Source organism: Lampetra planeri, chromosome 75 (genome assembly GCF_965212315.1).
Source record: "Lampetra planeri chromosome 75, kcLamPlan1.2.h2, whole genome shotgun sequence".
NCBI lineage: Eukaryota > Metazoa > Chordata > Hyperoartia > Petromyzontiformes > Petromyzontidae > Lampetra > Lampetra planeri.
The window spans coordinates 638,660-710,748 of record NC_136180.1 but is presented as its reverse complement, the minus strand read 5'-3'; the positions used below and the strand labels follow the sequence as shown (position 1 = coordinate 710,748).

The 72,089-nt window shown below is 51.2% G+C and overlaps 1 protein-coding gene across 1 annotated transcript; it reads right to left on the bottom strand.

The window, feature by feature from the left end:
- Positions 1-39,052: 39,052 nt before the first annotated feature.
- On the bottom strand, positions 39,053-70,715 carry LOC144737917 (uncharacterized). Its single transcript, XM_078620797.1, has 19 exons — positions 70,577-70,715; positions 67,480-67,647; positions 66,499-66,580; positions 65,563-65,681; positions 62,907-63,016; positions 58,987-62,502; positions 58,060-58,172; positions 56,142-56,382; positions 55,880-56,005; positions 55,172-55,294; positions 54,735-54,953; positions 53,953-54,168; positions 53,461-53,792; positions 51,128-52,727; positions 50,488-50,625; positions 46,233-49,858; positions 44,949-45,093; positions 43,743-44,222; positions 39,053-41,370 (listed from the first exon to the last, which is right to left on the bottom strand). Exons 2-19 carry the CDS (start codon positions 67,569-67,571, stop codon positions 41,282-41,284), a joined length of 11,367 nt encoding a protein of 3,788 aa, XP_078476923.1. The 5' UTR covers positions 67,572-67,647; positions 70,577-70,715; the 3' UTR covers positions 39,053-41,281.
- Between the last annotated feature and the right edge of the window lie 1,374 nt (positions 70,716-72,089).

Genomic DNA, 72,089 nt, shown 5'->3' with positions numbered 1-72,089 from the left:
CTTACCCGTTCACCCACCCACTCACTCCCCCACTCACTCACTCAATCACTTATCCACTCACTCACTCATCCATTCACTCACTCGTCCACTCACCCACTCACTCATCCACTCACCCACCCACCCACTCACCCATTCACTCATTCACTCACTCACTCACACACTCACACACCCATCCACCCACTCACTCACCCATTCACTCACTTGTCCATTCACCCACTCACTCATCCACTCACACACCCACCCATTCACTCACTCACCCACTCAGTCACTCACCCTTTCACCCACCCACTCACACATTCACCCACAAACCCACTTACTCACCCACTCACTCACTCATCCACTTACTCACTCATCCATTCACTCACTCACCTGCTCACCCACTCACTCACTCATCCGCTCACCCACCCACTCAACCACTCACCTATTCACCCATTCACTCACTCACCCACCCACTCACCCACCCCCCAACCACACACTTACTCACCCAATTACTCAACCACTCATCACCCACTCACCCACTCAACCATTCACCCACCCACTCTCTCACCCACTCACTCTCCTACTCAAGCCTCCACTCAATCATTCATCCACTCACTCATCCACTCACCCACCCACTCACACACTCACCCATTCACTCACTCACCCACTCACTCACTCGTCCACTTACCCACTCACTCATCCACTTACACACCCACCCACTCACCCATTTACCCATTCACTCACTCACTCACTCACTCATCCACTCATGCACATATTCATCCACTCACTCACTCATGCACCCACCCACCCACTCAAACCATTCACCCATTCACTTACTCACCCACTCACCTACTCAGTCACTCATCTACTCACCTACCCACTCACTCACCCACGCACTCACTCACTCACTCACCCACTCACCCATTCATGCAACAACTCACCCACTCACCCACTCACCGGCTCACCCACTCACCCTCTCACCCACTCACTCACTCATTCACTCACCCTCTCACCCACTAACCCATTCACCCATTCACTCACTAACCCATTCAGTCACTCTCTTATTCACCCACCCACCTACTCACCCATTCTGCCACCCACTCACTCATGCATTCATTCACTCACTCATCCACTCACCCACACACCCATTCACCCACCCACTCACTCAACCACCCGCTCACTCACTCACTCACTCACCCACCCACTCACCCACTCACCAATTCACCCACCCACTCTCTCACCCACTCACTCACTCTCCTACTCACCCCCCATTCAATCATTCATCCACTCACTCATTCACTCATCCACTCACCCACTCACCCACTCACCCATTCACTCACTCAACCACTCACTCACTCATCCACTCACCCAACCACGCACTCACCCATTCACCCATTCCCTATCTCACCCACTCAGTCACTCAGCTACTCACTCACCTACTCACTTAACCACTCATCCATCCATTCATCCACCCATTCACTCACTCACCCGCTCACTCACGCACTAACCAATTCACTCACTCATCCACTCACTCAATCATCCACTCACTCACTAATACACTCACTCACCCACCCACTCACCCATTCACTCATTCACTCATTCACTCACTCACACACTCACTCACACACTCACCCACCCATCCACCCACTCAATCACTCACTCACCCATTCACTCACTCGTCCATTCACCCACTCACTCATCCACTCACACACTCACCCACTCACCCATTCACTCACTCACCCACTCAGTCACTCACCCTTTCACCCACCCACTCACACATTAACCCACAAACCCACTTACTCACCCACTCACTCACTCATCCACTTACTCACCCATCCACTCACTCATCCATTCATTCACCCACCCACTCCCCGACTCACTCTCTGTTGAATGTATGCCGCGGTACCAATGATATTCCACAGCAACTCACCCAACCACTCAATCACTCCTTCACCCATCCATTCACTCACTCACTCACTTAACCACTCACTCATTCACTCACCTACTCACCCACTCACTCACTCACCAACTCACCCACTCAATCACTCACCGACTCACCCACTCACCCACTCACCCACTCACCCACCCACCCACACAATTACTCACCCACTTAATCACTCACCCTCTCATCCACCCATTCACCCACTCAACCATTCACTCACCCACTCAGTCACCCATTCACCCATTAACTCACTCACCCACCCACCCACTCACTCAACCACTCACCCATTCACTCACCCCCGCCCTCACCAAGTCAGTCACTCATCTACTCACCCACCCATGCACCCACTCATTTACCGACCCACCCACTCACCCACCCACCCACTCACCCACCCACCCACCCACTCACTCATCCACTCACTCACTCATCCACTCACTCACTCACTCATCCACTCACCCAACTACCCACTCACCCATTCACCAATTCCCTCACTCACCCACTCAATCATTCACCTACTCACCCACCCACTCACCCACCCACCCACTCACTCATCCACTCACTCACTCATCTACCCACTCACTCATTCAGCTACTCACCCACCCACTCACTTAACCACTCATCCATCCATTCATCCACCCATTCACTCACTCACCCACTCACCCACTCACTCATGCACGAACCAACTCACTCACTCATCCACTCACTCAATCATCCACTCACTCAATAATCCACTCACCCACCCACCCGCTCACCCATTCACCCATTCACTCACTCACTCACCCACCCACCTACTCACCCACCCACTCATCCACCCACCCACTCACCCACTCACTCATCCACTCACCCACGCACTCACCCAACCACTCACTTAACCACTCACCCATCCACTCATCCACCCATTCACCCACCCACACGCTTACCCATTCACCCACCCACTCAATCCCCCACTCACTCACTCATTCACTTATCCACTCACTCACTCATCCATTCACTCACTTGTCCACTCACCCACTCACTCATCCACTCACCCACCCACCCACTCACCCATTCACTCATTCACTCACTCACTCACACACGCACCCACCCATCCACCCACTCACTCACTCACCCAATTCACTCACTCGTCCATTCACCCACTCACTCATCCACTCACACACCCACCCATTCACTCACTCACCCACTCAGTCACTCACCCTTTCACCCACCCACTCACACATTCACCCACAAACCCACTTACTCACCCACTCACTCACTCATCCACTTACTCACTCATTCATCCACTCAATCATTCACTCACCCACCCACTCACCCACTCACCCACTCACTCATGCACGAACCAACTCACTCACTCATCCACTCACTCAATCATCCACTCACTCAATAATCCACTCACCCACCCACCCGCTCACCCATTCACCCATTCACTCACTCACTCACCCACTCACCCACTCACTCATCCACTCACCCACCTACCAACTCACCCATTCACCCATTCACTCAATCACTCACTCAGTCACTCACCCACTCACCCACCCACCTACTCACCCACCCACCCACTCACCCAACCACTCACTTAACCACTCACCCATCCACTCATCCACCCATTCACCCACCCACACGCTTAACCATTCACCCACCCACTCACTCCCCCAATCACTCACTCATTCACTTATCCACTCACTCACTCATCCATTCACTCACTCGTCCACTCACCCACTTACTCATCCACTCACTCACCCATCCACCCACTCACTCACTCACTCACTCAAACCATTCACTCACTCGTCCATTCACCCACTCACTCATCCACTCACACACCCACCCATTCACTCACTCACCCACTAAGTCACTAACTCACTCACCCACTCACCCATTCATGCAACAACTCACCCACTCACCGACCACTCACTCAGTCACTCACCCACTCACCCACCCATCTACTCACCCACCCACCCACTCACCCAACCACTCACTTAACCACTCACCCATCCACTCATCCACCCATTCACCCACCCACACGCTTAACCATTCACCCACCCCTCACTCCCCCACTCACTCACTCATTCAATCACCCTCTCACCCACTAACCCATTCACCCATTCACTCACTAACCCATTCAGTCACTCGCTTATTCACCCACCCACCTACTCACCCATTTACCCACCCACTCACTCACCCACTCACTCACTCACTCACCCACTCACCCACTCACTCATGCATTCACTCACTCACTCATCCACTCACCCACCCACACACCTATTCACCCACCCACTCACTCAAACACTCGCTCACTCACTAACTCACCCACCCACTCACCCACTCACCTATTCACCCACCCACTCTCTCACCCACTCACTCTCCTACTCACCCCCCATTCAATCATTCATCCACTCACTCATTCACTCATCCACTCACCCACTCACCCACTCACCCACTCACCCATTCACTCATTCACTCACTCAACCACTCACTCACTCATCCACTCACCCAACCACGCACTCACTCATTCACCCATTCCCTATCTCACCCACTCAGTCACTCAGCTACTCACTCACCTACTCACTTAACCACTCATCAATCCATTCATCCACCCATTCACTCACTCACCCGCTCACTCACGCACTAACCAATTCACTCACTCATCCACTCACTCAATCATCCACTCACTCACTTATCCACTCAGTCACCCACCCACTCACCCATTCACTCATTCACTCACTCACTCACACACTCACCCACCCATCCACCCATTCACTCACTCACCCACTCAGTCACTCACCCTTTCACCCACCCACTCACACATTCACCCACAAACCCACTTACTCACCCACTCACTCATCCACTTACTCACTCATCCATTCACTCACTCACCCACTCACCTATTCACCCATTCACTCACTCACCCACCCACTCATCCCACCCCCCAAACACACACTTACTCACCCAATCACTCAACCACTCATCACCCAATCACCCACTCACCCATTCACCCACCCACTCTCTCACCCACTCACTCATTCTCCTACTCATGCCCCCACTCAATCATTCATCCACTCACTAATCCACTCACCCACCCACTCACCCACTCACCCATTCACTCACTCACTCACTCATTCACTCACTCATCCATTCACTCACTCATGCACCCACCCACCCACTCAACCCATTCACCCATTCATTCACTCACACACTCAGTCACTCATCTACTCACCTACCCACTCACCCACCCACGCACTCACTCACTCACCCACTCACCCATTCATGCAACAACTCACCCACTCACCCACTCACCGACTCACCCACTCACCCTCTCACCCACTCACTCACTCATTCACTCACCCTCTCACCCACTAACCCATTCACCCATTCACTCACTAACCCATTCAGTCACTCGCTTATTCACCCACCCACCTACTCACCCATTCTCCCACCCACTCACTCACCCACTCACTCACTCACTCAACCACTCACCCACTCACTCATACATTCACCCACCCACTCACGCAACCACTCGCTCACTCACTCACTCACTCACCCGCCCACTCACCCACTCACCTATTCACCCACCCACTCTCTCACCCACTCACTCTCCTATTCACGCCCCCACTCAATCATTCATCCACTCACTCATCCACTCACCCACTCACTCATTCACCCATTCACTCACTCACCCACTCACTCACTCGTCCACTCACCCACTCACTCATCCACTTACACACCCACCCACTCACCTATTCACCCACCCACTCTCTCACCCACTCACTCACTCTCCTACTCACCCCCCCATTCAATCATTCATCCACTCACTCATCCACTCACCCACTCACCCACTCCCCCAATCACTCACTCAACCACTCACTCACTCATCCACTCACCCAACCACGCACTCACCCATTCACCCATTCCCTATCTCACCCACTCAGTCACTCAGCTACTCACTCACCTACTCACTTAACCACTCATCCATCCATTCACCCACCCATTCACTCACTCACCCGCTCACTCACGCACTAACCAATTCACTCACTCATATACTCACTCAATCATCCACTCACTCACTAATCCACTCACTCACCCACCCACTCACCCATTCACTCATTCACTCACTCACTCACACACTCACCCACCCATCCACCCACTCACTCGCTCACCCATTGACTCACACACCCACCCACTCACCCATTCACTCACTCGCCCACTCAGTCACTCATCCTTTCACCCACCCACTCACACATTCACCCACAAACCCACTTACTCACCCACTCACTCACTCATCCACTTACTCACTCATCCATTCACTCACTCACCTGCTCACCCACTCACTCACTCATCTGCTCACCCACCGACCCACCCACTCACCCACTAACCTATTCACCCATTCACTCACTCACCCACCCACTCACCCACCCCCAAACCACACACTTACTCACCCACTCACTCAACCACTCATCTCCCACTCAACCACTCACCCATTAACCCACCCACTCTCTCACCCACTCACTCACTCTCCTACTCACGCCCCCACTCAATCATTCATCCACTCACTCACTCGTCCACTCACCCACTCACTGATCCACTTACACACCCACCCACTCACCCATTCACCCATTCACTCACTCACCCACTCAGTCACTAGCCTATTCACCCACCCACTCACCCATTCACCCACAAACCCACTTACTCACTCACTCAATCATCCACTCATTCACTCACTCATCCACTCACTCATGCACTCACCCACCCACCCACTCAAACCATTCACCCATTCACTCACTCACCCACTCAGTCACTCATCTACTCACCTACCCACTCACCCACCCACCCACGCACTCACTCACTCACTCACCCACTCACCCATTCATGCAACAACTCACCCACTCACCGACTCACCCACTCACCCTCTCACCCACTCACTCACTCATTCACTCACCCTTTCACTCACTAACCCATTCAGTCACTCACTTATTCACCCAACCACCTACTCTCCCATTTTCCTATTCACCCACTCACTCACACACTCACTAACTCACTCACCCACTCACTCATGCACTCACTCATTCATCCACTCACACACCCACACACCCATTCACCCACCCACTCACTCAACCACTCGCTCACTCACTCACCCATTCACTCATTCACTCACTCACTCACCCACTCACCCACTCACCCACTCACCCACTCACTCAACCACTCACTCACTCACTCATCCACTCACCCAACCACGCACTCACCCATTCACCCATTCCCTATCTCACCCACTCAGTCACTCAGCTACTTACTCATCCACTCAATTAACCACTCATCCATCCATTCATCCACCCATTCACTCACTCACCCACTCACCCACTCACTCACGCACTAATCAACTCACTCACTCATCCACTCACTCACTAATCCACTCACTCACCCACCCACCCGCTCACCCATTCACTCACTCACTCACCCACTCACCTACTCACCCACCCACACACTCACCCACCCAATTACCCACACACTCATCCACTCACCCACCTACCCACTCACCCATTCACCCATTCACTCAATCACCCACTCAGTCACTCACCCACTCACCCACCAACCTACTCACCCACCCACCCACTCACCCACCCACTCACCCACCCACTCACCCATTCACTCATCCATTCACTCATTCATCCACTCACCCATCCACTCACACACCCATTCACCCACCCACTCACTCAACCACTCGCTCACTCACTCACTCACCCACCCACTCACCCACCCCCACAACCACACACTTACTCACCCACTCACTCAACTACTCACCCACCCACTCACCCACTCACCTATTCACCCACACACTCTCTCACCCACTCACTCACTCTCCTACTCACACACCCCCCATTCAATCATTCATCCACTCACTCATTCACTCATCCACTCACCCACTCATCCACTCACCCATTCACTCACTCACCCACTCTCCCACACACTCACCCACTCACCCGTTCATCCACCAACTCACTCACTTGCTCACCCACCAATCCACCCACTCACCCACTCACCTATTCACCCATTCACTCACTCACCCACCCACCAACTCACCCACCCCCCAACCACACACTTACTCACCCACTCACTCAACCACTCACCACCCACTCACCCATTCACCCACTCATTCACTCACCCACTCACTCACTCTCCTACTCACGCCCCCACTCAATCATTCATCCATTCACTCATCCACTCACCCACTCACCCATTCACCCATTCACTCACTCACCCAATCACTCACTCGTCCACTCACCCACTCACTCATCCACTTACATACCCACCCACTCACCCATTCACTCATTCACTCACTCACCCACATACTCACTCACTCACTCACTCATCCACTCATTCACTCAATCATCCACTCACTCACTCATGCACTCACCCACCCACCCATTCAAACCATTCACCCATTCACTCACTCACCCACTCAGTCAGTCATCTAATCACCTACCCACTCACCCACCCACGCACTCACTCACTCACTCATCCACTCACCCATTCATCCAACAACTCACCCACTCACCGACTCACCCACTCACCCCTCACCCACTTACTCACCCATTCACTCACTAACCCATTCAGTCATTCGCTTATTCACCCACCCACCTACTCACCCATTCTCCCACCCACCCACTCACTCACCCACTCACTCACTCACCCACTCACCCACTCACCCACTCACTCATGCGCTCACTCACTCACTCACTCACCCACTCACCCACCAACCTACTCACCCACCCACCCACCCACTCACCCAACCACTCACTTAACCACTCACCCATCCTCTCATCCACCCATTCACCCACCCACACGCTTATACATTCACCCACCAACCCAATCACTCACTCCCCCACTCACTCACTCATTCACTTATCCACTCACTGACTCATCCACTCACCCACCCACTCACCCATTCACTCATTCACTCACTCACCCACTCACCCACACACTCACACACTCACCCATTCATCCAACAACTCACTCACCTGCTCACCCACTCACTCACTCATCCGCTCACCCACCCACCCACTCACCCACTCACCCATTCACCCATTTACTCACTCACCCACTCACTCACTCGTCCACTCACCCACTCACTCATCCACTCACACACACACCCACCCACTCACCCATTCACCCATTCACTCACTCATCCACTCAGTCACTCACCTATTCACCCACCCACTCACCCATTCACCCACTACCCACTTACAAACTCACTCACTCATCCACTCACTTACTCACTCATCCATTCACTCATTCATCCACTCACCCATCCACTCACACACCCATTCACCCACCCACTCACTCAACCACTCGCTCACTCACTCACTCACCCACCCACTCACCCACCCTCCCAACCACACACTTATTCACCCACTCACTCAACTACTCACCCACCCACTCACCCACTCACCTTTTCACCCACCCACTCTCTCACCCACTCACTCACTCTCCTACTCACACCCCCCAATTCAATCATTCATCCACTCACTCATTCACTCACTCATCCACTCAGTCACTCACCCACTCACCCACCAACCTACTCACCCACCCACCCACTCATCCACCCACTCACCCATTCACTCATTCACTCACTCACACACCCACTCACCCACACACTCACCCACTCACCCATTCATCCACCAACTCACTCACCTGCTCACCCACTCGTCCACTCACCCACTCACTCATCCACTCACACACACACCCACCCACTCACCCATTCACCCATTCACTCACTCATCCACTCAGTCACTCACCTATTCACCCACCCACTCACCCATTCACCCACAACCGACTTACCCACTCACTCACTCATCCACTCACTTACTCACTCATCCATTCACTCATTCATCCACTCACCCATCCACTCACACACCCATTCACCCACCCACTCACTCAACCACTCGCTCACTCACTCACTCACCCACCCACTCACCCACCCCCCCAACCACACACTTATTCACCCACTCACTCAACTACTCACCCACCCACTCACCTTTTCACCCACCCACTCTCTCACCCACTCACTCACTCTCCTACTCACACCCCCCAATTCAATCATTCATCCACTCACTCATTCACTCATCCACTCACCCACTCATCTACTCACCCATTCACTCACTCACCCACTCTCCCACACACTCACCCACTCACCCGTTCATCCACCAACTCACTCACCTGCTCACCCACCGATCCACCCACTCACCCACTCACCTATTCACCCATTCACTCACTCACCCACCCACCTACTCACCCACCCACCCACTCACCTACCCACCCACTCACTCCCCCACTCACCCACTCATCCACCAACTCACTCACCTGCTCACCCACTCACTCACTCATCCGCTCACCTACCCACCGACTCACTCACTCACCCATTCACCCATTCCCTCACTCACCCACTCACTCACTCTTCCACTCACCCACTCACTCATCCACTCACACACCCACCCACTTACCCATTCACCCATTCACTCACTCATCCACTCAGTCACTCACCTATTCACCCACCCACTCACCCATTCACCCACAAACGCACTTACTCACCTACTCACTCACTCATCCACTCACTTACTCACTCATCCATTCACTCATTCATCCACACACCCATCCACTCACACACCCATTCACCCACCCACTCACTTTCCCACTCACTCATTCATCCACTCACTCACTCACTCATGCACTCACCCACCCATCCACTCAAACCATTCACCCATTCACTCACTAACCCACTCAGTCACTCGCTTATTCACCCACCCACCTACTCACCCATTCTCGCACCCACTCACTCACTCACCCACTCACTCACTCACCCATTCACCCACCCATTCACTCACCCACTCGCTCACTCACCCACCCCTCCAACCACAAACTTACTCATCCACTCACTCAACCACTCACCACTCACTCAGTCACCCACCCACCTACTCACCCACCCACACACTCACCCACCCACTCACCCACTCACTCATCCACTCACCCACCTACCCACTCACCCATTCACCCATTCACTCAATCACCCACTCAGTCACTCACCCACTCACCCACCCACCTACTCACCCACCCACCCACTCACCCACCCACTCACCCACCCACTCACCCAACCGCTCACTTAATCACTCACCCATCCACTCATCCACCCATTCACCTACCCACCCAACCACTCACTCCCCCACTCACTCACTCATTCACTTATCCACTCACTCACTCATCCACTCACCCACCCACCCACTCACCAATTCACTCACTCACTCACTCACCCACCCACCCACACACTCACCCACTCATCCACCAACTCACTCACCTGCTCACCCACTCACTCACTCATCCGCTCACCTACCCACCGACTCACCCACTCACCCATTCACCCATTCCCTCACTCACCCACTCACTAATCCACTCACACACCCACCCACTTACCCATTCACTCACTCATCCACTCCTCAGTCACTCACCTATTCACCCACCCACTCACCCATTCACCCACAAACCCACTTACTCACCTACTCACTCACGCATCCACTCACTTACTCACTCATCCATTCACTCATTCATCCACTCACCCATCCACTCACACACCCATTCACCCACCCACTCACTCCACCACTCACTCATTCATCCACTCACTCACTCATGCACTCACCCACTCACCCACTCAAACCATTCACCCATTCACTCACTCATCTACTCACCCACCCACTCACCCATCCATCACTCACTCACCCACTCACCCATTCATCCAACATCTCACCCACTCACTCACTCACCGAATCACTCTCTCACCCACTCACTCACTCACTCATCCACTCACTCACTCACTCATGCACTCACCCACCCATCTTCTCAAATCATTCACCCAATTACTAACTCACCCATTCAGTCACTCATCTACTCACTCACCTATTCATCCACCAACTCTCCCCCTCACCCATTCACCCATTCACTCACTCACCCACTCACTCATCCACTCACTCACTCATTCACTCACCCATTCACCCATTTCCTCACTCACCCACTCAGTCAGCTACTCACCCACCCACTCACTTAACTACTCATCCATCCATTCATCCACCCATTCACTCACCCACTCACCCACTCACTCACGCACTAACCAACTCACTAACTCATCCAATCACTCAATTATCCACTCACTCACTAATCCACTCACCCACCCACCCGCTCACCCATTCACCCATTCATTCACTCACTAACTCACCCACACACCTACTCACCCACTCACCCACTCACCCACCCACTCACCCACTCACTCATCCACTCACCCACCTACCCACTCACCCATTCACCCATTCACTCAATCACCCACTCAGTCACTCACGCACTCACCCACCCACCTACTCACCCACCCATCCACTCACCCACCCACACACTCACCAAACCACTGACTTAACAACTCACCCATCCCCTCACTCACTCACTCATGCACTCACCCACCCACCTACTCAAATCATTCACCCATTTACTAACTCACCCACTCAGTCACTCATCTACTCACCCACCCACTCACCCATTCACCCATTCACTCACTCATCCACTCAGTCACTCACCTATTCACCCACCCACTCACCCATTCACCCACAACCGACTTACCCACTCACTCACTCATCCACTCACTTACTCACTCATCCATTCACTCATTCATCCACTCACCCATCCACTCACACACCCATTCACCCACCCACTCACTCAACCACTCGCTCACTCACTCACCCACCCACTCACCCACCCCCCCAACCACACACTTATTCACCCACTCACTCAACTACTCACCCACCCACTCACCTTTTCACCCACCCACTCTCTCACCCACTCACTCACTCTCCTACTCACACCCCCCAATTCAATCATTCATCCACTCACTCATTCACTCATCCACTCACCCACTCATCTACTCACCCATTCACTCACTCACCCACTCTCCCACACACTCACCCACTCACCCGTTCATCCACCAACTCACTCACCTGCTCACCCACCGATCCACCCACTCACCCACTCACCTATTCACCCATTCACTCACTCACCCACCCACCTACTCACCCACCCACCCACTCACCTACCCACCCACTCACTCCCCCACTCACCCACTCATCCACCAACTCACTCACCTGCTCACCCACTCACTCACTCATCCGCTCACCTACCCACCGACTCACTCACTCACCCATTCACCCATTCCCTCACTCACCCACTCACTCACTCTTCCACTCACTCATCCACTCACACACCCACCCACTTACCCATTCACCCATTCACTCACTCATCCACTCAGTCACTCACCTATTCACCCACCCACTCACCCATTCACCCACAAACGCACTTACTCACCTACTCACTCACTCATCCACTCACTTACTCACTCATCCATTCACTCATTCATCCACACACCCATCCACTCACACACCCATTCACCCACCCACTCACTTTCCCACTCACTCATTCATCCACTCACTCACTCACTCATGCACTCACCCACCCATCCACTCAAACCATTCACCCATTCACTCACTAACCCACTCAGTCACTCGCTTATTCACCCACCCACCTACTCACCCATTCTCGCACCCACTCACTCACTCACCCACTCACTCACTCACCCATTCACCCACCCATTCACTCACCCACTCGCTCACTCACCCACCCCTCCAACCACAAACTTACTCATCCACTCACTCAACCACTCACCACTCACTCAGTCACCCACCCACCTACTCACCCACCCACACACTCACCCACCCACTCACCCACTCACCCACCTACCCACTCACCCATTCACCCATTCACTCAATCACCCACTCAGTCACTCACCCACTCACCCACCCACCTACTCACCCACCCACCCACTCACCCACCCACTCACCCACCCACTCACCCAACCGCTCACTTAATCACTCACCCATCCACTCATCCACCCATTCACCTACCCACCCAACCACTCACTCCCCCACTCACTCACTCATTCACTTATCCACTCACTCACTCATCCACTCACCCACCCACCCACTCACCAATTCACTCACTCACTCACTCACTCACTCACCCACCCACCCACACACTCACCCACTCATCCACCAACTCACTCACCTGCTCACCCACTCACTCACTCATCCGCTCACCTACCCACCGACTCACCCACTCACCCATTCACCCATTCCCTCACTCACCCACTCACTAATCCACTCACACACCCACCCACTTACCCATTCACTCACTCATCCACTCAGTCACTCACCTATTCACCCACCCACTCACCCATTCACCCACAAACCCACTTACTCACCTACTCACTCACGCATCCACTCACTTACTCACTCATCCATTCACTCATTCATCCACTCACCCATCCACTCACACACCCATTCACCCACCCACTCACTCCACCACTCACTCATTCATCCACTCACTCACTCATGCACTCACCCACTCACCCACTCAAACCATTCACCCATTCACTCACTCATCTACTCACCCACCCACTCACCCATCCATCACTCACTCACCCACTCACCCATTCATCCAACATCTCACCCACTCACTCACTCACCGAATCACTCTCTCACCCACTCACTCACTCACTCATCCACTCACTCACTCATGCACTCACCCACCCATCTTCTCAAATCATTCACCCAATTACTAACTCACCCATTCAGTCACTCATCTACTCACTCACCTATTCATCCACCAACTCTCCCCCTCACCCATTCACCCATTCACTCACTCACCCACTCACTCATCCACTCACTCACTCATTCACTCACCCATTCACCCATTTCCTCACTCACCCACTCAGTCAGCTACTCACCCACCCACTCACTTAACTACTCATCCATCCATTCATCCACCCATTCACTCACCCACTCACGCACTCACTCACGCACTAACCAACTCACTAACTCATCCAATCACTCAATTATCCACTCACTCACTAATCCACTCACCCACCCACCCGCTCACCCATTCACCCATTCATTCACTCACTCACTCACCCACACACCTACTCACCCACTCACCCACTCACCCACCCACTCACCCACTCACTCATCCACTCACCCACCTACCCACTCACCCATTCACCCATTCACTCAATCACCCACTCAGTCACTCACGCACTCACCCACCCACCTACTCACCCACCCATCCACTCACCCACCCACACACTCACCAAACCACTGACTTAACAACTCACCCATCCCCTCACTCACTCACTCATGCACTCACCCACCCACCTACTCAAATCATTCACCCATTTACTAACTCACCCACTCAGTCACTCATCTACTCACCCACCCACTCACCCACCCACTCACTCACTCACCCATTCATCCACCAACTCACCCACTCACCGACTCACCCACTCACTTTCTCACCCACTCACCCACCCATCCACTCACCCACCCACTCACCCAACCACTCACTAAACCACTCACCCAAGTTTAGCTGGAGGCATATTATATTGTTTGCGACGTAGAATTGTAATGTATGGCTTACTGTTAGTAGCTCAGCTTATTGGAGAGTATATTTAGTATATTGATGATACTGATGTATTTTAGTTTTTTACGTGGTGGTTTAGCTGCTGCAGTTCCTTACTATTAAAATTCGCTTATTCACCTATCCACCTACTCACACATTCTCCCACCAACCCACTCACTCACCCACTCGCTCACTCACCCACTCACTCATGCACTCACTCACCCACCCACTCACCTACCACCCCAACCACTCACCCACTCAGTCAGCTACTCACCCACCCACTCACTTAACCACTCATCCATCCATTCATCCACCCATTCACTCACTCACTCACTCACTCACTCACCCACTCACCCACTCACTCACGCACTAACCAACTCACTCATCCACTCACTCAATCATCCACTCACTCACTAATCCACTCACCCACCCACCCGCTCACCCATTCACTCACTCACTCACCCACCCACCTACTCACCCACCCACTCACCCACCCACTCACCCACTCACTCATCCACTCACCCACCTACCCACTCACCCATTCACCCACTCACTCAATCACCCACTCAGTCACTCACCCACCCCCACTCAGCCACCCACCCACTCACCCACCCACCCACCCACTCACTCACCCACCCATCCACTCACCCACCCACTCACCCAACCACTCACTTAACCACTCACCCAAGTTTAGCTGGAGGCAAATTATATTATTTGCGACATAGAATTGTAATGTATGACTTACTGTTAGTAGCTCAGCTTATTGGAGAGTATATTTAGTATATTGATGATACTGATGTAGTTTATATTTTAGTTTTTTACGTGGTGGTTTAACTGCTGCAGCTCCTTACTATTAAAATTCGCTTATTCACCTATCCACCTACTCACCCATTCTCCCACCAACCCACTCACTCACTCACCCACTCACGCATGCACTCACTCACTCACCCACCCACTCGCCTACCACCCCAACCACTCACCCACTCAGTCAGCTACTCACCCACCCACTCAATTAACCACTCATCCATCCATTCATCCACCCATTCACTCACTCACCCACTCACTCACGCACTAACCAACTCACTCACTCATCCACTCACTCAATCATCCACTAACTCAATCATCCACTCACTCACTAATCCACTCACCCACCCACCCGCTCACCCATTCACTCACTCACTCACTCACCCACCCACCTACTCACCCACCCACCCACTCACCCACCCACTCACCCACTCACTCATCCATTCACCCACCTACCCACTCACCCATTCACCCACTCACTCAATCACCCACTCAGTCACTCACCCACCCACTCACCCACCCATCCACTCACCCATCCACCCACCCACTCACTCACCCACCCATTCACTCACCCACCCACCCACCCACTCACTCATCCACCCATCCACTCACCCACCCACTCACCCAACCACTCACTTAACCACTCACCCAAGTTTAGCTGGAGGCATATTATATTGTTTGCGACATAGAATTGTAATGTATGACTTACTGTTAGTAGCTCAGATTATTGGAGAGGATATTTAGTATATTGATGATACTGATGTAGTTTATATTTTAGTTTTTTACGTGGTGGTTTAGCTGCTGCAGCTCCTTACTATTAAAATTCCTTCCCTTTATTACTGCTAACCCTACTCCCTCCATTTGATGCTGCTAATCCTACATAATGCACGGGCATAATATGACTTTGAAACCCCCCACCTCCTACGCATTCCACAAGTAGTGACTAATCCCATATCTGCATTTCCCATAAATATGCTAAATTCTTCTTCACATGCAAATTCCTTTGTCAAGGCGCTCTTCCCCCTCCAACCCAGCTTGAATATACGCTGCCAAGCATGGTGGTGATCATTCAGACGCTGTCTTTCCAACAGACCTGTTCTTCACCTGAGGACGGCTGCTTGCATTGTGGACGAAACGTCGTCAGAATTGTATTTTATTATGTTTTATTTTTATTATTTTATTATTTCCCTTCTACGTGACTTTACCGAAAGAACCAAGAAGACTGCTGTACCAATCATCTTCTATCTGCGTCTAAACATCCCACTGCTATTGTTAGTGTGGGAGTCAAGTGCTGTGTTTGTTGGGTTAGCCTGGCTGTATCATCCTACTCATTGACACATTGAGACCCATAAATCTACATAGAGACCCATAACGACTGATAGAGATACATGCACGTTTATAGATGTACATATGTAATAAATCTGCTCCGGACGATATCGTGTCTTTTCTTTATTTGTTCCTCATTCCACAGCTCCCTCACAAGCTGGGTTCCTCTTTCCCCCGTTACTCCGTTCCCCGAGCGTGGCGTTCGCTCGCTGCCTCGCTCCCTCACACCGCTGGTTGACGGCGTGTGTGGGAGACAGCGTCCGGCCTGCCACGTGGCCGCTGGCGTGCCGGTGGCACAGACGTGGTCCCTCCTCAGCCCCTCTCCACACTGACCCGGAGCTGTCTCTCTCCACCCCTTATAACACCTGGCCCACGTGATACCACGCAGCCAATCATCAGCCTCGCCCCCTGGAACCTTTCAGATGTTGCTATGCAGCCACAGGGCTACGCCCCTGGCTCGACGTCCCATTGGCTGCGGGCTGCAGAGCCCATCACCATGGCCCAGTTACCCCCCGGGTGCATCCTCATATTACACATAGACACATAAAAGTAGATATATACTCTTAGAGATTAATAGAGAAACACAGAGACCCATGGTGATACACAGAGATCCACAGAGAAGCACAGAGACCCACAGAGAAACACAGATACCCATATAGTTACTCAGAGACAAATATAGATACACAAAGATCCATTAAGATACACAGATAACCTCAGGGATACTCGTATACCCATAGAGACACACAGATACCCATAAAGATACACAGACATACCAAAAGACCCATAGAGATACTCAGAGACCCATTAAAATGCACGTAGATACACAGATACCCATAGAGATAGACAGAGATGCATAGATACCGATAGACATACACAGGAATACATATATACACAGAGATATACAGAAACCCATAGAGATACGCAGAGGCCCATATATATACTCAGAGACCCATATAGATAAACAGATACCCTTAGAGTTACATAGAGATACTCAGAGACCCATAGAGACACAGAGATACACAGAGATCCATAGAGATACACAAAGATACACAGGGACTTATTAAGATACACAAATACACATAGAGATACACATAGATCCATACAGATACACAAATATACACAGACCCATAGACCCATAGAGAGACCGATATAAATACTCAGAGACCCATAGAGATACTCAGAGACTCATAGAGATAAATAGAGATACATTCAGATCCAAAGATATACATAAACACTCATAGAGATACATAGAGACTCTTAGAGATGAATATAGATCCATAGAGACTCATGGAATTAATAGAGATCCATAGAGTTCCTATGCATCCTGACTTTAGGCGACCCTATATACGAACCACCCTTTATAAGTAGAAACCCACTTTCTATAAGGAAACAATGTTAATAGGGCAGGTTACATTCCTGGGGAAATTTACGATGGAATGTTTTTTTAAATATGTGTGTACATACATTGAACCACATCGTATATATACACATTAATGAATGTGTGCAAGTGGAGTGGAGCAATGCACAGGCAGAGCTGCACCTTGTATATGAACCTGAAAATGCGACTTTAAGTGAAGCAGCGCTAAGTGAAACCCACTGTCCCATAGGAATAAATGTTAATTGGGGAGGTTACGTTCCTGGGGTAATATTCTATCACAATTAAGTACGTACAAAACTTTCTTAACATATAAACCACCCTGTTTACATATATATGATAATACGTTTTCCCCTTTTTCTGGCAACAAAACAGGTATTTAAGATGTTAAAGCACCAAACTGAAACCTTGTACAAGGAACCACAATGCTTGTGGTCAGAATACAAAAAAAACATACTCTGATAATATATGCATTGTCCTTGAAACTGATTGGTCCACACCAGGGACAGCTTTCTTTTGAGCCTCGTCTCAAACGGTGTTTGCATTCTGACTACAAGCATTGCGGTTAATGCAGACATGATTCCTTGTAAAAGGTTACAGTTTTGGTCTTTTAACAAATTAACACCTGTTTTGTTACCAGAAAAAAGGGGGAAAACCTATTATCATATTTTGGTACTGGCAAAGGAGGCCTAATGATGTACACTCTATATATACTTGAATTTTCTAAACAAATGTATATATATGAACGGATGTGTGCAGATGGCGCACACGAATACACGGGCGGAGCCCCGGGCTACATCTACGTCAACGCCTTGACGGGCAGAAATTATTGCATCATCTGCACCAAGGCGTCTGCGCCCGGCGAGCGCCCATCCTGGTTGGAGACCTCGATAAGTCTCCATAGAAATGACTCCCACATGAATTCCATAGATTGCTCGCCCCACGAATGCTGGGTCGGCGACTCCAAATTACGGATGTGGCATAAGTCCAACGTTGACTGCGCCGACACGACGTGGGTGAGGGGTCCAGACGCTCCGACTAAGCATCATAAAATAGTGGTGGACTCCGAGGGTGGAGTCTACTTGAAAGGAGTCAATGGGCTACTCTACCACAGGTTGGAGTTGTGTTGTTAAGTCTATGTGTGGCAATGTTGAGTATATGGGTCTCAGTGCTGAGTCCATGGTGCAGTGCTGAGTCTATGGGTGGCAGTGCTCAGTCTATGGGTGGCAGTGTTGAGTCTATGGGTGGAAATGTTGAGTCTATGGGTCTCGGTGCTGAGTCTATGGTGCAGTGCCTTGTCTATGGGTAGCAGTGTCGAGTCTATTGGTAGTGTTGAGTCTATCGGCAGTGTTGAGCCTATGGGTGGCAGTGCTGAGTCTATGAGTGAGTACTGAGTCTATTATGCAGTGTTGAGTCTATGGGCAGTGCTGTTAATTATATGGTGCAATGTTACGTGTGTAGTGGTGATACGCGCTGGGTGTATATGTCGTGTGCCAGCGCGTATGTACGGGTGTGTGTGTGGTGACGCGCGCTGACGGGGAGGAGCAGGCGTCAGTGCGCGGGTGGGGGTAGTGCTGCTGATTGGCTGTGTGCCGGTGACGCGCCCAGAGGGAGTGATCGGGTAGCAGCGCGGTGTGATTGGTCGGGGAGTGGAAACACGCGCTGAGCGGAACCGGATCGTAGGGATAGCGCGTGGGGATTGGGTAACTGAGGAGCGGTGCCGACGTTGAGGTCCGCATCCGCTCCGTCTCCCGGGAAGAAGAGGTATATAAGGTGATGCACAGAGGAGCAGGGGGCAGAAGTGGAACCATCTAAGAATGAAGACGAAGGTGCAGAGATAGAGCCCGGAGAGGAGAGTAATGGAGAGTAATGGAGAGTAGAGGAGAGTAAGGTATAAGTGTGTAGCCAGAGAGAGGGAACGGTCTACACGAGCTGAGTAATGTATAGTGTGTAGCCAGAGAGAGAGAACGGTCTACACGAGCTGAGTAATGTATAGTGTGTAGCCAGAGAGAGAGAACGGTCTACACGAGCTGAGTGATGTATAGTGTGTAGCCAGAGAGAGAGAGAACGGTCTACACGAGCTGAGTGATGTATAGTGTGTAGCCAGAGAGAGAGAAAGGTCTACACGAGCCGAGTATGCATACGGTGTAGCCAGAGAGAGAGAAAGGTCTACACGAGCCGAGTATGCATACGGTGTAGCCAGAGAGAGAGATGCAAAGTCTACACGAGGCGCGGAGTCTACACGAGACGAGAGAAGAGTGTAGCCGAGGCGCGGAGTCTACACGAGGCACAGAGAGCCAGCAGCACAGAATCTAAGAGAGTCAAGAGAAGCGTAGGGTGGAGAGAAGAGGTCACGAGTTGTACCGTTGTATGGTGACCGCATTGTGAAGAAGAGAGGCCACGCGTTGTATCGTTACAAGTCAAGATTTAATAAAAGAAGTGTGTTCCCGTCAAGGAGTTTCCTGCCGTCATTTTCCAATACTTCATCTGGCGTCAGAAGTGAAACGGGCTTCCAAGCATGGAGACAAGGAAGACCCGTAGGACCCACGGGATTGACCGCGAGGAAGACCTGGACGACTCGGGGCCGCTGGTGGCGGGGGGTGAGGAAGAGGACTTGCCCACGCTACAGGGTCCGTCGACGGCGCCGGCCGAGCGACCGGGGACCGACGCCGGGCTTCGTGAGGCGCACTCCCGACTGGCGGAGCTGCTGCTCGCCGCCGCGTCCATCTTGGCGGAGATCAGCTCGTCGGGAGGAGCGGGGACGGTGGGGGACATTTTACAAGGTCGCCCCGCAGATTCCCGCCAAAACGAATGGGGGATTCCCGCCATTGCGCCTGGGCCTACTTTTGGCGGGAACGGCGAGCGCCACGTGGTGGTGGGTTCCCAAGCGCGCGCATCGACGTCATCAGCGCGCGAGGGGGTCCGCCATTTTACGTCTGCTGCTGGAGCCGCCATCTTAGACACCGACGGACAGGCGGAGAGGAACCACGAGGCGGATGACTTCATTTTTCAGCAGCGCCTGCCCACGTTGTCAGCCTTCAAGGCGGAAGGCGGAGACTGGGGCCAATTTCAGCGAAGGTTTTTGGCGCATCAAGAGATGTCAGCGTGGTCCGATGCTACGGCGCTGCGGGCATTGCCCGCCATGCTGGACGACGATGCGCTCGCGGCCTTCAGGGCTGCACGGAAGTCGGACCGCTCCACGCTGAAGGATGCGCTGGGTTTGTTGGCCAGGGTCTACGGACCTCCCTCTACGTGCCGCCATCAGTTCTACGCAAGACGGAAAGCGGCCACGGAGACCGCGCTGGCCTATCGCACGGCGTTGCTGGCTCTTGCTGATGCTGCGTTCCCTCGGATGGACGAGGAGGGCCAAGACGCGATGGTTTTGGAGCAGCTGCTCAAGTTGGCGCAGGACCTGGGGGTCCCTATCAACACAGCTGACGAGATTGATATTTCTTCTTTGAGAGTCGCCACGAGTATTCAAGCGCACGAGGCCCTACAACGGAAGCAAGGCGTTGGTTGCAACGCTGCTGTCGTCGCAGCCCCGGGTTTGGTGGTCGCCGAACCCCAAGTCGTCAGCCCACGAGAGGAGGCGTTCGCCACGGGACGACCAGGGGACTGGAGGCCGGGGGCCCGGTCGCCTCTGCGATCGGGCCGAAAGTCGGAGCAACTAAGATCTACTCCGACCCTCGTCACGTGCTATAACTGCGGCCTCCGGGGCCACGTGGCGTCCGGGTGCCGCGCTCCGCGGCAGCGCGCCATGGGAGCTCGGCTGGACGACGACCGAGAGCCCAAGTCATCTCTACAATCCCCGGCAAGTCGCGGCACCTCACACGCTCGGCCTGTTTATTCGGCACACATGGGACGCCGCGTTGCGGCGGAGGAGGGCCGGTTAAGGTTCGGGGATTCGGTTCGGCGAGGGGGGTTCGGCCGGGACCAGGGAGACATTGAATGGGCGGAATTGGGGCATAGAATTGTGGCTGCTTCGGCGGGTTCGTCCGTTGTTACGGGATCTATTGATGGGGTTGAGATTAGGGTGTTAGTGGACACGGGGGCATCGGCAACTATTATATCGGACCTCATTTATAATATTCTTCCAGTCCAATGTCGTCCGCTGCTTCCAGTGGATGTGCCATTTTACGCCGCTAATGGGGGATCGTTGGGCATTATCGGTCAGGTTAGGGCGTCCATTTGCATTGGAGATATCAAATTGTCGGGACCCGTTTTCGTTTCGTCTTCTTTGGCAGTTCCGTGTCTTTTGGGCACTGATTTTTTGGCTAAAATGTCTATTAAAATTCTTATCGATCAACGATGCATTGAACTGCCATCGGGTCGCCGGATTTCATTTTTGACGGGCCCTACTGACATTCGGACGGCGTGCGCTACGATACAAGCGGTGGCGACGCAGACAGTGCAAGTGCCCCCGGGTTCACAGATGTTGATTCCCCTCCGGTTGCGGAAACCATGGGTGAGGGAGGCTTCGGGACAGAGTATGCTTTTGGGTCCTTCTAACAAGGCTGTCGGGGGTCTTGATTTATCGGTGGCTCACACTTTGGTGCGGGCTGACAGGGATCCGTTTGTGATGGTTTTGAACGCGGGGTCGCGACCAGCTGTCATTCCGCAGGGCACCGTGCTGGCTCACGCGGCGCAGGTCCCTGTGGATGATGGGTTGGTTGCGCAGGTGGGCTCGAGCCCCGCGCGGAACGTTGAGCCAAGGGAAGACCTTGAGTGGGTCCATTCGCTATGTGCCGCCTCGGACGATTTGTCGGCGGCGCAGTTGGGTGCGCTGCGCCAGTTGCTCATTGAATTCTCTGATGTATTCAGTAAACATAAGTATGACATTGGGTGCACGGATTTGTTGCACCATCACATTGAAACGGGCGATGCGGCGCCGGTCAGGCTAAATCCCTTCCGACTGAGTCCCGTGGAGAAGGAACATGTTCAGTCGGCTGTTAACGATATGCTAGAAGCCGATATTATTTCGCCCTCCTCTAGCCCGTGGGGAGCGCCTATTGTGCTGGTTAAGAAGCAGGACGGGTCCCTGCGATTCTGCGTTGATTTCCGTCGCCTGATTAAGATCTCTGTGGCTGACGCGTATCCGCTCCCCAGGATGGATGAGTCCCTCGATGCATTGTCTGGTGCGCGATATTTTTCGACTCTTGATTTGTTATCGGGGTTTTGGCAGTTGCCGCTCGACGAAGAGTCGAAACCTAAGACAGCATTTCGGACTCCAGGGGAGCTGTTCCAGTTTAACCGGTTACCCATGGGACTTCACTCCTCTCCAGCGACGTTTCAGCGACTTATGGAGCTGGTTTTGTCGGGCTTGCAGTGGGATACATGCTTGATTTATATGGACGATGTCATTGTTTTCAGTAAAACGTTTGAAGAACACCTCCGGCGATTGAGAGGGGTGTTCTTGCGAATGCGATCGGCTAAGTTGAAATTTAAACCGGCCAAATGTCACCTCCTTCGTAGGTCCGTTAGATACTTGGGTCACATTGTCGATTCTTCGGGAATCTCCACCGATCCCGCGAAGACGGATTGTGTCGGTTCGTGGCCGACACCTATGTCCGTTTCCGACGTGCGTAGTTTCATCGGGTTTGCTTCTTATTATCGGCGGTTCGTTGAGCACTTCGCCACTATTGCAAAACCCTTGCACGCTCTAACGGCGAAGGGAGTGAAGTTCAAATGGGGACCGGAGGAGGAGGCCGCGTTTCGCTCCCTCCGGGACGCCTTGGTGGGTGCCCCACCCTTGTGTTATCCCGATTTTGCCAGTCCCTTTTTGCTGGACACGGATGCTAGCAACACGGGCATTGGGGGGGTGCTATCCCAAGTCGTTGGGGGTGTCGAAAGAGTTGTCGCCTACGGTAGTAGGGTGTTGTCTCCGGCGGAGCAGGGCTACTGTGTCACCCGTCGCGAGCTGCTTGCCATTGTTTTTTTTGTGCAGCAGTTTAGGCCATATCTCTATGGTCGTCACTTTACAGTCCGAACGGACCACGCGGCGCTACAGTATTCATTGAGGGTCGCCCAGCCCTCGGGCCAGTTGTCGCGTTGGTTGGAAGTCCTCCAGGACTATCAGTTTACGACTACGTACCGTAAGGGGTTGCGACACACAAATGCCGATTGCTTGTCGCGGTTGTTGCCTTGTGATGAATGCGCGTGTTTGTCGGGATCGGCGCGCTGTAAACCGACGCTTGCGGGGGAGATGGGGGCACTGGCTGCGACAGCGGGCGCACCGATCGGGGATGATTCCACTGCCTCTCAGGGTCGGGACTCGCTGCTCTCGCTGTCGCTCAGCGAATGGGGCCGCCTCCAGATGGCGGACAGCTCGCTGCTAGCATTGCGCCGCAAGGTTGGGGGTCCCGAGGGGGACCAGGAGCGTACCGGCTCCTATGTACTTGAGCAGGGCGTGTTATTGAGATGGGACAGTTTGTCCCGGCGGAACGCACTCATGGTGCCTTCCGCTGTGAGGGGGAGGGTTGTCTTGGCGGCACACGAACGCCTCTTGCACTTGGGAGTTAACAAGACGCTTGCCCTGCTTCAGCGTGACTATTACTGGCCGGGAATGGGAAGTGATGTGGTACATATTCTGAAGGGGTGCGTTGAGTGCGCCAGGCGTAAACCACCGGCCGTGGCAGCTAATCCACCGCTGCAATCTATTCAGGTCTCGCGTACCAACGAGCTCGTTGCACTCGATATTTTGGGGCCCTTCCCAGTCACGCCGAGAGGGAATAAATATTTGTTAGTGGGGGTCGAATACTTTACCCGATGGCCTATGGCGTGGCCTCTCGCTAACCAGTCGGCAGCGGCTGTGACGGATGCCTTCGTCCAGGGCTATGTCCTGGACAAGGGGGCTCCCGAACGCCTGCTGACCGACCAAGGTAAAAAATTTTCGAGTAAATTGTTGCAAGAGGTGTGCGATCTGTTGGGTACCAAGAAGGTGCGTACCTCCCCGTACCACCCGCAGACTGACGGGATGGTGGAGAGACTCCACAAAACTTTGACTTCCATGCTGTGCCAGCAGGTGTGCGAGGCACATGTAGATTGGGACCTGCAGGTCCCGGGAGTCCTTGCCGCGTATAGAATGGCCCCCCATGCAGCTACGGGGTTTTCCCCATTCTATTTGATGTACGGTCGGGAAGCTGACCCGCCAATGGAAACGCAACTTGGCCTGTCCGCTCCACGAACTAATTCTAATTTGGCAGAACATATTAAGTTTAATATTCACAAGCTGACCGAGGCGAGGGAGGCCGCACGGCTTAATTCGCGGGCTCGCCAAATTGCTAATGAACGGTTGCGGGCACGGAAGGTGTCCATGCACGAATGGAAACCAGGTGACAGGGCCTGGCTGCATTGCCCTCAGGCACCCTTGGCTACGTCGCCTAAATTGTTGAGACCGTGGAGGGGACCCGTGGAGGTCGTGCGCGTTGCACGGCCCCAGTGCGTTCAGATAAAGTGGGGAAAGCGCCGTTGGTACGTTCACCCCTCCCGACTGAAACCGTTCTCGCCTCCATATGGCCTCCCCTTGTGTCGTGATGGCCGGGCGTGTGACGTGACCGGCGACCCAGAGGGGGAAATGTCTCTGCCTGATCCACACGTATTTTCGCCTGATCTGCTCCCAGGTGTCTCGGAACTGACAGCTGCCGATCACCGGCGGCCGGATCTCCGCGGCGGGGCCGGCCCTTTCAGGCCCGTTCCGCGCCGTCCGGAGCAGCCGGAACCGCCGGACGGTCGTCAGTGTCCCGCCCCATACGACGGACCAGCCAGACGGACTCGCGCCAGGTCGTGCTACTTTGCATGACCTGCCTCGTGAGGAGTCGGGGCAGTTGGAGCGCCTCGTCACTGCGTGTAGTCGCAGGGACGTGGGGCGCGTTCGTTTTTCGAATTTGCTCGTATCGTGTTATTGTTGACTTTTCGTGTTCATTGTCAATCTGTACATAGTTATTCTTGTTGTTGTTGTTGTTGTGTTATGTTACGGGGCACACTCGGGGGGTTACGGGTTTTTTTTGTTGGTTGTCGTTTTATCGTCGCGGTTGGTTGTTGTTAGCAGCCGGGCCGGCTGCGAGCTATGTGGGAGGGGGTGATGTAGTGGTGATACGCGCTGGGTGTATATGTCGTGTGCCAGCGCGTATGTACGGGTGTGTGTGTGGTGACGCACGCTGACGGGGAGGAGCAGGCGTCAGTGCGCGGGTGGGGGTAGTGCTGCTGATTGGCTGTGTGCCGGTGACGCGCCCAGAGGGAGTGATCGGGTAGCAGCGCGGTGTGATTGGTCGGGGAGTGGAAACACGCGCTGAGCGGAACCGGATCGTAGGGATAGCGCGTGGGGATTGGGTAACTGAGGAGCGGTGCCGACGTTGAGGTCCGCATCCGCTCCGTCTCCCGGGAAGAAGAGGTATATAAGGTGATGCACAGAGGAGCAGGGGGCAGAAGTGGAACCATCTAAGAATGAAGACGAAGGTGCAGAGATAGAGCCCGGAGAGGAGAGTAATGGAGAGTAATGGAGAGTAGAGGAGAGTAAGGTATAAGTGTGTAGCCAGAGAGAGGGAACGGTCTACACGAGCTGAGTAATGTATAGTGTGTAGCCAGAGAGAGAGAACGGTCTACACGAGCTGAGTAATGTATAGTGTGTAGCCAGAGAGAGAGCACGGTCTACACGAGCTGAGTGATGTATAGTGTGTAGCCAGAGAGAGAGAGAACGGTCTACACGAGCTGAGTGATGTATAGTGTGTAGCCAGAGAGAGAGAAAGGTCTACACGAGCCGAGTATGCATACGGTGTAGCCAGAGAGAGAGAAAGGTCTACACGAGCCGAGTATGCATACGGTGTAGCCAGAGAGAGAGATGCAAAGTCTACACGAGGCGCGGAGTCTACACGAGACGAGAGAAGAGTGTAGCCGAGGCGCGGAGTCTACACGAGGCACAGAGAGCCAGCAGCACAGAATCTAAGAGAGTCAAGAGAAGCGTAGGGTGGAGAGAAGAGGTCACGAGTTGTACCGTTGTATGGTGACCGCATTGTGAAGAAGAGAGGCCACGCGTTGTATCGTTACAAGTCAAGATTTAATAAAAGAAGTGTGTTCCCGTCAAGGAGTTTCCTGCCGTCATTTTCCAATACTTCACGTGTATGGGTCTCAGTGCTGAATCTATGGGCAGTGTTGAGTCTATGGGTACCAGTGTCGAGTCTATTGGTATTGTAGTAGTAGGTTTTTACCCTTTAAACTGGTACAAAACTGACACCTTTATACAAGGCATCATGTTTGCAATAACCGAAACACAAGCAGTCAAAATGCAAACAAAAATAAAGAAATCTGATAATGGTAATGATATGCACTGTCCTTGAAATTGATTGGTCCACACCCGAGACAGCTTTCCTTAGAGCCTAGCCACTGGTAAAGGAGGTCTCATAGTGTAAATGCTTACCCCGAGATCTCAATACTCTGATAGTGCACTGTTTTTTAGTTGTATGCCTTTTGGCATCATCTGGTCCAACACCAATGGAGACTAGGCTCTAAGGAAAGCTGTCTCAGGTGTGGACCAATCAACTTCAAGGACAGTGCATATCATTACCATTATCAGAGTTTATTTTTGTTTGCATTTTGACTGCTTGTGTTGCGGTTATTGCAAACATGATGCCTTGTATAAAGGTGTCAGTTTTGTACCAGTTTAAAGGGTAACAACCTACTACTATATTTTGCCACTGGTAAAGGAGGTCTATTGGTATTGTTGAGTCTATCGGCAGTGTTGAGCCTATGGGTGGAAGTGATGAGTCTGTAGTTGGCAGTGTTAGGTGGCAATACTGATTCTATGGTGCAGTGTTGAGAATATGGGTGGCAGTGTTGAGTATAAAGTTGGCAGTGTTAATTCTATGGGTGGCAGTGTTGAGTCTATGGGTGGCAGTGTTGAGTCTATGGGTGGCAGTGTTGAGTCTATGGGTGGCAGTGTTGAGTCTATGAGTGCCAGTGTTGAGTCTATGGGTGGCAGTGTTGAGTATAAAGTTGGCAGTGTTAATTCTATGGGTGGCAGTGTTGAGTCTATGGGTGGCAGTGTTGAGTATAAAGTTGGCAGTGTTAATTCTATGGGTGGCAGTGTTGAGTCTCATGGGTGGCAGTGCTGAGTCAATGGGTGGCAGTGCTGACTCTATGGGTGACAGTGTTGAGTGTGTGGGTGGCAGTGCTGACTCTACGGGTGGCAGTGTCGAGTCTATGGGTGGCAATTTTGAGTCGAAGGTGGCAGTGCTGAATCTACGGGTGGCAGTGTTGAGTCTATGGGTGGCAGTGCTGACGCTATGGGTGGCAGTGTTGAGTCTCTGGGTGGCAGTGCTGAGTCTAGAATGGCAGTGCTGAGTCTATGGGTAGCAGTGCTGAGTCAATGGGTGACAGTGCTGAGTCTATGGGTGGCAGTGTTGATTCTATGGGTGGCAGTGTTGATTCTTTGGGTGGCAGTGTTGATTATTTGGGTGGCAGTGCTGAGTGTATGGGTGACAGTGCTGAGTCTATGGGTGACAGTGCTGAGTCTATGGGTAGCAGTGCTGAGTCTATGGGTGACAATGCTGAGTCTATGGGTGGCAGTGCTGTGTTTATGGGTGGCAGTGTTGAGTCTGAGTGGCAGTGTTAAGTCTATGGGTGTCTGCTGACTCTATGGGTAGCAGTGCTGACTCTATGGGTGGCAGTGTTGAGTGTGTAGTGTTGTAAAGGACGGACTTCTAAACTTCTTTATGGCACACACTGTTTATTATCTTAATACACAGTCCCTATCACACAAAGGGGGTATATGGTCCCCTCACCCGTTACCCTGAGGAGACACAGCCTCCGGACCTTGCAGGCTATCTAATCTCCCTGCTATCCCAGCGTCCTCTGGCTGGACCAAGGGGATCTCTCCCCGACCACTGGCTACACTGAGCCCGAGCCCTGATAAGGGCTGGAGGGCTTGGTCCAGGGTCCTAGATGTCTTCGGCCGACTTGGGTCTTCGTGTAGCAGAACTGGCCAAGAGCTCTCAGCGCTCTGGCTTTATACCTGTTCGTGGCCGGGTTGTCCAATCCCAGGCCACCTTGTGGGACCCTCCGATTGGTCCTTCCCAATCTGGCGTTTGGATCCTATCTCACCCCATTTGTCCCTGCCCGTTTGATTGAGCGGGAAAACCTTGTTTACGATCCGCTCTCTCACAGTTTGCGAACAGCGAGTAGTTAACACCCCTACAAGTGTATGGGTGGCAGTGCTGAGTCTATGGATGGCAGTGTTGAAACTATGCTTGGCAGTGCTAAGTCTATGGTGCAATGATGAGTCTATGGTGTCTCTGTTCTTCTCGCAGGGCTGTGAATGAAACGGCGTGGACTCAGCCAATGCCCGATGTTAACATCCTGACCTTCACTATACACGAATCTAACCTTATCGTCCTCGACGCCAACGGGAACTTGAAGATATGCAAACTGTGACACCATTATTCGCTCACTCACCTGTTCGCCCCCTTACCAACCAACTCGCCCACCCACTCACTGAACCACCCACTCATACACCCATCCACTCTTTCACCGACCCACTCACTCACCCACCCACTCACTCTCACACCCACCCACTCTCTCACCCACCCACTCTCTCACCCATCCGTTATCTCACCCGCTCACCGATCCACTCATCCACCCACTTTCTCAACCACTCACTCATTCACACACCCACTCATCCACCTACTTACCCACCCACTCACTCACACACTCACCTGCCCACTCCCTCACTTACCCACTCAATCACTCACCCATTCACCCGCTTACCCACCCAGGTGATAGATACGTGGTGGTGGTGAGTCTTTTGATTTTTTTTGTGTTTTGAGGTTTAACAGAATAAGAACATTCAACAAAGAGTGGAATCTACGGAACGTCAATGGAGAGTCATTCAGCAGCCTTTACAGAGACACCTCGATATACAAATATGTTATCTGCCTCGCCTGGTATGCCAGAGGTTTTGGGTAATGGTGGGTGACGGGGGTGACGGGGGTGACGTATTAATTGTTCTAAAAAACAAATAAAATGTAAAAATGAAAGATGAGAAAATAAAAAATTGTGAAAATTAGGTCAATTATGTTAATGCAGGTAATTAAGTGTGATTAACTAAAAATATGGGTTTGGTGTAATTAATAATGTTATATAATTAATGTATGTGTTAGTGTTTGTGCATGCCTAAACAGCTTTTGTTCAGCCGGATCGAGGGGGCTAAACTGACGCGGTACGGGCTAGAGAAGAGATGGAGTGATGTGGTACAGGAGGACGTGAAGCTGAGTGGACTTGCCAATGACCGGTACCAGCGGTGTCAAGATCGGCCTCTGTGGAGGAGGCTCTTGAAGGACGCTACTGGACAGTTGGAGGCAGTCGCCTTCCAACAACAGAGGGCGGAGGAGCGACGCTCACAACGAGTGGAGCGCCGGGTGGCTAAAGCACAGCAAGTTGGCACAGTGGGGTCACAGGTGGTGCATCGGCCAGTCGTCTCAGTCAGTCGACCCGTGGCACCTGGGTCTGCCCCGTGACCTCCTGCCAGCGGGCGCTCGATACTTCACGTGGCCTCATAGTGCACCTAGCCTGGCACAAGCGTCATGTAGGGGATGGTCCGGCGTCACGTACCAGATCCAAATCCCTCCCCTTCCGTTGATTATTACCATTTCTTTGTTGTGTTGCTCTTGTTCCACTTGTCTGTTACTGTGTTACTATGTCTCTCGCATTATAGACTTTCCTTAATTTCGCCGGGACGGCTAGTCTTTTACACTGGGGGGGTGATGTAATGAGACCTTATGCTGGGGGGGTCACCGGTTGGTGGGGAGGAACTGGAGGAACTGAGCGGAACGCGAGCTGTCCAGCAGACAAAGGAATACATACGGAGACACAATCGCTTGTCGTCGAGCTGATTTATTACAAATGTAGGAGCCAGAGGACATTCCTGTCACGCCCGAAGGTGAGCAGGGAAAGGCTCCGACTATACTCACTATAGCATCTGCGCAGGACTGCCCTGGCCTGAAACCACATTGGGGCTCCGCAATCCTCTATTAAGCATGCCTGGCAAGGCGATATTGAATAATGCTTGCTAGGAATGTTCCCGGAACACTGAGGGAGAAGCCCCTGTCGTTGCGAGTCTGTGCGGGTCCCCCTTCTTAAAAAGGGCCGTCGTTCCATTTCTGCGGATAGTCCAATAGTCCAGACTGTTGCCATATTTGGCAGTCTGCACAAAAACACCACCTTCTCTCCGTACTTCAGCCAGCCACTCACAGGGGGTCGCTACTTCTTCCATATGTAGGTTCAAATTAGGTGCACACACACGCAACTTGGAGGCAACACTATTTATTAAACGGTAAATAATATAACACTCTACATGAGGTGGTGACCACCTTCCTCAACTCACTAACACTCTGGAACACGACACAGACTGGACCAGGCAGGCAACGGCCTGCCTGGCCCAGGACGACGACTCGGGACTTGACGGCCGAAGATGTCTTCACCTTGGAGTACAGTACAACAGCAGCATCGCTCTGCGTTCACACCACGCTTATATTTGGTTTGGCGTGGCTGGCTCCGCCCCGGCGTGGCTGGCTCTCTTCAGGCCACGCCTCCCTTCCCAGGACACGCCTCACTTCCCCCACCTCTGGGAGGGTCCGGATCCCTCCACCACGTGACCCCCCAGGCACCCCCTTGGGGCCCCCAGCCTTCGTACGGGCCGACACAGTAGTGACCTTTCTCTGTCACTACATCACCCCCCCCTGTATAAACACACAGCCGTCCCCGGCTGTAACACAACTGTGAAACATCGAAAAGGTGTGCCTCCGAACCAACAACATCAATAAATGACCGGCGACCGATAAGAAATACAATCACGTAATATATACAGAATCGACGAGGGTAAAAGGGAACCGCATAGAAAACGGGGAATTAACAACAATTATACATGAAAACTGGCTAACCCACTTACGCTCCAGCACAGCCCCCCCCCCCCCCCCCCCCCCGTTAGAATCACGCATGCAATGACAGTCACCCGTTAGCACCCCCCCGCCTTTCCGACGTGGCGTCACAACTAGTAGCACGCGTCGGCCATATCGGGGGGGGAATTTCCATGTTACCACCCCACCGCCTTTCCGACGCGGCGTCACAACCAGTAGCACGCGTCGGCCATATCGGGGGGGGAATTTCCATGTTACCACCCCACCGCCTTTCCGACGCGGCGTCACAACCAGTAGCACACGTCGGCCATATCGGTGGGATTTTAACCCAGTCTCTCTCCAAGACTCGCATCGCAGCATATAGCTGTACCGACCGAGCTGAGACGACCCAGTCTCTCTCCAAGACTCGCATCGCAGCATATAGCTGTACCGACCGAGCTGAGACGACCCAGTCTCTCTCCAAGACTCGCATCGCAGCATATAGCTGTACCGACCGAGCTGAGACGAGCCAGTCTCTCTCGAAGACTCGCATCGCAGCATATAACTGTACCGACCGAGCTGAGACGACCCATCGTTCACTCATTGCACAACATGCACCCTAACAACTGAGGGATACAGTCCCAACGTAACAGGACAACTCCACCTGAACCTTACGAATCTCCAGCCCACTGTTTCAACGCACCTCCGAGTGTCTCACTCTCCGGGCCGTCAGGTCAAGCCATCAGACACAGCATGATGGGACCACACTCTCTGAGCCATGTGAGCGCACAGCCCACTTGGCTAGACAAGCCACGGAGTGTCTCGATCTCCGGGCTGTCAGGTCAAGCTGTCAGACAGCATGACGGGACCACACTCCCCGAGCCATGTGAGCGCACAGCCCACTAGGCTAGACAAGCCACGGAGTGTCTCGATCTCCGGGCTGTCAGGTCAAGCCATCAGCCATTGCATGACGGGACCACACTCTGAGCCCTGTGAGCGCACAGCCCACTAGGCTAGACATACCACAGAGTGTTTCAATCTCCGGGCTGTCAGGTCAAGCCGTCAGCCATTGCATGACGGGACCACACTCTCAGAGCCCTGTGAGCGCACAGCCCACTAGGCTAGACATACCACGGAGTGTTTCAATCTCCGGGCTGTCAGGTCAAGCCGTCAGCCATTGCATGACGGGACCACAACGTTCATGTTAGACACGCAACACTCACTGGGCCATCCTGGTCAGGACCTGCGCCCCAAGATAGGTGACAGCCAGCAGCACAATTACAAATCCCTGGCAGCATGTCACCATCGCAATTTAACACCATCACAACACATACAATTTGAATTATGATCCCCCACAGAACTGATCCAATGCCGAACAGGTACGCACAATTTGTGACGATCCCGAATATTCAATGGTCACAACAATACACCTCACATCCCGTATCCGTACACATCATCTCCGAGACTCGCATTGCAGCATGCAGCTGTACCAACCGAGTGGAGAGAGCAACGCAATTGGACGGCAATTAACGGAAACGCACCCCCGATCCATATAGAACACAAGGAGCATTCCCGCACAAAAGACATCATCTGTGCAACAACGGACAGGAACCAACCAGCGAGTTTGAAACAAACCGAACCTGTCATTTCTAAATCCCCTTCAACATTAACCATGGGACTCAGGGCATTCGAATTTTGAGAGCAAAAAAACTATACACAAACCCCAAGAATCGCCGAATTGATTAATACAGTATATGCAGTATACGAAGTTCGTACAGTAAATCGTTTGGCGCAATGCTCCATCCAGTCCCCACATGGCAACACACACAAGCAATACTCAAGACAATCCGTACATAGTAAACAATCACAAGCAAGTACCCAACATTCCATACACTGTTAACAATTCCAAGCAAAGCTCCATACGGTCTGTACCTTGGCAACAATGACGATCAAAGTTTCTTACACTTACACGTGACAATCACGAGCGAACCTCCATACAGTATACACAATAACAATGGCGATTTCGCAACAAAACGATGTAACACGAGTCATTAACACGGCAACATATAGGATATCAACGGAGCTCGGGACACCAACACGAATTAATCATTAACTACACCCAGAAGATACCGATCTCGACGCCGTAATTAACAGCAACACTTGTTACAAGCAGAAACCCCCATGGTCGCCGCGTCAATTTATCACGCACACAACCGGACGAACACGCTCCGCAACCCAGCGAGTTAAAAAAAAAAACACACGCGATCGCAACCCGGCGCACGTAAGATGGGTGAAGATTATTATTATTTTTTCTTGGGGCCGGGTGCTTGTCATGTCACGACTCGCCTGGCAAACTGTGAATAGTGGAGGGCGGCAAGGTGGAGCACTGGGACGGCCCGAAGAATCTTTCATGGTGAACACGGCCTGCTCTTGCGAACCCATCCACCTCTTGCGCTCGAGCTGAAGACTGGAACTCCCCCTCTGCAGGCGTTGATGTCGGCGGGAGCGGCATTTCAGCAGCAGGAGCGGCGTTCCCGCCGCCGAAATGGCGGGAGCGGCGCTTTGGCGGGAACCGCGCCCCGACCAGCCGCCGAAATGGCGGGAACCGCGTGGCCCGCATGGCCGGGCCTCCCCTGCCAGCCCCCGCAGCGACGATGGTGTCCTCTCCCCGCGGCTCCGTCGCTCCATTCCCGATGGCGGCGAAGCAGCAGTGTGGTGCCAGTCCCGCCGCTCCGCGCGCAGCGCCATCTCTCTCTCTCTCTGTCACCGGGGCTGCCATCCCCGGGGCTGTCCGAAGGATGGTCGTCACACCGTCCCCATTGTACGAAGGCGTCCAGGTGAGTTGTATATTTGTTTTTCGTGTGCCCATTTTACTTCCCTAGGATAACACCTAGCAATATTTATTTTTCCAACTTCTGACGCCAAATGTAGTAGGTTCAAATTAGGTGCACACACACGCAACTTGGAGGCAACACTATTTATTAAACGGTAAATAATATAACACTCTACATGAGGTGGTGACCACCTTCCTCAACTCACTAACACTCTGGAACACGACACAGACTGGACCAGGCAGGCAACGGCCTGCCTGGCCCAGGACGACGACTCGGGACTTGACGACCGAAGATGTCTTCACCTTGGAGTACAGTACAACAGCAGCATCGCTCTGCGTTCACACCACGCTTATATTTGGTTTGGCGTGGTTGGCTCCGCCCCGGCGTGGCTGGCTCTCTTCAGGCCACGCCTCCCTTCCCAGGACACGCCTCACTTCCCCCACCTCTGGGAGGGTCCGGATCCCTCCACCACGTGACCCCCCAGGCACCCCCTTGGGGCCCCCAGCCTTCGTACGGGCCGACACAGTAGTGACCTTTCTCTGTCACTACACATATTTGAGGCATGGCAGCCTCAGGAGGGTCGTGCCCACTTTGCCCCATGATGTTTTCTGGGCTGTGGGATTTCCCCTCCCTGAAGATCTCAAGAAATGCTCAGCAAACCTTCAAACCTGTTGCTGGGGTCAAATATTGGATCACCTTTCTTTCACCTCAGGATGGTGTGGGAGTTACTTTATTATCATCGCGGGCTATTGAAGATTCCATCTCCACAGCAACCTCGGACCAGTACTTAGTGCCGCAAGGCGCTCCGCACCTCTGAGCCTCCTCATTCATGGACATGGGATGCTGTAGATATTGGGAATGGGCCTGTTGCTTTTTCTCAGCCAGCCGGAACACCTCCTTCAACCAAATGTCTCTGGGGAGGTTTGGACCGTGCTCGCAAAGCAGCTACACGAGCCACAGTCCTAAACCTCGCCCAATTCCCCTCGGCATCAAGAGTGGGGGTCGATGCCAACCCCAGCTGCAAGCGATGATTAAATTCTCGCTTGCAACTTTCATCCGTTAGCTGAGACCACGCCGCTGTGGGTTTGAATGGGGGTACTCGATGTAAACCCACCACCGGCGTGGAAGAATGGCAGGTGCATCTTACAGATGCCAAGCCAATGACCAGTGAGCAGATCAGCTCCACGTTAGGTCCTGGTGTCAAGGGCATGGGCCTGCATCCCCTGTTCCATCACGATGTAGTCCAGCAGATGTTCTTGCTTGGACCGGGCATGCATCTATGTTTTGTGGATGATGCGCCAATATTTTTGCTGTCTTTTCTTGGATTTTCTGTTTGCACTTAGTCACATATTCACTTTTAAGATGTTTTTTGTTCATGTTTTTGTTTTTTGTTTGTTGCGGTTGCACCCGATTCAAGAGCTGAATGGCTCACAGGGCTATACCTAATAAATGAACTTGAACTTGACGGAACAGCATGGTTGGTAATTACAAGTCCATGGGCTGCACACAACCAGACGTCACAAGCATGGCTATGAAATTTAAAACCTATTCCTATTTTTCTTACCTTTGATAGTGGCAGGGACTTGTCTACTTAGGGACATTCTACTTATGTTGATTAACTGTGATCCATTGTAACATAATATGTTAAATCTTGACTTAAAGCTTTCGTGACTGCAGGAATTTATATTCTTTTGGTCTTTCAGTAAAGTCACGTAGAGAGGTTCAAATTAGTAAAAAATTAAATCAACAAAAAACTACGACGTTTCAATCACAACACAAGCGATCGTCATCGATCTATCTACGTGACTTTACCGAAAGACCCAAAGAATATTGTCACAATGTCTCACCAGTGTCAAATCAGAGAACGCCAAAAGGCAAACAGTCCAAAGACCATGCAAGTATCAGAGCATTTATAACTCTGCGTGAGCAGCTACATCATGGGATGCCTTTCTTGCCAGTATCAAAAGTATGTAAAATAGGATTATGTTTTCGCCCTCTCTGGCAATAAAGCAGCAGTTGTGTTCAGATGTTCAAACACCAAATAGATTAACCTTTGGCAAGGAGTCAAGTACAGTAAAACCTTGGGTTGCGAGCATAATTCGTTCCGGAAACGTGTTTGCAATCCAAAGCACTCGTATATCAAAGGACTCGTATCAGTTGTGATCACGTGACGCTCGGCAGACAAAGCGTAAACACGTACTGCTCGTATTGCAAGACCTCGCTCGTTTATCAAATTTATATTTATTTTAAAATTTTGCTCGTCTTGCAAAATACTCGCTGACCAAGTTACTCGCAATCCAAGGTTTTACTGTACTGCATTAACCACAGAAAGTACTTGTGGTGAAAATGCAAACAAACATGCTCTGATAATACATAAGCATCGTCTTTTAAACTGGGATTTTTGCACAGCGTTGGTGCACGACGCTTCTGTTTGTGGAAGACTTTGCAGTTTTTTTCCTGGCTTTTTATGTTTGCGCATAGTCACTTTCAGATGTTTTCTTGTTCATGTTTTAGTTTTTTGTTTGTTGTGGTTGCACCCGATTCAAGAGCCGAATGGCTCACAGGGCTATACCAAATAAATGAAACTGAAAACTGAAACACCACTGTATATGCACGCGAAGATACAACCCCAAAGTAAAAACCTCGAGTACGGAAAAACAAACAGACAAGACAGGACAGAACAAGGGGGGGGGGTGATCTCCACCTAAACAGAAAACGAATACCTTCATAGGCTCCAACAAGGAGCCCAAACACCGAGCCAGTTTAATCATCACTTAACATTTCCCAGTCATGCAATCCATTCATCATAATTTACTGTCAGAATAATAATTCTCATACTCTTCTTTCGGTAACGTCACGTCGGTATAAAATAAATCACGACGTTTCGATCGCAACACAAGCAATCATCATCAGGTGGGAAAACCACAGCAAGATATTTTTTTGCTCGGTTTTTGGGCTCCTTGTTGGAGCCGGCAAAAAAAAATTCTTGCTGTGCTTTTCCCACCTGATGATGATTGCTTGTGTTGCAATTGAAACTTCGTGATTTAATTTATTTTATACCTACGTGACTTTACCGAAAGAGCCAAAGAGTATGGATCCCTGTAGTCAGGAAAACTTAAAATCTAGATTGAATAATTGATTATGTCCATTACTCATTAACCCCATTAATTCAATCCATTAATCATTTACCGCCATCAATTTCGCTTCCACCGAATTCACACATCACCACCACCACAGATTACCCACCCATTGCTTCCTCACATCTATTTCATTCACCTCATCTAACCACCATTATCACATCCATACTTACTAATTGTTAATTCTGCGTAAAGCACCTTGAGTAAGGGGGCAATATAAATTCCTTTAAAGAAAAGATGAGAGTGTGTAACGCTTAAAAGGGGACCAGGACCTTTTTTATTTAAACCAAATATAAAACCACCAGCTCTCTACGGATACTTACACGGTGGAGGGGGTGGGGAAACAAAAACAGCATCATCATGATCATCATCATCATAAAGACAACAAAATTAAAAACGAAACCTTCCATCCATTTTTGCACCGAGGGGAAACGGGGCGATGTAAATCAGCGGTGGTACAGAGGGAGGCCAAGCCAAAATAGAATCCCCGTTCATCCCAAACCTACAGCGGCCCCTAGCCACCATGCTTACTCAGACTGGTCCCATTGACGAGGATGGGGGGTTCAACACAGGTCATAGAGAGGGGGGATGTGGGGGGGGGAAGTGAGGGGATGGAGAGATATGTGGGGGATATGGCGGAGGATAAGGGGAGGCCCAGGATCGGTTCAGATAATCGCTGCCACTCCTGGTGTTTAAGAGGCCGTGAACGCTACGAACCTGGCGACCCGAGTTCGTAGCGTAGCGGTAACCACCGCGCCACCGCTCCATCCACACAATAAACAAAGATCCCCCCCCCCATGTCGCCTTAACAGACTGTTGGGGCAGGTGCTGTTAGCGAGTAGTAGCACCTATGAACGCTAACACTGGCACACGAGGGGGTGGGTGGCCAGCACCACGCACGGCCGCCTTTGTCTCCCTAGTGAGGGTATACACACACTGCACCAGGTACTCATTTGAGGCCGAGTCGACCTAGGGGAGGCCCACGACCGACTCAGATATTCGTCACTGGTGCTGGCCGTGAGCGGGAATCGAACCCGGATTATTGTGTTCGTAGCGTCGCAGCGTAGGGCTCCTACACTACCGCTCCCCACACACACACAGAGACACATACACACACAGGTCCTTCTCCTCTGTAATACAACTAGAGATTAATTAAAAGCATAAGTATTAAGTTTTAACAAGAGCTTTTTAAAAACAACGTTGCTAGGGAAGCACAAACAAATTAAGACGCCAAACACTTTGTAAATATAAGGTAAAAAGACAAATTACAAAAATAAAGATTTGAATACAATAAAGATTTAGGACGATGCAATAATTGGCCGTGCCAAGTCCTTAACTTAGCACCGCAAGGCGAGCCTGGGTTCAAGCCCTGGGCGTCTCTCTCTCTCTCACAGGGGGTTCATAATGGTTGTGTCGGAGACACGAGGAAGAAATCCTAGGCACACAGAGGGTGTTTGAATATTACAGCCAGGGATCTGCTTTTCTAACAACACACAAACAAAGATCTCCCGTACAGCCTGTGACAGACTGTTTGGGGCAAGTGCTGTTTAGTAGCGTGCAGCAGTAGCACCTATGAAGGGCATCACTGTGGCACACGAGGAGGTGTGGCCAACACCACGCCCGTCCGCCTTTGTCTCCCCCAGCGGCGATGTTCACGACACGCCACTGCACGGGATACTGAGTTGAGGCGGAGTCGACCTAGGGGAGGCCCAGGACCAGTTGAGATAATCGTCGCTTACTGGTGTTGGTGGCCGTGAGCGGGAATCAAACCCTGGTCTCTGCCGGTTTCGGAGCGCAGCGTGGTGCTAACCACTAAGCTACGTAGCTAATTTACAGCGAGCGACCTGGCTACCACAAATGATGGCTCAACAAAGTGGCTTATCGTCACTTGGAAATGTATACGCGGAAGCCAATTACACTCAGAACGTGTGACGTCAATATTTTATGCGGAGGGAAAAACTCGGAGAAAATATCCCTTCGGCAATGGGGAAAGAGAGACCGCAGACTCTCTCTACATCGGCCGGCGTTGTCAGAGTTCGGGATCGAACCCACGACCTCCTGCGATAACATCTCACCACGGTGGGAAAGAGACGCAGACTTCAAATATACAGCAAGGCACCAGGGGTGGGATTGAACCCACGACCTCCTGTATACTAGGCGAGGTAGTGAACATCAACCTTGCAACCGCGATGATGATGATGAGAGAGACAGGCAATTCCAAATATACAGTGGCAGGCATTGTCAGCGTCCGGGATTGAACCCACGACCTCCTGTATACTAGTCGAGGTAGTGAACATCAACCTAGCTACCGCGATGATGATGAGAGAGAGAGAGAAACGCAATTCCAAATATACAGTGGCAGGCATTGTCAGCGTTGGGCGAGGGAGATAACATCTCTCCACCCACCCACCCACTCACACTCGAACCGATGACAAAGGCTCCGTAGGTGCCGTGGGCGGGCGCACCGCCCGGCCGTGCTATCGCCGAGCCCGCGCTGTTCTCAGCCTCAGAGTTCCTTGCCTGGGTTCGACACCGGCGCCGGGCTGGGTGATGGTAGAGGCTGAACCTGTGGTTGGGGAGGGGGTGCGCAGAAAGGGGGGTGGGGGAGGATGAGGTGGTGGTCATGATGATGATGTTGGTAATGGTGATGTACGTATGTTGAACTTCTTTCGCACCATGCTAATCGGAGGGCGGTGATGATGGTGGTGTTGAAGGTCATGATGGTTTTTCCATGGACGTACCAGAGGAATTTCGATCTGGTACAGATACGAGAGGCTGATCGATGCCCAGGTGAGGTCGAGGGATGGCTCCCTATTGGTCAACCACGTTATGTATGCTGATGATCGGGTGATTGCTGCTCACTCAGAGGAGTTGGAGGCGCTGCTGCTGAACCTGGAGTGTGCCACTAAGAGGTGGGGCCTTACCATCAGCCCCACCAAAACTAAGCACCTGCCCAGGTAATTTGTGCGACCAAACACTCCATCCCCTCAGCTCCCCATTGGTGATGGAGCAGTTGTGAAGAGAGTGGTTTCCCAAACCTGGCAGTGTGCTTATGACAAAGTTCCGAATCAGTCGGGTGGCATTTAACTTTCCATCGGCTGCACAATGCTGTGTGGAAGCAATCTGGTCTGTCGCTCCACATGAAGCTTCGGGTCTTCTTGACCATGGTTATGTGAATCGTGGATTCCTCTAATGGAACATCTGTGCCGGCTATAAACAATCAGGCTGGCATGCCTACGATCCATCCTGGGTTTAACCAGGATGGATTGTGCGAGCAGCTCACAAATCCTCGAGATGAAAGATCTCGACACATTACCATCAGTGAGCTCCTCCGGCAGGCAAGGCTCCGCTGGCTGGGTCATTTAGCCCGCATGCCCAGCCACCACGTGCCCAAGCAGCCGAGAGGGAGCCAAATGGGCACGGCACAGGCTAGAGAAGAGATGGAGTGATGTGGTACAAGAAGATGTGGGGCTGAGTGAACTTGGCGAAGATTGGTACCAGCGGTGTCAAGATCGTCCTCTGTAAAGGAGGCTCGTAAAGGACGCGACCGGGCAGTTTGAGGCAGTCGCCCTCCAACAACGGAGGGCAGAATGACGCTGCTCACAACAACGTGCGGAGCACTGGGCAGCTAAAACACAGCAAGTTGGCACGGTAAGGGGCACAGGTGGTGCATCGGCCAGTCATCTCAGTCAACCCATGGCACCTGGGTCTGTCCCGTGACCTCCTGCACCTAGCCTGGCACAACAGTCAACCCATGGCACCTGGGTGTCCCGTGACCTCCTGCCAGCGGGCGTTCGACACTTTACGTGGCCTTAAATTGCCTTTATAGACTGGCACAAGCTCATTGGTGATGTCACCGCCACTTAGTGGCAAATGGTGGTTGTTGTTGTTGGTGGTGATGACGATGATGCACACGGAGTCTCAACGCCACCACCTCTGGTACCTCCACACACTGTTAGCGAGCGCCCATTAAAGGGAGGTGTGGACACACGTGTGTGTGTACGTGTACACACCAATACCCGCCATTCGCCAATTAGTGACGGTGACATGCCCACGGGCGCCTGTGCCAGGCCAGGTGCACGCACTTTGGCACCACGTGAAGTGCCAAAGGCTCGCTGCTGACAGGTCAAGAAACAGACCCAGCAGTTGCCATGAGTTGACTGTTGTGCCAGGCTAGGTGCAGGTCACGGGACAGACCCAGATGCTGTGGGTTGACTGAGATGACTGGCCGATGCACCACCTGGGCCCCCTACTGTGCCAACTTGCTGCATTTTTATCCGCCCGGCGCTTCTCTCGTTGTGAGCAGCGTCACTCCTCTGCTCTACGCTGTTGTTGGAAGGCAACTACCCCCAATTGCCCAGTAGCCTCATGGTGCACCTAGTCTGGCACTGCCCAGTAGCGTCCTTCACGAGCCTCCTCCGCAGAAGCTGATCTTAACACCGCTGGTACCGGTCATGCCAAAGTTCACTCCATTCCAAATCCTCCTATACCGCATCAGCTCCATCTCTTCTCCAGCCCGTGTTGTGCTCATTTAGCCGCCTCTATCTGGCCAAAAGAAGCTGATTAAGCATGCGATGGCTGGGCATGGGTGCTACATGACCCAGCCAACGCAGCCTCGCCTACCGGAGGATCTCACCAATGGGAATGTGTCAAAATCTCCGAGGATTTGTGAGCTCCTCACACAATCCAGCCTGCAGGTTAAACCCGGGATGGATTGTTGGCAGGCCAGCCTGAATGTTTCTAACTGGCGCAGATGTTTCATTCGAGGAGTCCACGTTTCACAACCATAGGGAAGGGAGGGAATGACCGTGGCAGAGAAGACCCGAAGCTTCGTGTGGAGCGACAGACCAGGTAGCTTCCACACAGCAGCGTCATGCAGCCACCACCGCCTCCAAATCCTCCAACGCCACCACATCCGCCACCTCCATCGCCACTCACCGGTGCGTGTCGTCCTCCTCTTAGGTGGCGACATCTCTTCTCCTCGCTCCTCCTCAACCACCGCCTGCCTCTTCACCTTCGGCCTGCCCCTCGCTGCCCCCGCTGCTGCTGCCCCTTGAGCAGCAGCAGCAGCAGGAGCAGCAGCAGCAGGAGTCGGACTTGTCGACGCTTCCAAAATGACCTGGCTCCACCCTCTCCTCTTGGCTCTGTTACCGCCCTCCCCCTCCTCCTCCACCTCCTCTGCTCCTCCCCGCGTGTTCCTGGCCATCTTGGCTTTGCCGCCAGCGCTGCCTTGCCCAGCGGGTCGCTTGGTGCGGCCCGGCTGTCTGGGGCGCGGCTGAGCAGCAGCTGCTGCTGCTGGTGGTGATGCTGCTGCTGCTGGTGGTGATGCTGGTGGTGGTGGTGATGCTGGTGGTGATGCTGCTGGTGGTGGTGATGTCTCCCTCAATGTCTTCATGCGGAGGCTCAACGCCGGCACCTCTGCTCACGGCACACAGATGTCGGACCCCCAACTCCTCCGTTAGCGAGCGCCTATTAAAGGTAGGTGTCTGCGTGTGTGGAGGCTCAACCAGTCTGAGGCTTCCCCTAGGTCGACTCAGCCTCTAGTGAGTTAGCTGGCACAGTGGTGTGTAAGTAAACATCGCTACTGGGGAGAGACAAAGGCGGCCGGGCATGTTGGTGTTGGCCACCAACTCGTGTGCCGCAGCGCCGGCTTACGTCGGCGCTACTACTCGCAACTAACAGGAGCTTGCCCCAACAACCGATGTAGAAGGCTACTGACAAAATCACTCTCCCAGTGACACACACCCACCTACCCTCTGCTAACTCACCCACTGACACACTCACTCACCCACCCACTAACTCACACACCCACCGCGAACTAACTCACCCACTGACCCACCCACCCTCCGCTAACTAACTCACCCACCCAGTGACACACTCACCCACCCACCCACCGACTCACCCACCCACCGACTCACCCACTCACTGACACACTTACTCATTCACCGACTCACTAAACCACCCACCCACCTACACACTGACACACTCACTCACACGCTCACCCCCCACCCACTGACTCACCCACCCACCGACTCACCCACTCACTGACATACTTACTTATTCACCGACTCACTAAACCACCCACCCACCTACACACTGACACACTCACTCACACACTCACCCACCCATCGCTAACCAACTCACCGGCGCTCTCCTTCTCGCCCACAAAGGGAGTGCGGATCTCTGCGATTGGGCTCAGGCCCGGGCGACGGGAGACACGGGGTGGAGACTTCTGGGCATTCACCTCTCCTCCACTTGTCTCCAGAGAGCAGTCCCGGGGGGTTTCAGCCTTTGGACAGGGAGACATGGAGAGTGTGGGGGGACATTGGTGAGAGTAGTGATGATGGTGGTGGCAGTGGTGATGATGGTGGTGGCAGTCGTGATGGTGGTGATGATGATTGTGATGTTGATTCTGATGTGGATGTTGACGATGGTTGTGGTGTTGATGGTTGTGATGATGGTTCTGATGTGGATGTTGACGATGGTTGTGATGTTGATAGTGATGATGGTTGTGATGTTGATAGTGATGATGGTTGTGATGTTGATAGTGATAATGGATGTGATATTGATGATGGTCGTGATGGTGCCGATGGTTGTGCTATTGGCGATGATTTGTGGTTGTGATGTTGATGGTTGCGATGATGATGGTACTGATAGTTGTAATGTTGATGGCTGTGATGCTCATGATGGTTGTGATGTTGATAGTGATGATGGTTGTGATGTTGATGATGGTATTGATGTTGGTTGTGATGTTGACGGTTATGTTGGTTGTGATGTTGATGATGATTGTAATGTTGATGACGGTTGTGATATTCATGATGGTACTGGTGTTGATTGACGACAGTGTGGATGTTGATGATGTTGGTGATGATGCTAGTACGGATGTAGCTGGTGGTGGTGATGTTGCCGATGGTTGTGATGTTGATAGTGATGATGGTTGTGATGTTGCTAATGGTTGTGTTGATGGTTGTGATGCTGATGATGTTGATGGTGTTCATGATGATGGAGACGATGTTAATGTTGTTCATGATGATGGAGATTATGTTGATGTTCACATTGGAGATGGTGTTGATGACGTTGTTCATGATGAACGAGATGATGGTAATGTTTACAATGAAGGTGATGTTGGCCATGATGAAGATGGTGATGTTGATGAAGATGTTTATCATGATGGAGACCATGATTTTGATGACGGCAATGGTGATGTTGTTCATGATTTTGATGATGATGGTGATGTTGTTCATGATGGAGATGATGTGGACGATGACGATCTTGATGTTGTTTGTGATTAAGACAATGATGACGACGATGACGATGATTTTGATCACGATGATGGAGACAACGTTGATGTTGTTCATGATGATGGAGACAATGATTATAGTGGTGATGATGTTGTTGAGGTTGTTGATGATGTTGATATCATCTCACCTGCTTCATCCTCAGCCGTCCCGCCCTCATGGTCTTCACCTTCACGGCCGGCTCCGAGGGAACTTGCACGATTTCTCTCTCGCTCGCATGTTGAGCCGTGGCTTCCGTGGATTTCTCCCTCCTAGACATTCTGGTCGAGGGAATTTCCTCGGGTGTCTTCGAGCGGCCCCGCGTTGCTCTCTTAGCAGCCAGCAGCTGAGGTGGAACTTCTGAGATGGCTTCCGCAGATCTCCCCCTGCGAGACCTCTTCTCAGAGGGAACTTTCACGATTTGTGCCTCGCTAATATCTTGAGGAGGGGCTTCCTCAGATCTCCCCCTCCTAGACCTCGTCTCAGAAGGAACTTTTATAATTTCTACTTCGCTAATATCTTGAGCAGGGGCTTCCTCAGATCTCCCCCTCCTAGACCTCGTCTCAGAAGGAACTTTTATAATTTCTACTTCGCTAATATCTTGAGCAGGGGCTTCCTCAGATCTCCCCCTCCTAGACCTCGTCTCAGAAGGAACTTTTATAATTTCTACTTCGCTAATATCTTGAGCAGGGGCTTCCTCAGATCTCCCCCTCCTAGACCTCGTCTCAGAAGGAACTTTTATAATTTCTACTTCGCTAATATCTTGAGCAGGGGCTTCCGCAGATCTCCCCCTCCTAGACCTCGCCTCAGAAGGAACTTTTACAATTTCTACTTTGCTAATATCTTGAGCAGGGGCTTCCTCAGATTTCCCCCTCTTAGACCTCGTCTCAGAAGGAACTTTTACAATTTCTACTTTGCTAATATCTTGAGCAGGGGCTTCCTCAGATCTCCCCCTCCTAGACCTCGTCTCAGAAGGAACTTTTACAATTTCTACTTTGCTAATATCTTGAGCAGGGGCTTCCTCAGATTTCCCCCTCTTAGACCTCTTCTCAGAAGGAACTTTCACGACATCTGCCTCATCAACATCTTGAGCAGGGGCGTCCGCAGATTTCCCCCTGCGAGATCTCTTCTGAGATGTAACTTCAACGATTTTTACGTCGTTCACATCTTCAGCAGGGGCTTCCGCAGATTTTCCTCTGCGAGACCTCTTCTCAGAGGGAACTTCCACGATTTCTGCCTCGCTAACATCTTGGGTAGGGGCTTCCGCAGATTTCCACCTCCTAGATCTCTTCTGAGAGGGAACTTCCACAACTTCTACTTTGCTAATATCTTGAGTAGGGGCTTCCGCAGATTTCCCCCTGCGAGATCTCTTCTTAGAGAGAATTTCCACAACATTTACCTCGCTAATATCTTGAGCAGGGGCTTCTGCAGATTTCCCTCCGCCAGATCTCTCCTCAGAGGGAACTTCCACAACTTCTACTTTGCTAATATCTTGAGCAGGGGCATCCGTAAATTTCCCCCTGCGAGAGCTCTTCTTAGAGGGAACTTCCACGATTTCTGCCTCGTTAATATCTTGGGTAAGGGCTTCCGCAGATTTCCCCCTGCGAGATTTATTCTGAGAGAGAACCTCCACAACTTCTACTTCGCTAATATCTTGGGCAGGGGCTTGCGCAGATTTCCCCCTGCGAGATTTATTCTGAGAGGGAACCTCCACGCTTTTTACCTCATTCACATCTTCAGCAAGGGCTTCCGCAGATTTTCCACTACGAGACCTCTTCTCAGAGGGAACGTTCACGATTTCTGCTTCGTTAACATCTTGGGCAGGGGCTTCCGCAGATTTCACTCCGCCAGATCTCTCCTCAGAGGGAACTTCCGCAACTTCTACTTTGCTAATATCTTGAGTAGGGGCTTCCGTAAATTTCACCCTGTGAGAGCTCTTCTGAGCGGGAACTTCCACAACTTCTACTTCGCTAATATCTTGAGCAGGGGCTTGCGCAAATTTCCCCCTGCGAGATTTATTCTGAGAGGGAACTTCCACAACTTCTACTTCGCTAATATCTTGGGCAGGGGCTTGCGCAGATTTCCCCCTGCGAGATTTATTCTGAGAGGGAACCTCCACGCTTTTTACCTCATTCACATCTTCAGCAAAGGCTTCCGCAGATTTCCCCCTGCGAGATCTCTTCTCAGAGGGAACGTTCACGATTTCTGCTTCGTTAACATCTTGGGCAGGGGCTTCCGCAGATTTCACTCCGCCAGATCTCTCTTCAGAGGGAACTTCCACCATTTTTATCTCGCTAATATCTTGAGCAGGGGCTTCCGCAGATTTCCCCCTGCGAGATCTCTTCTCAGAGGGAACGTTCACGATTTCTGCTTCGTTAACATCTTGGGCAGGCGCTTCCGCAGATTTCACTCCGCCAGATTTCTCTTCTGAGGGAACTTCCACCATTTTTACCTCGCTAATATCTTGAGCAGGGGCGTCCGTAAATTTCACCCTGTGAGAGCTCTTCTGAGCGGGAACTTCCACAAGTTCTACTTCGCTAATATCTTGAGCAGGGGCTTGCGCAGATTTCCCCCTGCGAGATTTATTCTGAGAGGGAACTTCCACAACTTCTACTTCGCTAATATCTTGGGCAGGGGCTTGCGCAGATTTCCCCCTGCGAGATTTATTCTGAGAGGGAACCTCCACGCTTTTTACCTCATTCACATCTTCAGCAAAGGCTTCCGCAGATTTCCCCCTGCGAGATCTCTTCTCAGAGGGAACGTTCACGATTTCTGCTTCGTTAACATCTTGGGCAGGGGCTTCCGCAGATTTCACTCCGCCAGATCTCTCTTCAGAGGGAACTTCCACCATTTTTACCTCGCTAATATCTTGAGCAGGGGCTTCCGCAGATTTCCCCCTGCGAGATCTCTTCTCAGAGGGAACGTTCACGATTTCTGCTTCGTTAACATCTTGGGCAGGGGCTTCCGCAGATTTCACTCCGCCAGATTTCTCTTCTGAGGGAACTTCCACCATTTTTACCTCGCTAATATCTTGAGCAGGGGCGTCCGTAAATTTCCCCCTGCGAGAGCTCTTCTTAGAGGGAACTTCCACGATTTCTGCCTCGCTAATATCTTGGGTAAGGGCTTCCGCAGATTTCCCCCTGCGAGATTTATTCTGAGAGGGAACCTCCACAACTTCTACTTCGCTAGTATCTTGGGCAGGGGCTTGCGCAGATTTCCCCCTGCGAGATTTATTCTGAGAGGGAACCTCCACGCTTTTTACCTCATTCACATCTTCAGCAAGGGCTTCCGCAGATTTCCCCCTGCGAGATCTCTTCTCAGAGGGAACGTTCACGATTTCTGCTTCGTTAACATCTTGGGCAGGGGCTTCCGCAGATTTCACTCCGCCAGATCTCTCTTCAGAGGGAACTTCCACCATTTTTACCTCGCTAATATCTTGAGCAGTGGCTTCCGCAGATTTCCCCCTGCGAGATCTTTTCTGAGAGAGAACTTCCATAATTCCTACTTGGCTGTCATCCTCCCCGAGCATCCACATCTCCGTCACGGCCCCAGCGTCGACCGCGGAGTCCGTCCCTGTATTCGCTTCCAAGGAAATCCGCGGAAGCGAAGAGGGGTCCACCAAGGCTTCTTCTGCCACCCACCACTCCGTCGCGACCACATCAGGCCGTGGGGCGACACGACGGACGCCCGGTCGGTCCGACGACGCGGGAGGAGAGACGGGACGGACGGCCCGGCGGAGGTTGCCATCGGAACTCAGGGGAGACACGGTCATCTCACCTGGGGAGGTGCGGGGAAGAGGGTGCATGGTGAGTTGTCATGCATGGGCTGTACTACGAACACGGTGACACACGAGTTTAATTCCCGCTCACGGCCAACACCAGTGACAATGGACTGAAACGGTCTTGGGCCTCCCCTAGGTCGACTCAGCCTCAAATGTGTGTATATAGTGATGTCGTGGGTAGTGTAGTGTATAGTGGTGGTGTATCGTGGTGTATGGTACAGTAGTGTAGTGTACAGTGTTTAGTGTATCGTAACGTTGTGCATATAGGGCAGTATGTATGTTGAAGTTCATTCGCGACTACGAAGTGTAGTGTATAGCAGTGTAGTGTATAGTGGTGTAGTGTATAGTGGTGTAGTGTGTAGTGTATAGTAGTGTAATGTGTTGTGACCCATGAAGACGCACACAACCGTAAGTCTTGGGGGAGGGGTTGGATGTGTGGGATGAGTGAATGAATGAGTGGGTGTTAGTGGGTGGTCGTGTTAGTGGGTGTTAGTGGGTGGTCGTGTTAGTGGGTGGTCGTGTTAGTGGGTGGTCGTATTAGTGGGCGGTAGTGAATGAGTGGGTGTTAGTGAGTGGTCGTGTTAGTGGGTGTTAGTGGGTGGGTGGTAGTGTGCGAGTGTCTCACCGCTCCCTTCGGGGGTGCACAGTAAGTCGTAGGGGTCCACTTCCCCTTCATTCCCGGACCATGGAGAATGGCTCTCGGGGGTCTTTGCCACATGGGCCGATGTCTCGCCACGGGCGGCCAAAGAGCCGCTCAACGTGCCTGCACAATAACAAATAGGGGTGGGTTTATGGAGGCGATCTCTACACTGAGACACCACTCCCACTAACGAAGGTACGGTCATCTTCGAGCTGTGCATGTAGAACTGGGCGAGTGGGTGGGTAGGTGGGTAAGTGAGGGAATTTAGTAGGTGGGTGAGTAGGTGGGTGGGTGAGTGACAGGGTGGATGGGTGGGTAAGAGGGTGGTTGTGCGACTGGGTGGGTGTGTGAGTGAGTGTGCGAGTGGGTGAATGTGTGAGTGTTGTCTGTCTGTGTGGGGAGCGGGAGTGTAGTAGTGGCTCCTGCGCTGCAAACCCGGGGACCCAAGTTCGAATCCCGCTCAGACCCACCCAGGACCGGTTTATAATCGTCACTGGTGTTGGCCACGAGTAGGAATCAAACTCGGATCGTCGGATTCCAAGGGCAGCACGCTAACCGATACAATACTACCACTGCCCACACTGTGCCAACACACACATGTACACAAACACACACCTCCACCTACCTCCCACACTCCTGCGTGTCCTCCCTACAGCCACCACCGCTGAAACTTCCTTCGCTGTCCGGACCGCTGGGGCACTCCTCCTCCTCCTGCCCCTTCCTCGCCGCTCCACCGTACACCCGCCACCATCACCGCCACCACCATCACCGCCACCACCATCACCGCCACCAACTGCTGTCTCCTGGGCGTCGTCACCATTGTTGTCATCACCATCGCCACGGTCGTTGTCACGGTTTTGCCGCAGAGTCGGGACGGGCGACGGGGTCTCCACCACGGACACGGAGAAACGGCCAGACACACGAACGGGGGTGCGGGTTGAGGTTGCCATCTTGGTTGAGGACAGCTTTGGTGAGGCCCTCTCGGGAATGGGCATTAGAGAAGCCGCCGATGGCGAAGAGAGCTCAGGAGAAGCCATCACCGCCACAGACGAGGGGGTTCGAGTGAGAAAATCCATCTTGGGCGAGGCTCCAGGAGAAGCTATATTGGGCGAGGCTCCAAGAGAAGCCATCTTGGGCGAGGCTCCAGGAGAAACCATCTTGATCGAGGTTCTAGGAGAAGCCATCTTGGGCGAGGCTCTCGGAGAAGCCATCTTGGGTGAGGCTTGAGGAGAAGCCATCTTGGGCGAGGCTCTCGGAGAAGCCATCTTGGGCGAGGCTCCAGGAGAAACCATATTGGGCGAGGCTCCAGGAGAAGCCATCTTGGGCGAGGCTCTCGGAGAAGCCATCTTGGGCGAGGCTCTCGGAGAAGCCATCTTGGGTGAGGCTTGAGGAGAAGCCATCTTGGGCGAGGCTCCAGGAGAAGCCATCTTGGTTGAGTCTCGAGGAGAAACCATCTTGGGCGAGGCTCCAGGAGAAGCCATCTTGGTTGAGTCTCGAGGAGAAACCATCTTGGGCGAGGCTCCAGGAGAAGCCATCTTGGGTGAGGCTCGAGGAGAAGCCATCTTGGGCGAGGCTCCAGGAGCCATCTTGGGTGAGGCTCTAGGAGAAGCCATCTTGGGCGAGGCTCTAGGAGAAGCGATCTTGGGTGAGGCTCCAGGAGAAGCCATCTTGGGTGAGGCTCCAGGAGAAGCGATCTTGGGTGAGGCTTTAGAAGCCATCTTGGACGAGGCTCTAGGAGAAGCCATCTTGGGCGAGGCTCTCGGAGAAGCCATCTTGGGCGAGGCTCCAGGAGAAACCATCTTGGGCGAGGCTCCAGAAGCCATCTTGGGCGAGGCTCTAGGAGAAACCATCTTGGGTGAGGCTCCAGGGGAAACCATCTTGGGTGAGGATCCAGGAGAAGCCATCTTGGGCGAGGCTCTCAGAGAAGCGATCTTGGGCGAGGCTATAGAAGCCATCTTTGGCGAGGTTCTAGGGGAAGACATCTTGGGGGATGCTCTAGCAGAAGCCATCTGGGGCGAGGTCCTAGAAGCCATCTTGGGCGAGGCTCTAGGAGAAGCCATCTTGGGGGAGGCTCTAGGAGAAGCCATCTTGGGGGAGGCTCTAGAAGCCATCTTGGGTGAGGCTCTCGGAGAAGATATCTTGCGCGAGGTCACTTTGAAAGGGAACAGCTTTTTGGAGGTGGACACAGACCTCTTGTGTGAACAGAACTCATCATCCCCCTCCTCCTGTAGTCGCAGCACAAAAGGGAGAGAAGAATGAATCAGGTTAGTGAATTCATCGGTAGAATGAGGCTACCGAAGTGCGAACGTAGCAGAGAAAGTTCATATATCAGGAAAAAAGTTTATCGCAGCCACCACCTCTACCGCCTCCACTACAGAGGTCGCAATCGGGTACCCGATACCCGTACCCTACCCGATACCCGGCCGGGTACGGGTAGGCAGTGAGTCACTGGTGAGTCACCGTTTGTCACTCATTTCCCAACGTCTTGTCTCTTCTCACAATTCAAGATCCTAGAATCAACCCACCCGCGCCTGCAACATGGCTTCATCCCAGAGGTCGCAATCGGGTACCCGATACCCGTACCCTACCCGATACCCGGCCGGGTAGGCAGCGAGTCACTTGTGAGTCACCGTTTGTCACTCATTTCCCAACGTCTTGTCTCTTCTCACTATTCAAGATGCTAGAATCAACCCACCCGCGCCTGCAACATGGCTTCATCCCAGAGGTCGCAATTGGGTACCCGTACCCTACCCGATACCCGGCCGGGTATGGGTAGCCGGGTATCGGGTAGGGTACGGGTACCCGTTTGCGACCCTGGTGCGGCCGGGTACGGGTAAGGAATCAAAACCCGTTTGCGACCTCTGCTCCACCATCAACACCATCACCACCACCACCACAACTCATCGTCGCCACCACCTCCGTCACCACCACCACCACCACACACCCCCCGGAGCTCACTTGGATGACACCGCAGGCCGGCGTGGACACCCGGGCCCTGGGGGTTCTGACGGGCGACGCTCCCCTTCTGAGCGGCGTGGAGGGTGGCAGTGTCTTGTCAAAGAGCTCGGGGCTCAGCTGGATACCAAACGACACCACCCTGCCCTTCCTGCCCTTCTTGAGCTTGCGGGGGGGCAGAAGGAATGAAAAGGGAGAGGCACCAGCAGAAGAAGGGGCGACAGCCCCCTTCTTGCCCTCTTCCTCCTCCTCCACATCATCATCATCCTCCTTCCACTCCTCCTCCTCCACCACCACCTCCTCCTTCTCCAAAGACTTTCGCTTCCGGATGGAAACTGCGGAGAAAAGGTGGGGGGGGGGGGGTCGAGGTGTCAGGTGGTAAATCTCAAAGACAGCGCTGAATCTCAAAGGACTCTCTTTCACCCAGTTAAATAAAGGCCGTCAGTCGGACACGCACACAAGACACGGACAACATTCTCCCCCCCCCACCCATACCTCTCCGTGTCCCCGCGTCTCTTCCCACCCGTTCCTTCTGCTGCTGCTCCTCTGCCTCCTTCGTCACCACCTCCTCCTCCTTCTCTACCACCTCCACCTCCTCCTTCTCCACATCATCATCCTCCACCTCCTCCTCCAACACCTCCACCACCTCCTCCTCCTCCTCCTCCACCACCACCACCACCTCCTCCAATGACTTTCGCTTCCGGATGGAGACTGCGGAGAAAAGGTGGTGGGAAGGGGGGTGGTCGAGGTGGCGGGGAGCGGGGCGTGGTGGAGAAGTGGACGGAGAGCGTTGGTCGGAAGAGGCGAGAGAGAGCGGGCAGAAAATTCCACTGTGGCGTGGCAGGGTGACGGTACAGATTCGCAACCATGATGACGGACGTCAGACGGACACAACGTCACGTCGCAACAGAAGACACGAACATTCCCACCCCCCATCCATACCTCTCCGTGTCCCCGCGTCTCTTCCCACCCCTTCCTTCTGCTGCTGCTCCTCCTCCTCCTTCGTCACCACCTCCTCCTCCACCACCACCTCCTTCTCCACCTCCTCTTCCACATCATCAACCTCCTCCTCCTCCACCACCACCTCCTTCTCCAAAGACTTTCGCTTCCGGATGGAGACTGCGGAGAAAAGGTGGGGGGGGGGTCGAGGTGTCAGGTGGTAAATCTCAAAGACAGCGCTGAATCTCAAAGGACTCTCTTTCACCCGGTTAAATAAAGGCCGTCAGTCGGACACGCACACAAGACACGGACAACATTCCCCCCCCACCCACCCATACCTCTCCGTGTCCCCGCGTCTCTTCCCACCCCTTCCTTCTGCTGCTCCTCCTTCGTCACCACCTCGTCCTCCTTCTCTACCACCTCCACCACCACCACCACCTCCTCCTCCGCATCATCATCCTCCACCTTCTCCTCCACCACCTCCTCCTCCTCCTCCTTCTCCACCACCTCCTCCTCCAGCACCACCACCTCCAACGATTTTCGCTTCCGGATGGAGACTGCAGAGAAAAGGTGGGGGGGGGGGTCGAGATGTCAGGTCATGGGCGTGGTGGACAAGTGGATGGAGAGCGTTGGTCGGAAGAGACGAGAGAGAACGGGCAGAAGATTCCACTGTGACGTGGCAAGGTGACGGTACAGATTCACAACCATGATGACGGACGTCAGACGGACACAACGCCACGTCGCAACAGAAGACACCCCCAACCCCCACCCATACCTCTCCGTGCCCCCGCGTCTCTTCCCATCTCTTCCTTCTGCTGCTGCTCCTCTGCCTCCTCCTCCTTCGTCACCACCTCGTCCTCCTCCTCCACCACCTCCGACTTCCGCTTCCGGATGGAGACTGCGGAGAAAAGGTGGTGGGGGGGGGTCGAGGTGTCAGGTGGTGGGCGTGGTGGACAAGTGGACGGAGAGCGTTGGTCCGGGGAGGCGAGAGCAGAGGTCGCAAACGGGTTTTGATTCAATACCCGTACCCGGCCGCACCCGTACCCTACCCGTACCCGACTGGGTACGGGTAGGATATCGGGTACCCGATTACGACCTCTGGGATGAAGCCTTGTTGCAGGCGCGGGTGGGTTGATTCTAGGAACTTGAATTGTGAGAAGAGACAAGACGTTGGGAAATGAGTGACAAACGGTGACTCACCAGTGACTCACGGTCTACCCGTACCCGGATCCGGCCGCACCAGGGTCGCAAACCGGTACCCGTACCCGGCCGGGTACAGGTAGCCGGGTATCGGGTAGGGTACGGGGGTATCGGGTACCCGGTTGCGACCTCTGGGCGAGAGAGAGCGGGCAGGAATTATCACGGTGGCGTGACAGGGTGACGGTACAGGTTGGGAATCCCGATGACGGACGTCAGACGGACACAACGCCACGTCGCAACAAAAGACACGAACAAAATTCCCCCCCACCCCCTCCATCCATACCTCTCCGTGTCCCCGCGTCTCTTCCCACCCCTTCCTTCTGCTGCTGCTCCTCTGCCTCCTTCGTCACCACCTCGTCCTCGTCCACCTCTACCACCTCCACCTCCGACGTCCGCTTCTGAGTGGAGACTGCGCAGAAAAGGGGAGTGTGGGTCAGGTCGAGGTGTCGGGGGTCGGGTGGTGAATCTCAAAGGACTCTCTTTCACCCGGTTAAATAAAGGCCGTCAGGCGTTCACGCACACAAGACACGGACAACATTCCATACCTCTCCGTGCCCCCGCGTCTCTTCCCGCCCCTTCCTTCTGCTGCTGCTCCTCTGCCTCCTTCGCAACCACCTCCTCAGTCACCACTTCCACCTCCTCCTCCGTCAACTCGGCCATGCGGCCCCCCCCAAGCTGCTCCGACCTCCTCATGAGGATGGAGGGCCTGAGGGAGGGGCGGCGGCCGCGGGGACGAGGCACGAGTGGGCTACTCTGGCGGTAGCGGCCTCGCGAGAACGCCGGAGCCTGCCCAAAACGAGGAAGGGGGGCGGCAACGCATCGTTCGTGTCAAATAGGGTAGTCGTCTATTTTGTTTACGTTACGTACAGCTGCAGAGACGACAACTACTTCCAAATTCATTTCGATTTAAAGCTTTCGTGACTGCAGGGATTCATCTTCTTGGTTCTTTCGGTAAAGTCATCACGTAGAAGGGAAGTAATAAAATAATAAAAAAAAAACATAATAAAATAATAATTCTCACGACGTTTCGGCCACAACGCAAGCAGCCGTCCTCAGGTGAAGAATGAATGTCATTCTTCACCTGAGGACGGCTGCTTGAATGTGGAAGTATCTTCTTGGTTCTTTCGGTAAAGTCACGTAGAAGGGAAGTAATAAAATAATAAAAATAAAACATAATAAAATAATAATTTTCACGACGTTTCGGCCACATAGCCAACGCACCTGAGGACGGCTGCTTGCGTTGTGGCCGAAACGTCGTGAGAATTATTTTATTATGTTTTATTTTTATTATTTTATTACTTCCCTTCTACGTGACTTTACCGAAAGAACCAAGAAGATACTTCCAAATTCATGTTCGGGCGGTCAAGCCAAGCCGGCAGACGACCACGTCAAGAGCAGTAGCCGAGTAGTGTATTGCCACGGTGATGTATGTAAGTATGTTGAACTTCTTTCGCACTGTACATAGCCAACCGTACTAATCGGAGGTGCAGTATTGCGTTTATGCCCAGTGTTGAGTCTATGGGAAGTGTTAGTCTATGGGCAGTAAATATGCAATTTGAATTTCTTTCACACTGTACATAGCCGACGCACTAAGCGTGTAGTATGTGTAGTGTATCGTAGTGTATACTGCAGTGTGTATGTTGAACTTCTTTCGCACCGTACGTAGTGTAGTACGTGCAGTGTATAGTGCAGTATGTATGTATAACTTCTTTCGCACCGTACGTAGCCAACCCTGCTAAGCGGAGGTGCAGGGAGAAGTGGAACAAACTCAACACAAAAAGTAGTTCTGAAGCTCTCGATTTCAGAGTGCATAGCCACAGTGGCTTCCTAATATCTGAAGAGCGGTCCAAATGGCCGCAGAAGTGCATCGGAACGCGCACAATGCAGTGACCGTCTTTGTACTATGGTTAGCCACCAAAGTGTAGTATATAGGTAGATGTTAACTACCTCGCCTAGTATACAGGCGGAAGTGGGTTCGATCCCACCCCTGACGCCTTGCTGTATATGTGGAGTCTGCGTCTCTCTCTCTCCCTCCGTGGTGAGATGTTATCTCCCTCGCCTGCTATGGAGGCCGTTGTGGGTTCGATCCCAACGTTGATGCTGAAATGGCAAAGGCTTCATCACCTATTCCAATTTTTGTTCTTGGGATAGTTAAAAGGCTTAGATGGATGTCCTAGTTTCTTGGATTTGATAACGGGGTGAATGAATTAGCTAAGTATCGCACAGATTAGCCAATAATCATTATTATGGGTGCACAGGGCCCCAATGTAGATTTCTTGTCTTTCTTCAAGTGATGTGAGATTGAATTTTAAGTAGGGGTCGCAATGGTGGGTCACATATCCGCCACCCACCATTCACCCCACCACCCACACCACCACACCACCCACACCACCACACCATCACACTACCCACACCATCACACTACCCACACCACCACACCACCCACACCATCACACCACCCACCGTGTTGACTAAGCGCGCTGCGTGGCAGATAGCTGCGTTTGTCTCTGGGGTGCCGCGAGCACCCACAGAGGAACGGCGACGCCCCGTAGGAGATGTCCAGGCAGGCCTTGCATCTAAGGTGGGGGGGAGGAGGTATTAGTGGGGGTGTGTATGGGAGACACACGGCAATTGTGAGCCCAGAGTGAGATACTCGGACACAAGAAATGAACAGTGAATCCAGCACCTCAGTGCAGAGGTCGCAACCGGGTACCCGATACCCGTACCCTACCCGATAGCCGTACCCGGCTGAGTACGGGTACCCGTTTGCGACCCTGGTGCGGCCGGGTACGGGTAGGCCGTAAGTCACTGGTGAGTCACCGTTTGTCACTCATTTGGGGTAGGGTACGGGTAGGGAACGGGTACCCGTACCCGACCGGGTACGGGTACCCGTTTGCGACCCTGCTGCGGCCGGGTACGGGTAAGGAATCAAAACCGGTTTGCGACCTCTGCCTCAGTGTCTCCGACACGGCCAGCATGAACCCAGAGAGAGAAACACTCAGACCTAAACAAAGAATAGTGAATTCAGCACCTCAGTGTCTCTGACATGGCCAGCATGAACAGTGATTCAGGACCGCAGTGTCTCCGACACACCCATTATGAACCCAGAGTGAATCCAGGACCTGTGTCTGTGACACAGCCATCATGGACCCAGAGAGTGAATCCAGGACCTGTGTCTGTGACACAGCCATCATGAACCCAGAGTGAATCCAGGACCTCAGTGTCTCCAACACACCCATCATGAACCCACTGAGAGACACTCAGACCTAAATAACGAACAGCGAATGCAGGACCCCCGTGTCTCTAACACAGCTATCATGAAACCACACAGAGTGAATCCAGCACCTGTCACAGACACGGCCATCGTGAACCCACAGCAAGTGAACTCACCGCAGTCGGACGTAGCAGGGCCGTCCGTCTCCACCCCCGCCGCGGTCCTCTTCCTGCCGTCCTTGACGAGAGGAAAGGGGGACGACTCCCCCGGGCTCTTGTCCACCGCGTCCCGCGCAAGGGGAACGTTCTCCTTGGAGGCGCGGGCAGGCGAGCTGCTGCTAAGCAGCAGCACGCTCCTCACGGACCCCACCTCTAAGAGGTGGCGGCCGACAAGGGGTGACGACGACGACGAACATAGCAGCAGCGCGGCCTTGGCATCGGCCTTGGCGGTGTCGGAGGAGGGTGACTTAGAGTCCGGGTCGACCTCGGGACGGGGGGGCGGCCGCTGGCCCGAAAGGTCCACCTCGCGGAGGGGCGACTTCGACGCGAGGGTGATGTTCCTGAGGGACGTCTCATCAATGGCCGACTTCTGAAGGTCTGCCTCATCAATGGATGACTTCTGGAGGTCTGCATCTTCAATGGACGACTTCTGCAGATCTGGATCTTCAATGGACTTCTGCAGATCTACCTCATCAATGGACGACTGCTGTAGGTCTACTGCATCTTCAATGGACGACTTCTGCAGATCTGCGTCTTCAATGGACTTCTGCAGATGTACCTCATCAATAGACGACTGCTGTAGGTCTACTGTGTCTTCAATGGATGACTTCTGTAGGTCTACTGTGTCTTCAATGGATGACTTCTGTAGGTCAGCCTCATCAATGGACAACTTTTGTAGGTCTGATTCATCTTGAATGGAATTCTGTAGGTCTGCCTCATCAATGGACGACTTCTGTAGGTCGATCTCATCAATGGATGACTTCTGCAGGTCTACTGTGTCTTCAATGGACGACTGCTGTTGGTCTGCCTCATCAATGGACGACTTCTGCAGGTCTGCCTCATAAATGGATGATTTCTGTAGGTTTGAGTCATCTTGAATGGACTTCTGCAGGTCTGCCTCATAAATGGATGATTTCTGTAGGTCAGCCTCATCAATGGACGACTTCTGTAGGTTTGATTCATCTTGAATGGACGTCTGCAGGTCTGTATCATCAATGGATGATTTCTGTAGGTCAGCCTCATCAATGGACGACTTCTGTAGGTTTGATTCATCTCGAATGGACGTCTGCAGGTCTGCCTCATCAATGGATGATTTCTGTAGGTCAGCCTCATCAATGGACGGATTCTGCAGGTCTGAATCTTCAATGAACTTCTGGAAGTCTGCTTCATCAATGGACGACTTCTGCAGGTCTGCCTCATCAATGGACGACTTCTGCAAGTTCGCATCTTCAATGTACGACGTATGTAGGTCTGCCTCATCAATGGACGACCTCTGCAGGTCTGCTGCATCATCAATGGCCGACTTCTGAAGGTCTGCCTCATCAATGGATGAATTCTGTAGGTCTCCATCTTCAATGGACGAATTCTGTAAGTCTGCTTCATCAATGGATGACTTCTGCAGGTCTAGGTCTACTGCATCTTCAATGTACGACGTATGTAGGTCTGCCTCATCAATGGACGACCTCTGCAGGTCTGATGCATCTTCAATGGCCGACTTCTGAAGGTCTGCCTCATCAATGGATGAATTCTGTAGGTCTCCATCTTCAATGGACGACTTCTGCAGGTCTGCTACGTCATCAATGGACGACTTCTGCAGGTCTGCCTCATCAATGGATGAATTCTGTAGGTCTCCATCTTCAATGGACGACTTCTGCAGGTCTGCTACGTCATCAATGGACGACTTCTGCAGGTCTGCCTCATCAATGGATGAATTCTGCAGGACTGCCTCATCAATGGACGACTTCTGCAGGTCTGCTGCGTCATCAATGGACGACTTCTGCAGGTCTGCCTCATCAATGGATGAATTCTGTAGGTCTCCATCTTCAATGGACGACTTCTGCAGGTCTGCTACGTCATCAATGGACGACTTCTGCAGGTCTGCCTCATCAATGGATGAATTCTGCAGGTCTGCCTCATCAATGGACGACTTCTGCAGGTCTGCTGCGTCATCAATGGACGACTTCTGAAGGTCTGCCTCATCAATGGATGAATTCTGTAGGTCTCCATCTTCAATGGACGACTTCTGCAGGTCTGCTGCGTCATCAATGGACGACTTCTCAAGGTCTGCCTCATCAATGGATGACGTCTGCAGGTCTGCATTATCAATGGACGACTTCTGCAGGTCTGCCTCATCAATGGATGGCGTCTGCAGGTCCGTATCGTCAACAGACGAATTCTGCATATCTGTTTCATCCATGGACGGCTTATCAAGGTCAACCTCCTTGGTGGACAATGCCCATTTGGGTGTCCGCAATGGTGTATTGGCTGTTTGTCTACGTGTCTGCACTGGTGTCATCGCTGTCTGTCTGGGTGTCTGCACTGCAGCCTTAGCTGTCTGTTGGGGTGTCTTCAATGGAGTCTTTGCTGTCTGGTCGGCTATCTGGCCGGGCGTCTTGACTGGAGTCTTAGCTGTCTGGTCGGCTGTCTCTCTGGGTGTCTGCACTGGTGTCTTAAGAGTCTGGTCGGCTGTCTGTCCGGGTGTCTTCACTGGAGTCTTAGCTGTCTGTCGGGGCGTCTTGACTGGAGTCTTAGCAGTCTGGTCGGCTGTCTGCACTAGAGTCTTAGCTGTCTGTCCGGGTGTCTTCACTGGTGTATTAGCAGTCTGGTCGGCTGTCTGTCCGGGTGTCTTCACTGGGGTCTTAGCTGTCTGTTGGGGCGTCTTGACTGGAGTCTTAGCAGTCTGGTCGGCTGTCTGCACTGGAGTCTTAGCAGTCTGGTCGGCTGTCTGTCGGGGCGTCTTGACTGGAGTCTTAGCAGTCTGGTCGGCTGTCTGCACTGGTGTCTTAGCAGTCTGGTCGGCTGTCTCTCTGGGTGTCTGTACTGGGGTCTTAGATGTCTGTCTGGGTGTCTGCACTGGAATCATAGCTATCTGGTCGGCTGTCTGCACTAGAGTCTTAGCTGTCTGTCCGGGTGTCTTCACTGGAGTCTTAGCAATCTGGTCGGCTGTCTCTCTGGGTGTCTGCACTGGGGTCTTAGATGTCTGTCTGGGTGCCTGCACTGGAATCATAGCTATCTGGTCGGCTGTCTGCACTAGAGTCTTAGCTGTCTGTCTGGGTGTCTTCACCGGAGTTTTAGCAGTCTGGTCGGCTGTCTCTCTGGGTGTCTGCACTGGGGTCTTAGATGTCTGTCTGGGTGTCTTCGCTGGTGTCTTGGCTGACTGGTCGGCTGTCTCTCTGGGTGTCTTTACTGGTGTCTTAGCAGTCTGGTTGGCTGTCTCTCTGGGTGTCTGCACTGGGGTCTTAGATGTCTGTCTGGGTGTCTGCACTGGAATCATAGCTGTCTGGTCGGCTGTCTGTCTGCGTGTGTGCATTGGTGTCTTGGCTGTCTGGTCAGCTGTCTGTCTGGGTGTCTTCGCTGGAGTCTTAGCTGTCTGGTCAGCTGTCTGCACTGCAGTCTTGGCTGTCTGGTCGGCTGTCGCTGCGATTAAAGTATCAGCCTCAACCGTGGAAGTGGTAGAGATGGCGGCAGTCAATGCTGTAACATACACACACACGCGACGGTGTTAGAGTCCAGAAACACTCCCACTCATGCTCGTACAAGCACTCGCGCTCACTGAAACATCACACACAAGCTCACTCTTGTACACAAAGATCCCCTGGATAGCCTCTCAAAAAGACTGTTGGGGCAAGTGCTGTTAGAGCGAGTAGCACCGATGAAGGCCGGCACTGTGGCACACGAGGTGGTGGGTGGCCAACAACACACCCGGCCGCCTTTGTCTCCCCAGTGGCGATGTTTACGACACACCGCACCAACTCTGGTTGTGTCGTAGTAGGAGAAGCCCACTCACCTAAACCACTCTCTCATCACTCGGTCACTCTCTCACTCACCCACCCCAGCCAGCCACACCCATGCATGCTGTCCTTACACCGGGTTCTTACCATCGTCAGGTGGTACGGGCCCAGTAGCAACTGGTGGTGCAGCAGAAGCAGCTGCCGGTGCATCAGAAGCAGCATCTGCAGAAGCAGCGGCATCCGGAGGCAGCTCAAACCTGCAGCAGCAGCAGCAGGGCCGATGAACCACTCCGTAAACCAAAAACACACAAAACTCAACCGTATTCTGGCCGGCACCATTACTCGTTCAGAATGTCGTTTTGATCGCCACGTGGAAAAAATAATATTAAGGACCTGCCGACTTTTTCACATCGGGGGCTTCTCCTACTACGACACATTCGGCCCACTGTCACTGTACACTATATTATACACTACTATACATTGCACTACTATACGCTACACTATTATACACTACACTATACTACTATGCTCCTATACATTACACTATACACTACTAAACACTACACTATACAATCCACTACCACATTACTATACACTACACTGTATACTACTACACTTCTATACACTACACTACAGTAAGGTGTCAGAGTACGCAGGGTTTAGGTTCCGTGTACCCACGCGTAAGTGTGAATTTGCTTAAGTTGGGGTTCGCCGATACGAGTGTAACATATACAATGTATATTACACCATGTACTACTATCTATAAAAGTAAAGACCTTAATCTGTACGTCTGGAAAACCTCTAGGGTATTTCCTGCAGGGTAGAAAGCTGGAATTTGGTACACAAATGGCTTTTAGGACACAAACAACAGAAAACATCTGAAAAACCGAGATTGTTTATTTGAAGGCCCTCAAAGTCTCGATTTTAAGTGCCAATGAACACATTTGTGTGTGCGTGGTGTCATTAAAAAACCATTCTTTGATAGAGCGTTAGACTGTAAATACAATTAAAGCGAGAACCATTGCTCTATATTTCATTGTTTAAGATATTTCGGATTCAAGCAATTTTGAACGACAAAAAACGTATTTTATGATGTTCAAATCTGAATCATTCGAAAACAGTAAAAGATAGGAGAGCTTCCCCTCGAAAATAATTAAGTGAATTCATTTTTGTTCTTTTTAATAAAAAAAGAAGAGAATCTTGAAATTGGGCGGTTTCCGATGGGTACGTCTTTAAATATAAGTTCGATCAAGTCATCAACTATTTTTGTATGGAAAAAATAAGAATAGGTTTTAACCTTTCGGGCAATAAAAGAGGTGTTAAGATATTCTTGGTTTTTACGGTAAAGTCACGTAGAAGGGAAATAATAAAATAATTAAAAATAAAACAACAAAAATTCTCACGACTTTTTTCTAATTTGCTTGCTGTGGATTTCACACCTGATGATGATTGCTTGTGTTGCAGTCGAAACGTTGTGAGAATTTTTATTGTTTTATATAAATATTATTTTATTATTTCCCTTCTACGTGATGACTTTACCGAAAGAACCAACAATATGAATCCCTGCAGTCACGAAAGATTTAAATCAAAATTTCGGTGTTAAGATGTTCAACCACCAAATAGAAACATTTTGCAAGGCATCATGTCTGCATTAACGACACGTACTTGTGGTGGACATGCAAACACAAACATGCTCTGATAACACTGGTCAACACACTTTTTCTGGCATAAGGTATTCCAACGGTTTTAAGGTAATTTTGGGGTGCTGATTCCAAATCTGGCATCAATTTTTGTCTATCACATCAGGTTTTTGAGATATCAAATATCGCATTTTCAATAAAAACTGCAGAAGAAAAATATTAAATAGATGTGGATATCTACATAAAATTATATTATAAACACACTATCCTAAAAATACAGCACCATATTTTAACACTAAAGCAGTCACTGACTCGCAACAACTTGCAATCATAAGCGACAGAGTTAATTTCGGGTAAAATCAATGAAAATGGGGTATGCCGATAGCATAAAAATGAGATGTGATACAGCAAATCTGAGATCAGATTTGAAATCAGCACCTTTAAATTAGTCTAAAACAGCTGCAAAAGTCCAGGCCAGAAAATTATTTTTGTTTGTTGACCAGTGTAATATATGGCAGTCTTTTAAACTGATTACCAGAGACAGCTTTCTTTAGGGCCTAGTCTCCACCAGTGTAAGACCAGAGAATGGCCAAGGGCAAACAGTAATGCAATATAAGGGCATTCATAACTCAGTGTGAGCATCTTGCAAAATTTATATATTTGGTGTTTGAACATCTTGACGTGTTTTATTGCCAGAAAGGGTAAGACCTATAAGCTGTTCTTAATTTTTCATACTTTGATATTGCCAAAAAAGATCCCATGTTGTAGCTACTCACCCCGAGCTATAAATGCCCTGAGAGTGCATTGCCCTTGTGATGTTTCACCTGTTGGCGTTCTCTGATCTGACACTGGGTGAGACTACACACTACACTACTACTATACACTACACTACAACACACTACACTACTACACTACTACTACACACTATACTACTACACACTACACTACTACTATACACTACACACACTACTATACACTACACTACTATACACTAAACTACTCTACACTACTATATACTACACCACTATACACTTCACGACAATACCCTACTATACATTACTATACACTACACTACTATAAACTACTATACCCTACTATACACTACTATAAACTACTATACCCGACTATACACTTCACTATAAACTACTCTACACGACACTCACCTGAAGGAGCGGTGGTGCACCGTAAAGACATCTCCGTGCGCCAGCGCCACTCCACCGGGCGGCACCGGACTACCGTTCACCAGAGTCCTGCCAGCATCCGACAGGCTGCACAGCACCACCTGGTGGTGGTGCGGACCGACGGACAGACAGACGGACGGAGGGACGGACGGAGGGGTTGGCATTCTGGAATCGTGAAAACCTTAGTTTGGAAATCCGACGATGCAATGACGCTTTTTTTGCCACGTCACAAGCGGATGTCCCACGAGGTAAGAAAAGTTCAACAACAACAATAAATAAACGAAACGCACGATACAACACGAATGAAAACGCTCAACAAGCAGAAAGTACAGCTCAGACTTTGCGGGTTAACCGGGTTAGATCACGTGTAAATGTGGGTGAGTGGATAAATGAGTGGATGAATGAGTGGGTGAGTGAGTGAATGAGTGGATAAGTGAATTTGTGGCTGGGTGAGTGGATGGAAGAATGGGTGGTTAAGTGGGTGAATGAGTAGGTGGGTGGGTGAGTGTTGTCGTCCTGGATCGGTAAAACCTCACCAGAAGGTGGAGGCACAGGTCAAGTGGGTGGGTGAGTGGGTGGGTGAATGTGTGAGTGAATGAGTGTGTGAGTGAATGAGTGTGTGAGTGAGTGGGTGAGTGTGTGAGTGAATGAGTGGGTGAGTGTGTGAGTGAATGAGTGGGTGAGTGTGTGAGTGAATGAGTGGGTGAGTGTGTGAGTGAATGAGTGTGTGAGTGTGTGAGTGAATGAGTGGGTGAGTGTGTGAGTGAATGAGTGTGTGAGTGTGTGAGTGAATGAGTGGGTGAGTGTGTGAGTGAATGAGTGGGTGAGTGTGTGAGTGAATGAGTGGGTGAGTGGGTGAGTGTGAGTGAATGAGTAGGTAAGTGAGCGGTTAATCGGTCATAGTGGAGAGCCCCTTACCTGCCCGTCATCCTGCACATCAAGGCGACAATGCATCAGCTGGACCTCGTTGAACTGGATGCGGATGTCGCAATCGGGAGACCTGAGAACATGTGCGCAGGGACATGGACGGACACACACACACGACACGACTCAAGCCTAAAACTGTCGTCACCCCAAAGATTTCCGGCCGTCGTGCTCGCAGCAACAGTGGCGGATTTTGGCTGGCCATCAAAACAAAGAGAGTCACGGGATCGCGCGCGGCGCTTTCAGATGATAAATACGCTATGAACTATGCTACTATACACTGCACGACTACACTACACTATATACTACACTACCCATTGCACTGCTATACACTGCACTATACACTACCACCAACTCCCCCCCACTATCACCACCACCTTCCCCCCACTATCACCACCACCCCCCCCACAATCACCACCACCTCCCCCACTATCACCACCACCTCTCCCCACTATCACCACCACCTTCCCAACACTATCACCACCACCTCTCCCCCACCATCACCACCACCTTCCCCCCACTATCACCACCACCTCTCCCCCACTATCACCACAACCTCCCCCCACTATCACCACAACCACCACCACTATCACCTCCCCCCACTATCACCACAACCACCTCCTTCTATCACCACCACTATACACTACCACCACCTCCCCCCACTATCACCACCACCTCCCCCCACTATCACCACCTCCCCTCACTACCACCACCACCACCTCGCCTATCATCACCACCTCCCCCACTATAACCACCATCACCACCTCCCCCCCACTATCACCACCACTATCACCTCCCCCCACTATCACAACCACCTCCCTCTATCACCACCACCCTCCCCACTATCACCACCACCACCACCTCCCCCTAAATATCACCACCACCTGCCACCACTTTCACCACCAGCACCACCACCTCCCCCCACTATCACGACCACCTCCCCCCACTATCACCACCTCCCACCAACCACCTCACCTGCCAATAATGCAGCTGCGTACGCTGAGGGGGAAGCCGATGCCATGGCTGCCGTTTCGCTTGATAACGATGATCTTGCCATGGAGCTCCATGGTTGTTTGGTGGGCCCGGTGTTCACCACCGCACCACCACCGCCGATCTCTAGCCCGCAAACGCACCCAGAGACACCTACAAAAAGGACAACGATCGTCAGCGTAGCATTAACCAGACCATCGGGGCCAATTCTGTCCGTACATTTGTCTCTGCATTCAACTGTCTGTTATCACATTATCACCATGATCACTGCACCCTATTTGCATTCTGTCTCGGTGTCTCTTGTCTGTCTCTCTGTAGACCTGTCTGTATACAGTTCTGTCCATACATGTCTCTGTAGCCAACAATCTGTCATCATCACAACATTATTATCATCACTACCACAGTCTGCCTTCTGTCTGTCTCGGTCTGTCCATCTCTGGCTGTCTCTCCATAGACCTGTCTGTATACAGTTCTGTCTATACATTTGTCTCTGTAGCCAACCATCTGTCATCATCACGACATTATCACCATGCCTTCTATGTCTGGTTGTCTCCACTATAACCATGTCTGTGTACAATTATGTCTAGTTATAGTAGACTATATGTTCATCACAATACCAATTACACTGTTTAATCTAAAAACTTTATAGCGACACAATAACAATGCACCAGTTGAAAGGGTAAAAACCTGTTACTATATTTTGCCACTGGTAAAGGTCTCATAGTGTAAATGCTTACCCCGAGCTCTCAATACTCTGAGAGTGCACTGTTTTTGAGTTGTACGCCTTTTGGCGTCATCTGGTCCAACACCAATGGAGACTAGGCTCTAAGAAAAGCTGTCTCGGATGTGGACCAATCAACTTCAAGGGCAGTGCATATCATTATCATCATCAAAGTTGTTTCTTTTTGTTTGCATTTTGACTGCTTGTGTTGTGGTTATTGCAAACATGATGCCTTGTATAAAGGTGTTAGTTTTTGTACCAGTTGAAAGGGTAAAAACCTGTTACTATATTTTGCCACTGGTAAAGGAGGTCTCATAGTGACACAATAACTGTTAAACACTTATATATATGGCAGAAAAAACCGTACAGAGTAATGTTTTGTTTCTAATGTTAAAGGTAAATATTAGTTTGTGGCTCGATCATACTTCGCCACTCCGTGTCATCGGGTTTAAAGTTTGTAAGTTAATTTAACACGTGGGCTTTCGCGACCAACATTATCCAAAATACAGGTTTTTTTTTCCATCCATATTATCCATAATACATCACGTCTATCCATTAATTTAAGAACAAATCTGTCCGTCGCCTGAAGATGCCCGTTGTTAATTGATGGCTAAAACGTCCTGGTACTGAAGATTGTAAATGTTGTGGATTTGCTCTCCACAACACCGTAACCGGTTAGTGCTGTACCAGTAACGAATTGTCGACGTTCTGTTTACGTGACAACCCTCGATAATTGGCTATGTCGGGTGGTGGCGGGTTTAACGACACATTTAGATTTACGCGATCTAACCAAACAACAAAAACATCCTATATTAGTGATAACAACGATATATTGTGACGTTCATAAAAACAATTGGTATAATGACGACGATGATGTTTAAACAACGGTGATGATGAATATACTAGAAATTATTACGGACATATAGCAGTCTATTTTGAACTAATATTCATACTATATAGTAAATTCACTAAACTTCACAGTACTATATACTATCTTCTTGGTTCTTTCGGTAAAGTCACGTAGAAGGGAAATAATAAAATTAAAACATAATAAAATTATTCTCACGACGTTTCGGCCACAACGCAAGCAGCCGTCCTCAGGTGAAGACCAGGTCCTTTCGGTAAAGACGCTGTCTCCCCGACAGACCTGGTCTTCAGACGCTGTCTCCCCGACAGACCTGGTCTTCACCTGAGGACGGCTGCTTGCGTTGTGGCCGAAACGTCGTGAGAATTATTTTATTATGTTTTAATTTTATTATTTCCCTTCTACGTGACTTTACCGAAAGAACCAATAAGATGAATCCCTGCAGTCACGAAAGCTTTAAATCGATACTATATACTAGTGATATTTAGTACGATGTAGTATATTCACTATATTTGATAGTACTAAACTATACAGTACTATTCTTGATTCTTTCGGTAAAGTTACGTAGGAAAAATATAGAAAAAATAATAATTTATTTAGTATTTTAATTCATTATTTTTATTGTGCATATACACACAAATAAAATAATTGTTATTGTATTTTTAATTTAATTCTTTTTATTTTCTATCTACGTGACTTTACCGAAAGAACCAAGAATATAAAAAGTCTAAATAGTAGGGTGACGACACATTTATAAATAATAACGCGATATTATGAATATTGGTCGCGAAAGCTTACGTGTTAAATAGATTATAGTAATCCCTGCAGTCTTTCGGTAAAGTTACGTAGATAAGTTAAAATGTATAAACATTAAATAAACAAAAAACACGTTTCGATCACAACACAATCGATCGTCATCAGGAGGGAAAGAAATGAGGTGGGAAAGCTGCCTAGGTAAATTGTTGTAAAGGTTTAACGACGATATTGTTATTACTATTAACTATAGTAACTCTTATTAAGACCTAAAATTATGAACATTGAGGTTTGTTTCACGTTATAAGTTAACGCAGACAACATCAACAAACCACACAACTTAAGTGGGCCACCTTATCAGATCGAGTTATCTATTTCTCTACATATTATATATACAATATCTATTATATATATGAAATGTTTAACTTTAACTCAGAAATGTGCATGAGATACACTAAACTACGTTGTATACACACACACAACATTGCAACGCGGTATAAGAACTTTAACTTTAATAACCGTACACACAAAACCGGTGAAGCAACGTAACCGTTTAACTTTAATTATAGATGTGAAGTTGAACTTTAACTATTAATTTGAAGTGTAACTTTAACCACAGAAATAAACATTTTAAAAAAGCGCGGGAAAACGTAACCACCACCCGCAGCGCCAGAGGTAAACACAACAAAATGTTAAACTAAATATCAAAATAAAATGTTTGCATAACAATACCGGACACTTACCTCTCGTTCCAACTGTTTAAAAATATAATTTTAATTATTAAAACTCAACAATCCCCTTTATAAAGTAAAAGTTTAAACGTTTCTGCAGCGCGCGCGCCAGGACTATTTTTATGCGTTGAGCCGCCGCTCACTGAGAAGTGAGGGGGGGGAGGGGCGCCGCTACTTATATACGACCGCATCACCGCCGAAATCGCCACATCCGCCTCGATTAATTTTAAAACCACCCTCGTATCGATAAAAAAAAATATTCTAATCGATAACGAATTAAAGAGACGCGTTAGCCGAACTTGCGACGGGGGGCCTTCTGTGGCGTTGTTTGTCCAACGATCGATTCGGACCGACGCCGCCGCCGCGCACTATTTGCAGAGAGACGCGCACGGATACCGAATGGTAGTGGTGATTTGATCAGCGGGCAGTTGGGGGGGGGGTCATTTGGAGGGGGGAGGGAGGAGCCGTTAAAATTTGAATGCGAAGACGTCACCGCCGCCGAGCTCCATGATTGGTGGAGGTCTCGGGCATTTCGGCGGCAGCGGCGTTGATTGGCTGACGTGGGGGGAGGGGGGCATTTGAATTTGTAGGGATTCTTTTGGCGGGAAATGTAAAAAATGATGCAAAATTCAGATTGACTTGTTGTTGTTAGATCGTGTAAATATAAACGTTGTGTCGTTAAACCTCGCCACCACCCGACACAGACAGTAAGGTTTAAGGTCACGTAAACAGAACGTGGCCAATTCGTCACGATTGTGAATGTCGGGGATTTGCTCTCCAACACGCAACCGGTTTGTGCTGTACTGGTAACAACAACAACAACTTAGAACAACAATAACAATGATGACAATAGCATCACCAATAACAGCAGTAACAATAACCACATAAAATAATAACAACGATAACAACACACAATAATAATAACGACAACAATAACACAAACTATTAATAACTCGTAACAACAAGAATAACCTTGGTTCTTTCGGTAAAGTCACGTAGAAGGGAAATAATAAAAGAATAAAAATAAAACAAATAATATAGTACTACACTATATAGTACTACACGATATAGTACTATATAATGTACAGAACTACACTATATAGTACTACACACTATATAGTACTACACTATATAATACTATATAGCAGAGGTGTGGACTCGAGTCATGTGACTTGGACTCGAGTCAGACTCGAGTCATGAATTTGATGACTTGCGACTCGACTTGGACTTGCATAACAATGACTTTGTCCCACCTATGAGATGTGGACTCGAGTCATGTGACTTGGACTCGAGTCAGACTCGAGTCATGAATTTGATGACTTGCACTCGACTTGGACTTGCATAACAATGACTTTGTCCCACCTCTGCTATATAGTGTACAGAACTACACTCACCCACTCACTCACTCAACCATCCATTCACCCACTCAATAGTACTGTACACTATATAGTACTACACACTATATAATACTATATAGTGTACAGTACTACACTATATAGTACTACACTATATAGTACTATATAGT

What these genes read in the sequence shown, in the direction of transcription:
- LOC144737917 (XM_078620797.1), bottom strand. Translation starts at nt 67,571, where the DNA reads ATGGAGCTCCATGGCAAGATCATCGTTATCAAGCGAAACGGCAGCCAT. An exon ending in CGCAGCTGCATTATTGGCAG is followed by an intron (nt 66,581 to 67,479) that starts GTGAGGTGGTTG and finishes ACATGTTCTCAG; the next exon opens with GTCTCCCGATTGCGACATCC. An exon ending in GGGCGAGAAGGAGAGCGCCG is followed by an intron (nt 44,223 to 44,948) that starts GTGAGTTGGTTA and finishes TGCCGTGAGCAG; the next exon opens with AGGTGCCGGCGTTGAGCCTC.